A 72,089-nucleotide genomic window follows, 5' to 3' on the forward strand; every position below is an offset into this window, starting at 1 on the left:
GGGGAATTGCAAGAGCAGGGAGGTCAGAATGAGAGGATGGTGGGAGTACACCCTCAAAGTAATTGGAGAGGGGAATAGGGTAAGGGGTTAGGCATCAGTGGAAGTGGAGGGCCTAGGTGCCCAAAAGTTTGGATTTCCTGATGTTGGGAAATTTGAGATCAGGAAGGCAAAAATGAGAGGATGATGGGAGGACACCCTCATAGAAACTCCCAGAATTATATGGATTAGACATGACAGAGGCAGGCCGCCAGAAGACTAGATTCCAGAATTCAAACAAACAATTATCTTGATACTAAAATTTCTTTTGAGAATTGTATATTGCAGAATACATAGCCTTGGTGTATCTACTCATCAGGCAAGCTGAGCAGACCTACTCCAACCTCTGAAGTCCTGGAATTCCAGCTGGATGCAGTGAAGACACAGTGTCAGGGGCTTATCAATTTACTCTCCCCCCAACCCCTCTTCTAATATCTCAACACCCATAATCAGCTTGAAGAAGTTAATGAAGAGTCAGTTCCCCTATTCCCTGGGCTTGGGGACTGAGGTGGTTTATATTGGGCTGTCTTTCTAGGGAAAAGTAGTGGTTTGTGGAACAGGAAGGATTAGCTAGGATTTATTGCATAGCCATAACCTACTGGTAGAAATATGTATAATTGTTGTCAAGATGAATTTATAATTTCTTAAATGGTACAAAATTTACTTTGATTTCAAATTTAAGGTTTTCATTGGTATGAGCTTCTTATTAATATAAAAGTGAGATGAATATTGTTACTATCATAGGCAATGCACCTGTATAACTCATTTAGGAATACAAGGCTTAGACCCAGTCCTTCTTTGACTTTTTTAACTTATTTGAGATGGTTAGCCTGTGAGTTAAGGGCCTATAGCAAATTCATGGCTTTGAGTTTATTGTTAGGGTGTTTTCTATATTTTATTTAGAAATAGCTGAGAGGAGTTAACAGAGAACAGTCCAGATTGCCTTACATAAATAGTTTGTTTTCAAAACATCAGAAATTCACAGAATTGACGTTACAAACATTTCTGTATTAATGTTCATTTTGATTAGAGACCTGTCTGCTCCTGACAGCTTCCTGTCTTGGATTCTAAGAAGAAATTGAGCATCTTTGGAGTTATTCCAGTTGTGGTGAGACAGAGTAATCAGCCCTTAATAATCTTGCATCACTAAGGTCTGTCAGATGACTCTGGGCCAGAAGGCTGAAGATTTGATGCTCCAGTGTTCGGTAGTATACGGGCTTTTCAGGTGTTCAGCGGTCTCTATAAATTGGCTAAGTTTTAGAAGCTATGTTTAGTGCTTCCCATAACTTCAGTTAACTCAGTCACTCTGGATTTCTGACTGGGTTGAAGACCTATAGTCTCATAGCCAATCCTGGCTATTTACTTTGAGAGAAAAGATCTGAGTGGATGTTTTTCAGCTGACATCCATTCTAAAGCCAAAAAAAGCCAGGATCAAAAGTAAGTGTTTTAGTTAGAAGAGATGACAGAGGTTCTGGTTAGTCAACAAAATGGACTGGGTATTAGGACTATCTTGTACCTCACTGGTACAATTAGGAATAAGTATGCTCTAATTGTATTTTGAGACAAAAGTTTTACTTTAACAGGAAGAGTGATATGTAGGAGGAGCTAAGTGGGAAGGAGTACTGAGAGGAAGAGATGGAGTAAGGAGAGAAGATGAAGAGGAGAAGCTAGGTGATGAGAGAGAGAAAGAGGAGGCATGGAGGCAGATGTTCACATGTCTCCACCAGTCAAAGATAGTTTTTATATCTATGTTGGGTATTGGGTTATGCTTCTGATTGAGTATTACCAAACTTATAAATCCTTTGATTAACATTTTTTAAAAATGTATAAAAGCAAAAAGGAAAGGGGGCATGGGACAGGGGTTTTCTAGGGAGGGGAAATGGGGAAAGGGGATGGCATCTTAAATGTAAACAAAATATAAAATAAACTTTAAAAAAAGAAAAGAAAAGAAATTCCCCACAGGACATAATCAAAACATTAAGTGTGCAAAACAAATGAAGAATATCAAAAGTTGTAAGGGGGAAAACCAAGTAACATATGAATACAGCCTATTAGAATAACACCTGACTTCTCAATGGACACTCTAAAACCAGAAGAGTTTAAATGATGTTCTACAAACTGTAAGAGAACATTTCAGGTAAGACTACTTTAACCAGAAAACTGTCAATTATAATGAACAGAGAAAGAAAAACAACACTCAATATAACCAAATTTAAACAATTTTTCTTACCAATCAAGCTTCAACCAGAAAATGTTAGTCACAGCCAAAAAGACACAAGAAATAAATAATTCCAGTTCAGAATATCAAGGAGGATCACACACCATACCAGTTCACCACATTAAAGGAGGGGAGTATACCATAACACCGAAAAACAGGAATCAATAAACACTGCTCATTGATAACTGTCAATGTTAACAATCTCAATTCCCCAATAAAAGAATCAGATTAACAAATTTCATTAGAAAACAAAATTCATCCTTCATCCACTTTCAAGACACCTCACTGTCAAGAATAGACATCACCTCAGAATAAAAAGATAGAAAAGGATATTGCAAGCTAATGGACCCTAGAAGCAAGCAGGTGTAGCCATTTTAGTATCTGACAAAATAGACTTCAAACCAAAATTAACCAGAAAAGATATAGAAAAATACTGCATTCTCATCAATAGAAAAGTCCACCAAAAGGACAATTCTAAACATTAATGCATCAAACACAAAGGCATCCAAGTTCATAAAAAATAATAATAACTGCTAGAGCTTAAATCACGTTTTCACTCTCGCACAGTGACGGGGGTAACTTCAATACCCTACTCTTACTACTACACAGGCCACCCAGACAAATTAGTTAAGTAATGTCATAAATCATTTGCTGTTTTGATTATTATGTGATGGGAGGAATTTCTTTTCTGATCTAGTCTATTTGAAGTTCTGTAGGTTTTTGGATGTTCATAGGCATCTCTTTCTTCAGGTTAGGGAAGTTTTCTTCTATAATTTTTTGAAGGTATTTACTGGCCTTTACATTGGGAATCTTCTCTTTCTTTTATACCTATTATCCTTAGGTTTGGTCTACTCATTGTGTCCTGGATTTTCTGGATGTTTTGGGTTAGAAAGTTTTTGCATTTTATATTTTCTTTGACAGTTGTGTCAATATTTTCTATGGTATCTTCTGCAACTGAGATTTTACTATCTCTTGTATTCTGTTGGTGATGCTTGCATCCTGATCTCTTTCCTAGGCTTACTATATCCCTTTGAAATTTCTTTATTGTTTCTACTTCCATTTTTATTTCCTGAATCATTTTTGTTAAATTCCTTCACCTGTTTGGTTGTGTTTTCTTGTAATTCTTTAAGGGATTTTTGTATTTCCTCTTTAAGGGCTTCTATTTGTTTACATGTGTTCTCCTGTATTTCTTTGAGGGAGTTATTTATGTCCTTCTTAAAGTCTTCTATCATCATCAGAAGTGACTTTAAATCTGAATATTGCTTTTCTGGTGTCATCAGGTATTCAGGACTTGCTATGGTGGGAGAACTAGGTTCTGATGATGCCAAGTAACCTTGGTTTCTGTTGCTTATGTTCTTGCACTTGCCTTTTGCCATCTGGTTATTTCTAGTTCTACCTTCACTCACTATCTCTGACTAGAGCCTCTATGTCCTGTTATCTTGGCTGTGTCAGAACTCCTTAGAGTCCAGATGTCTCTGTGATCCTGTGATTCTGAGACCCTGGTTGTGATAGCTCCTGGGAGTCAGGCTGCTTCTGGGCTCATGAAATCCTGGTGTGACCAAGACCCTGAGCTCCTGTGATCCTATTATCCTATGTTCCTTTGTTAGAGATCCTTGGAGTCCAGCCTCCTCTGGGTTTTGAGGGGGTTGGGTGCAGAGCTGAAGCCTTAGGGCTGCTCAAGATGCAGGTGCAAACAGGGAGGGCAATCAAATAGACCTAACAGAAACCTATAAAATGTTTTACCCAAACACAAAAGAATACATTTTTTTATCAGTTGCACATGGACCATTCTCCAAAATTGATTGCATACTTGGACAAAAAGAAAGTCTAAACAACAAATATAAAAAATTAAAATGATACCCTGCACCCTATCTGACTACCATACTGTCTGAACAATAAACAATAAAAAGTATAAAAAATTTGTGGAAACCACGGCCAAGCCATGGTGGTGCACACATTTAATTCCAGAACATGTTAGGCAGAAACAGGATGATCTCTGTGAGTTCAAGGTCACAGTGGTCTACAGAGTGAGTATCAGGACAGCTTGGATTGTATAAAGAGACTTGTCTCAAAATAAAAATAATGATGGTGGTGGTGGTGGTAGTGGTGATAGAAACTGAACAGCTACCTGAAACCTGAGTTAATACATAAATCAAGACATTTGAAATGTTTCAGAATTGAATAAAAATGAATACTCAGCATACTGAAAATTATAAAATACAATGGAGGCAGTTCTAAGAAACAAGGTCATAGCACTAAGTGCCTACATAAAAAACCGGAGAGAGCTCATACAAGTAACTTAGCAGCACTCCTCAAAATTCTAGAACAAAAAGAAGAAATAACACCCAGAAAGAGTATTATACTGCAAGAAATAATCAAACTCAGGGCTGAAATGATGTACTAGAAACAACAGAAAGAATACAGAGAATCAATTAAATGAAGAGTTGGGTTTTTGAGAACAATCAACAAGATTTACAATTTTGTTTTGGTTTTTGAATTTTTATTTGTCTGTTTGTTTTGTTGCTGTTGTTGTTCTTGTTCTTGTTTCAAAATAGGATTTCCCTGGCTGGCACTTGCTGTCCTAGAACTAGCTCAGGAGACCAGGCTAGTCTCAAACTCAGAGATCCACCTGCCTCTGACTCCTGAGTGCTGGGGCCAAAGGCATGTTTCATCACTGTTCAGCTAAGGTGGACAAACTTTTACCCAAAGTAATTAAAAGATGTAAAGAGAAGATCCAAATTAATAAAATTAGAGATGAGGGGGTTGGAGACATAGCACAATGGTTAACAACACTGGCTGCTCTTCCAGAAGACAATGGTTTGATTAATTCCCACAATCTACATGGTGGCCTACAACCATCTGTAATCAGTTCCAGGGAATCCAGTACTCTCTTCTGAACTCCATGAGCACTGCATGCACGTGGTACATAGATAACATGCTGGCAACATTTAATCACACATATACAATATTAGCAATAGTAATAGTATTAGTATTAATAATAATAATATAAAGACAAAAGAATCAATGTAATTACTTGTACCTTATCAGATAATACTATAATAAAACTAGAAATAAGTAACAAGAGAAATTGCACAAAGATTTGAAGACTAAACAATACAATTCTGAATGAACAGTGGATCATTGCAGAAATCAACAGAGAAATTTAGAAATGTCTAGAATAAGATGATAGTGGCTGTGAAAATGTCCGAATCTGCTTGGAAACTTTGAATGATTTCCTAGATTGTAAAGTTTCATTTCTGATGTAGTTCACCTGGGAAAATGCACATCTTCAGACAGGGATTGAGCTCTCATTTACTTGGCTTAATCAATTACCATGGGGATCACATTGTATCTGGAGTAATGTTCTCCTTGGAGTGCATTAAAATGATGCACAGTAAACAAGGTTGTTGACAGCATGGGAGGGAGAGTCCTCCTATTCCATCCCTTATTTAGTCGTGGCTCCTGTGAGGCAGCCTTCCCAATACACTTTGTGCCTGTGATGCTTCATGTCTGTGGGATGCACGGTGCCATGAACAAGGGTTTGTAGCATGCAGAGCAAGAGGAGAGGAGGTATGGCAACCTTCCCACTGTTTCTCTCTTCTCTCCTAGTTTCTCATCCCATTTACAATACATTACAGTGTTTGTTTTGTTCTTGAAATGTGTTTTTCTCCTATTTTTCTGTCAAGCTATGATATCTCTTTCTTATTTTGTGTACAATACTTCTCTTTGTCTTCATAAATGTATTTTCTTGTTTATATTTTTATTCATGTATTTTATGTGTATGTTGGTTTGCCTACATGTATGTCTGTGAAACACATGAATGCAGTGCTCCAGAAAACCGGTAGATGGTGTCAGATCCTATGGAATTGGTCTTACAGACAGGTAAGAGCCTCCCTAGGCTGATGGGAATTGAACCCAGGCTCTCTGGAAGACTGGCCAGTACTCTTAACCACTGAGCCATCTCAAGTTCCCATTTTTCCCTTTGTTGATACTTTCGCATCTGATCCAATGATTCAATCTCATGAGAAGTATGCCCATCTGAATTTTTATAATTCTAAAATCTTTTCAAGGATGTTTTAATGTCTAGAATTTTGCACATTTCTCTTAAAGCTCCATAGTGGCTTAAGTAGTCATAATGTAATCTTTTAACAGGCATTTGGAGTTTCCCAGCTGTTCTATACAACATTAAATTCTGGTGCTTTGTTTTTTCTTCCAGACAACAGTTCAGTCTCTACTGTTAGCAGGTTCTCTACAAGACAGTGGCTTTGGCTTTTTTACTGTAAATGTCTGTTGCTTTCTATTGTTCTGCTTTTATTTATTTAACTCCTTTATCTTAGATTATATTTTAAATATCCTCTTAAATATGCTGTTGTTTTCTCACGTCTCTTATCTATTTTACGCACATAATTCTATAGAAGCCACGCTGCAGTTCTTGTTTTATTTTATTTTTATTGGACATTTTATTCATTTACATTTCAGATGTCATCTCCTTTCCCCATTTTTCCTCCATAGAAACCCCCTATCACATGCCACCTCCTCCTCCTTTTTGCTTTTATGCTATTTTAATTACATGCAAGTATTAAGGTCAGTTCGAGGTTGAGTAACTAGCAATACAATAGATGGATATGGTCAAAGACAAGCAAGAAAATAAACACAGATAGTCAAAGAACAAGTAAGACAATAAGCAAAGATTTGTGAATACTCCCGTGATCACTGTTTCTAAGTGCTTATCAGGATGACCAAAATATCTGAGTCAACTTCTCTGTTCTATCCCAAAGTAATTTTCATGTCTGAAGCCTACTTCCTTCTTCTAGACTAAGATTTAGATTCCTGCCTGAAATTACTTCTTTGTTCTAGCCTAATGTCAGATTCCTGCCTGAAACCCATTTCCTTGTTTTTGGCCCATGACATTTCTTGCCAAGCAGCCCCAAAAGCTCTCTGTTTCTATCCCTTTTTTGTTTCATAACAAGATTGAGTCTGTCTTAGGTTGCTCTGATAAGAATGCCTTGCTTATCTGTGGTGGACTATGCATTATTAAAAGCAATGCACTTCTCTCTTAGGTTGGTAGGTCTCTATGCAGAATCTTTGCAGAAAATGGGGTCCATTTTCAGTTTCAAGCCACATGCTTTGTCTGCTGACATGTTGATGTTGTTAAAGACAAGCTTTATTGAGTATTTTTGCATTGATATTCATAACAGAGATTGGTCTGAAGTTCACTTTCATTGTTGGTTCTTTGTGGGGTTTAGGTATGAGCATAATTGTGACTTCATAGAATGAATTGGGTAGTGTTCAATCTGTTTTGTGGAATAGTTTATAGAGAATTGGTATTAGGTTTTCTTAGAATATCTGATAGAATTCTGCACTAAAACCATCTGGTCCCTGAGCTATTTTTGTAGGGAGACTTTTAATGACTGCTACTATTTGTTTTGGGATTATAGGACTATTTAGATGGGTTCTACAGAGGGGAAATGGGAAAAGGGGATGACATTTGTATAAATTTGTATAAATAAAATATCCAATAAAAAATAAAAATTAAAAAAGACAAGCTTTAACACCATGATGGACAGGATTAAAAGTATTCCCAGGACTATCAAAATGCTATCAAGATCAAGCTATATATGGCATTCTTGGAGCTTTTGTTTTATTGCCCAGCAGTTCATTTTAATAATAAATTTTTTAATTATGTGATTTCCAAAATTTGCATTCATTTTTAACTTGCTGGGAATTGGTTGAATTTTCACTTTTTTGACTGAGGCATGTGCATATATCTGTATGCTCACTTGTTCATGCATGTGTAAGGATAGACATTGGCATTACCTGTCTTTTTCTGTGTCTTCCAAATTGTTTGAGACAGGATCTCTCACTCATCCTATAGTACCTTAGTTGGCTAGTCTAGCTGGCCACTAGGCTTCAGGGCTCCACCTGTCACTATACTACCCAGTCCACCACGATCAACCTTTACATTGGGGCTTGATATCTGAACTCACTTTCTGAAGCTTGCATGACAAGCACTTTATTCTCAGAGTTGTCTTTCCAGCCCTGTTATGTTTCTTTTTTTTAAACATGAAGTAAAGCATTTTTTTGTTTTTTTCAAATATATTAGACTCAATAATTTTGTTAGTATCAACAAAACTTTACTATATATCATTCAAACCAGGACATAATGGGATTCAATAAGAGGGCTACTAATAATTACACAAATACAGCAAGTATAATCTTCAATTTTCCTGGGCAGACTGTATCCTATGATTATCCTGGAAATAAGGATTAAACTGCAAGTACATCCAGAAATCATACTGTTCTCATATATATGTGGAAAAGGTAAAAGTGTACTGTTCACTAGAATTTATTTTTGGCAACACTGGCTGTTTCTCATCATTGAGTTTTCAGTGTTAATGTTAATCAACTTCCTAAGTATCACCTTCTGAATAGACATTCCCATTGCTACCTTGTTTTCATTCTCCTATTTGAAAATTTGACTACTGGATATTCTCATTCTCTTTCTCTCTCTCTCTCTCTCTCTCTCTCTCTCTCTCTCTCTCTCTCTCTCTCTCTAATTCATTCTCTCTATACTATCTTGCTGATACAATGTACATGTCTAAATCCCCAGGAACAAAACTAAAAAGACAATGCCTAGGTCAAAGAAGGCATGCAAAAATTTTGTTAAATGAATAAATTCAGAGAGTTTGTTTTTGTTTCTTCACAATACCAAAAACATATTAAAATGACTCTCCAAAGAACATTATGGCTCTGTATAGTTTTAAGGTGTTGGTCTAAATGATCTATGCAGCTTTCTCCACTGCTATATACACTGTACCCACTGGTCCCCTTTTTCTGTCTGCTATTGTTTCATCACCTTCATCTAGCAAATAAGAACATCTGGTGATTAAGGGGTAGGGCAACTGCTCTATTCACAGTGGATGGATGACAATGTTGTCATTTTTCCACCTTAATTCCCTGTTATGTGTTTGCGCCTACAGAATGTGGTTGATACAGAGGTAACGAGAGGATATAGTGAATGATATACTGTAGATGTAAAATTTTGTCTATAATAAAATCATCACAGGATTGCTAAACAATAAGGAATGCTGTGTGAACAAACCAAACGTTAAGTGATTTATATATTAATGAGAAGTAAGTTAATTCTGGGCCAAGTTAGATTACTACAAATCCCTCAGAAAATTGTATAAGAAAATCTATGTTAGTATGCAAAGAAAAACTTCTGAAGTTAAAAAAAAAGAAAAACAAAACAAACAAAAAACAAAAGAAAAAAACCTTTTTATCCTAAAATTTTGTGTTAAAGGTATACTACTAATCAAGTTTGATACTAGCGAGATGTTGAATGTTGACAGCTAGTACTACTAAAATAATTCTGAGGGACAGAAAATCAAGGTAAATATAGAAGCACTGTTCAACACCAAGACAAAACCAAAAAATTCCAAGTTTACAAACACTGTCAGTTCATTTGATTTTTTGAGAAATTTTTTATTGGATATTTTATTTACATTTCAGATAGGATCCCCTTTCCCTGTTTTCTACCCACCCAGGAAACCCCTATCCCATACCCCCTACTCCTGTTTCTATGAGGATATGCCCCCACCCACCAGTCCACTCCAACCTCCCCACCCTCAATTTCCCCACACCTAGAGCAAGGAATTTCTCTCCCACTTATGCCCATTGAGGCCATCCTCCACTACATATACAGCTGGAGCCAGGGGTCCTTCCCTACGTGCTCCCAGGTTGATGATTTAAACCATGAGAGCTCTGGTTGGTTGGTATTATTGCTCTCCCATGGGACCACAAACCATTTCAGCTCCTTCAGTCTTCTCCTAACTCCTCCACTGAGAACTCCATGGTGAGTTTAGTGGTTAGCTGTGAGCACTCACCTCTGTATATGTCAGGCTCTTGCAGAGCCTCTAACAACACAGTTATATCAGGCTGTCAGCATGCACTTCCTGACATCCATATCAGCATCTACCTTTGGTGACTGCACATGGGATGGATACCCATGTAGAACAGTCTCCAGACGGCCCCTCGTTCAGTTTCCGTCACAATTTGTCTCCATATTTGCTCCCATGAGTATTTTGTAACTCCTTCTAAGAAGGATCAAAGCACTTACAATTTGGTCATCCTTGTTCATGAGCTTCATTTGGTCTGTGAGTTGAATCTTGGGTATTTCAAACTTTTGAACTAATATCCAATTATCAGTAAATGCATCTTATGTGTGTTCTTTTGTGATTGGGTGACCTCACTCAGGATGATATTTACTAGTTTGATCCATTTGCCAAAGAATTTCTCGAATTCATTGTTTTTAATAGCTGAGTAATACTTTATGTGTAAATGTACCACATTTTCTGTATCCATTCCTCTGTTGAAGGGCATCTGGGTTCTTTCCAGCTTCTGGCTATTATAAATAAGGCTGCTATGAACATAGTGGAGCATATGTCCTTGTTATATGTTGGAGCATCTTCTGAGTATATACCAAGGAGTGGTATAGCTGGGTCAACAGGTAATGCTATGTCCAATTTTTTGAGGAACTGCCAAACTGATTTCCAGAGTGGTTGTACAAGCTTGCCATTCCACCAAAAATGCAGGAATGTTCCTCTTTCTCCACATAATTGCCATAATCTGCTGTCAACTGAGTTTTTGATCTTAGCCATTCTGACTAGTGTGAGGTGAAATCTGAGGGTTGTTTTTATTTGCATTTCCTTGATGAGTAAGGTTGTTGAACATTTCTTTAAGTGCTTCTCAGCTATTTCCTCAGTTTCCTCAGTTGGGAATTCTTTGTTTAGCTCTGTACCCCATTTTAATAGGGTTATTTGGTTGTTTGGAGTCTAATTTCTTGAATTCTTTGTATATGTTGGCTAATAGCCCTCTATCAGATATAGGATTGGTGAAGATATTTTTCAATCTGTTGGTTGCCGTTTTGTCCAATTGACAGTGTCCTTTGCCTTACAGAAACTTTGCAATTTTATGAGGTCCCATTTGTGATTATTGATCTTAGAGCATAAGCCTGTTTCTGTTCAGAAACTTTTTCCCTGTGCCAAGGTATTCAAGGGTCTTCCCCATTAGTTTCACTGTATCTGGTTTTATGTGAAGACCCTTTATCTACTTGGACTTGATCTTTGTACAAGGAGATAAGAATGGATCGATTTGCATTCTTCTACATGCTGACCTCCAGTTGAACCAGCACCGTTTATTGCAAATGTTGTCCTTTTTCCACTGGATGGTTTTGGCTTCTTTGTCAAAGAATGGGAGACAATAGGTGTGTGGGTTCATTCCTGGGTCTTCAATTCTATTCCATTGGTCTTTCTGCCTGTTTCTGTACCAATACCATGCAGTTTTTATCACTATTGCTCTGTAGTACAGCTTGAGGTCAGGGATGGTGATTCCCCCAGTTCTGTTATTGTTGAGAATAGTTCTCACTATCCTGGGTTTTTTGTTATTCCAAATGAATTTGAGAATCTCTCTTTCTATCTCTGTGAAGAATTGTGTTGGGATTTTAATGGGGATTCCATTGAATCTGTAGATTGCTTTCAGCAAGACGGCCATTTTTGCTATATTAATCCTGCCAATCCATGAGTATGAAAAATCTTTTCATCTTCTGCGATCTTCTTTGATTTCTTTCTTCAGAGACTTGAAGTTCTTGTCATACAGATATTTCACTTGCTTGGTTAGATTCACACCAAGGTATTTTGTATTATTTGTGACTATTGTGGAGGGTGTCATAAAATGGGCTTTTGGCATCAATCACGTGGCAAATTGTCAGAGGGGAAACAAGAAAAAGTTGATTTGCCCCTCTACTAAAACCTACATCCAGTTCAAGTTGGTCAAGGGGAAGAAACTCATCCTCAGGTGTCTGCGGAGATTTGAGCAGCTTGCAGTGGATCTGCGTGGAGACCATGCAGCTGTTGAGCAGTTGCCCACCCAGAACATGAGAGTGAGTTTTCTATCCCTCATGGAGAAAACTGCGTGCTAGCTAAACATGAGGGTCTCAGCACACCTTTTGGGCTGGGACATGTTGATGAACATGTAGCTGATGAAGAAAGCGTTCACGATGGAGCCAAGGATGGAGCCAAAGAGGATGATGCCCTTGGGGCACTTGTCGGTGATGTAGTGGTAGCCATAGCTGATGATGCCTCAGCCTCGATGAAGAAAAGGAAGGCAGAAGGGAAGTTATAGACATTGGCCACACAGGGAGTGTAGTTGCCAACATGGGCTGTGTTCAGGTCGCCCCAGGTATAAGCAATCATGCACCACATGGACGCCATGAAGAGCCAGGCCACGGTGTAGGTGAGAATGAAGATAAAGAGGTTCCAGTGCCTCTTGAGATCCATCAGGGTAGTAAGGAGGTCCGAGAGGTAGCTACTGATCTCGCTGCCCAGGTTGTCGTGCTGCACATTGCACCGGCCATTTCTTCTTGGGTACAAGCTGCTGCTGCGGGCCCTGTCCTGGGGCTGCAAGCCCAAACTGATCGACGAAGTAGACACTATCTGGTAATGGTCCCCAAATTTCTTCCAGAGTGTAGACATAATACAGAGGGGCAAGCCAGATTCAAACGCGAAGCGGAGACGCAGGTTATGTTTTCTTATAACACAGTATTGTGGACATAGAATTTTATCTAAAAGCAAACTAAACTCACTGGTGATCCTGTCTTTAATGTTGGTTACATGGCCACATTTATTACTTAATGTATGTGTTTGATGGCAAACAATTCCTGTTTTACTGTGACTGTACATGATTTCATATTACTGGGTATACATCTACCTCAATTTTAAATTTTTTCTCTTTTATGGGTTGGTGAAATTCTAGATGACTTTGTTAAGATTTTCCATCAAGGTGGGCATTTCAGCACACACCTTCACTTCCAGCACCTGGAAGGCAGAGGCGAGCAGATCTCTGTGAGGTTTTGGTTTTTTGTTTTGTTTTGTTTTGTTCTTCTTTTTACATTTCAAATGCTATCCCCTTTCCTGCCCCCCTGCCCCGAGAAACCTCCATCCCATCCATCCTCCCCTTGCTTTTATGAGGGAGTTGCCCACCTACCCACCCACTCCTGCCCCCCAACCCCGGTATTCCCCTACACTGGGGCATCGAGCCTTCACAGGATCAAGGAATTCTCCTCCCATTGATGCCCAACAAGGTCATCCTCTGTTACATATTCAACTGGTGCCATGGGTTGCTCCATGTGTACTCTTTGGTTGGTGGTTTAGTCCCTCAGAGCTCTGGGGAGTCTGGTAATTGATATTGTTGTTCTTCCTATAGGGTTGCAAGCCCCTTCAGCTCCTTAAGTCCTTTCTCTAACTCCTCCATTGGGGACACCTACTAAGTACAATGTTTGGCGGTGAGCATCCTCCTCTGTATTTGTCAGGCTCTGGCAGAGCCTCTCAGGAGACACCTACATCAGGTTCCTGTCAGCAAGCACTTCCAGGCATCCAAAAGGGTGTCGGAGTTTGATGAGAGTATATGGGATGGATCCCAAGGTGGGGAGTCACTGGATGGCCTTTCATTCCGTTTCTGCTCCACACTTTGTCTCTGTGTTTCCTCCCGTGAGTATTTTGGTCCCCCTTCTAAGGAGGACCACAGGATTCATACTTTAGACGGACTTCTTTTTTTTGGTTTATCAAGACAGGGTTTCTCTCTGTAAGCCTGGCTGTCCTGGAACTCACTCTGTAGACCAGGCTGGCCTCAAACTCAGAAATCCACCCGCCTCTGCCTCCCAAGTGCTGGGCCTAGATGGACTTCTTCTTAAGCTTCATGTGATCTATGAATTGTATCTTGGGTATTCCAAGCTTTTGGGCTAATATTCAGATATCAATGAGTACATACCAGGTGTGTTCTATTGTGTCTGGGTTACCTCACTCAAGATGATATTTTTAGTTCCATCCATTTGCTTAAGAAATTCAGAAAGTCGTTGTTTATAATAGCTGAGTAGTATTCCGTTGTGTAAATGTACCACATTTTCTGTATCCATTACTATGTTGAAGGACATCTGAGTTCTTTCTAGCTTCTGCCTACTACAAATATGGCTGCTATAAACAGTGGAGCACGTGTCCTTATTACATATTGAAGCATCTTCTGGGTGGAAGTGGTATAGCTGGATCCTCAGGTAGTACTATGTCCAATTTTCTGAGAAACCACCAGACTGATTTCCAGAGCTGTTGTACCAGCTTGCAGTTCCACTAACAATGGAAGACTGTTTCTCTTTCTTCACATTCTTGTCAACATCTGCTGTCACCTGAATTGTTGATCTTAGCCATTCTGACTGGTGTGAGGTGGAACCTCAGGGCTGTTTTGATTTGCATTTCCTGGATGACTAAGGATGTTGAACATTTCTTTGGGTGGATCTCAGCCATTCAAGTTTCCTCAGTTGAGAATTCTGTTTAGCTCTGTTCCCTATTTTTAATAAGGTATTTGATTCTCTGGAGTCTAATTTCTTGAGTTATTTGTATATATTTGATATTAGCCCTCTATCTCATGTAGGATTGGTAAAGATATTTTTTCAATCTGTTGGTTGCCATTTTGTCCTATTGACAATGTCCTTTGTCTTATAGAAGCTTTGCAATTTTATGAGATCCCATTTGGTGATTCTTGATCTTAAAGCATAAGCCATTGTTGTTCTGTTTTACTGTATATTGCCGGTTTACTGTATATCACTTTTACTATGTTTAGGTATGGGCCTTGAATTCCTGATCTTTCTAAGACTTTTCACATGATGAGAAGTTGGGTTTTGACAGTTGATTTTTCAGCATCTAATGAAACGATCATGAGATTTTTTTTTTTACTTTGTTCATGTAATGAATTATGCTGATGAATTTCCATATATTGAACCATCCCTGCATCCCTAGACTGAAGCCTACTTGATTGTGGTGAATGATTGTTTTAATGTGTTATTGGATTCCATTTGCAAGGATTTTATTGAGTATTTCTGCATCAAAATTTGTAAGGAAAATTCATCTGACGTTATCTTTCTTTGTTGGGTCTTTGTTTGGTTTAGGTATAAGCAGAATCATGGCTTCATAGAACACAATTAGATAGTGTTCCTTCTGTTTGTATTTTGTGGAACAGTTTGAAGAGTATTGGTATTAGGTCTTCTTTGAGGTGTGATAGAATTATATACTAAAACCATCTGATCCTAGGCTTTTTTGGTTGTGAGATTTTAGTGACTGCTTCTATTTCTTTAGGATTTATGGCACTGTTTAGATGGTTTATCTGATTCTGATTTAACTTTGGTAGCTGGTATCTGTCTAAAAAATTGTCCATTTAATCCAGAGTTTCCAATTTGATTGAGTATATGCTTTTGTAGTAGATCTGATTTTTTTTTTAATTTCCTCAGTTTTGGTTGTTATGTCTCCCCTTTCATTTCTGATTTTATTTATTTGGATACTGACTCTGTGCTCTCTGGTTAGTCTGGCTAAGGGTTTACCTATCTTGTTGATTTTCTCAAAGAACCAGCTCTTTCCAGGTTTTGTTGATTCTTTGTATAGTTCTTTTTGTTTCTACATGATTAAATTCAGCCCTGAGTTTGATTACTCCTCTTGGGTGTATTTGCTTCTTTTTGTTCTGGAGCTTTCAGGTATGCTGTCAAGTTGTTAGTGTATGCTCTTTCTAGTTTCTTTTTGGAGGCACTCAGAGCTATGAGTTTTCCTCTAAGCACTGCTTTCATTGTGTTCCAAAAGTTTTGGTATGATGTGCCTGCATTTTCATTAAGTTCTAAAAAGTTTTTAATTACTTTCATGACCAATTTATCATTGAGTATAGTGTTGTTCAGCTTCCATGTGTATGTGGGTTTTTGGTTGTTTTTGTAGTTATTGAAGACCAGCCTTATTCCATGATGATCTGATAAGATGCAAGGGATTATATCAATCTTCCTGTATTTCTTGAGGCCTGTTTTGTGACTACCTATATGATCAATTTTAGAGAAAGTACCATGAGGTGCTGAGAAGAAGATATATTGTTTTGTTTTAGGATGAAATTTTCTATAAATATGTGTTAAATCCTTTTGGTTCACAACATCTGTTGGTTTTACCATGTCTCTGTTTAGTTTAGGTTTCTGTAATCTTTCCATTGCAGAGAGTTGGGTGTTGAAATCTCCCACTATTATTGTGTGAAGTGCAATGTGTGCTTTGAGCTTTAATAAAGCATCTTTTATGAATGTGAGTGTCCTTGCATTTGGAGTTTATTCAAACAGAATTGAGAGTTCATCTTAGTAGATTTTTCTTTTGATGTGTATGAAGTATCCTTCCTTATCTCTTTTGAGAATATTTGGTTGAAAGTCAATTTTATTTGATATTAGAATGGCTACTCAGCATTTTTCTTGGAACCATTTGCTTGAATTTTTCTTAGCCTTTAATTTTAAATAGTGTCTGTCTTTGTCACTGAGGTGCATTTCCTGTGTGCAGCGAAATGCTGGGTCCTGTTTATGTATCCAGTCTGTTAGTCCATGACTTTTTAGTGGTGAATGAGTCTATTGATGTTTAGAGATATTAAGAAATAGTGATTGTAGCTTCCTGTTGTTTTTGCTATTGGAGGTGGAATTATGCTTGTGTGGCTATCTTCTTTTGGTTTTGTTGAAAGATTACTTTCTTGCTTTTTCTAGGGTGTAGTTCCCCTTCTTGTGTGGAAATTTTTCCATCTATTATTCTTTGTAGGGCTGGATTAGTGGAAAGATACTGTTTAAATTTGATTTTGTCTTGGACTACTTTGGTTTCTCCATCTATGGTAATTGAGAATTTTGAGGGGTATAGTAGTCTGGGCTGGTATTTATGTTCTCTTATGGTCTGTATGATATCTGCCCAGGATCTTCTGGGTTTCACAGTCTCTGTTGAGAAGTCTGGCATAATTCTAGTAGGTCTGCCTTTGTATGTGACTTGACCTTTTTTCCTTACTGCTTTTAATATTCTTTCTTTGTTTTGTGCATTTGGTGTTTTAATTATTATGTGACAGGAGGAATTTCTTTCTGGTCCAGTCTATTTAGAGTTCTGTAGGCCTCTTGTATGTTAATGGGCATCTCTTTCAACAGCCACTAGACAAGAATTGCCTCTTTCCTTCTACAGACAAATTACTGTCCAGAAAAGGACACACTTGCAAAATAGTCGACTGATTATATCTGCCTAGACAGAGTAATCAGCCCTTAATAATTCTGCAGCACTAAGGTCTGTCAGATGATCCTGGGCCAGAAGGCAGAAGAACAGGTGCTCCAACGTTTTGAAGTAGACGGAGTGTCTAGGTGTTCAGCGGTCTCTATAAATTGGCTTTTATAGAAGTTTTAGAAGCTATGCTTTGTGCTTCCCACAATAGTTAACTCAGTCATTCTGGATTTCTGACGGGGTTGAAAACTTATAGCCTCATAGCCAATCCTAGCTATTTACCTTGAGAGAAAAGATTTGAGTGGATGGTCGTAGCTGACATTCATCCTAAAGCCAGGTTCAGAACTAAATGTTTTAGTTAGGATAGACGACAGAGGTGCTGGTTAGTCAACAAAATGATGGACTGGGTATTAGGACTATCTTGTACCTCACTGGTACAAATTGGCATAATTATGTTCTAATTGTATTTTGAGAGAAAAGTTTCATTTTAACAGGAAGGGTGATATGTGGGAGGAGCTAAGGTGGGAGGAGTACTGAGAGGAAGAGAAGGAGTAAGAAGAGGAGGAGAAGGAGAGGAGAAGCTAGGTGATGAAAGAGAGAAAGAGGGGGGAGACAGGGAGGCAGATGTTCATGTATCTCTACCAGTCAAAGATAGTTGATATATCTAGGTTGGGTAGTGGGTTACACCTCTGATTGAACAATACCAAACCTATAAAGCCTATGACTAACATTTGTTTTAAATGTATAAATGCAAAAAGGAAAAGGGAGCATGGGATAGGGGTTTTCTAAGGGGGGAATGGGGAAAGGGGATGGCATCTGAAGTGTAAATAAAATATCTAATAAAAATGGAAAAAATAAAAAATAAAATACTTCTAATCACTGTTTTGAAATACTATTTAGAGCTTGGGTTATCCATTTTATGGTGTTTTCTGTTCCAAGGAACACTTTTTAAACACTGAACAAATGATTTTCCATTTCTTAACTACTAACTACCACAAATACTTCTGTGGGTGGGACTCTAATGTGGAACAACTGGCAGTTATCCAATGAATGTCTTGTACCATACCTGAATTTGAGTCACCAATAATTATTTTTACTATTTTAGATTGGTTTTAGTTATTTCTTCTATATATGAAATTATGACATAATTAGATCATTTCCCCTTTTTTTCCTCCCTCTAAAACTTGCTATATATGCTTTTTCTTGCTCTCTTTCAAATTCATGGCCTCTTTTTTATTAATTGTTGTTATATATGTGTGGGTAGAAAGGTAATACTAAATTCATAAATGCTATCTACTCTTTAAAATGTGACTTGTATATATGTATGTATTCAGTGCTGACCAGTTAGTATTGAATAATCAATTATAATAGAAACAATTGGTTTGATTTGGTCTGGTCTGGTCTGGTCTGGTCTGGTCTGGTCTGGTCTGGTCTGGTTTGTTTAAAATACTGTTTCTCTGTGTGGCCCTGGGTGTCCTGAAACTCACTTTGTAGACCAGGCTTGCCTTGAACTTACAGAGATCTATCTGCCTCTTCCTCCCACATGCTGGCATAAAGGCATGTGCCCCAATAGAAGTCCAACATATTCCCACCTCCTTTTTCTTCCTCTAGACTCACCCAACAACACTCCCTCAAACCCCTCTCATATTCCCCACATACACTCTCAAGTTAATAGCAACTTTTTCTCTCTTTATGATTGTTACATACACATATCTGTGTGTTTGTAAGGTATATGCACCAATATAGACATACAATCTGCTGAATCTGTTTCTATTGCTTGTGTGTATAATGACCACTCTGCATTTGACAAACAATAAGAGAGTTCATCCCTGGAAGATGCTAATTCTCCTTCTTCAAGCAATCCTACTTACTTTCATGTAAGTTTTTGTCTAGGAGTGGTATCCCAGGAGAATCCCTCTCCCATGTTTCTGTGTTCATTGATATTGTCATTGTGTCCATCTTGATAATATAGGCATTTCTGGATGAGTCTCTTTCACAGGAAACTTACTGGTATTCTGGCTCTTACAATATTTTACCTCCTCTTCTGCAATGTTCCCTAAACCATAGATACAGAAGCTGTGATGTATTTGTAGCCATTGAAGCGGGGCTTTCTCAATCTGTTGGTTTCTACACTATGATCAGTTGTGGCTTTCTGTGATGGTCTCTATTTGATCTGAGGATTTGGAGCTAGGAACCAAAGATGAAAGAGAACATGCATTTGTCTTTCTGTGTTCGCTCACCTGTATTTTTATAATGAATCAAAATAAAACATTTTCAACAATCTGTCCTTGACTGCAATCCTTTGACCTGTTATAGACCTCTCTAGCTACGTTGAATGTTTCCTTACGTAACCTAAATTAAGGTCATCTGCAACCACTGGCAACTAAACACAACTTTAGGTATTCAAACTTGAATAGGGGTGTCTGCTAAGAAAATCCTAGTAATACATTTCCAGAATTTCCACATTACCCTCAAGCCCTCACACTCTCCTATCCCACCTCCTCTTTCTCAAATTCATAACCTCTTCTTTTATAATTATCTCTAATATATACATACAATTACACATACATATTACACATTGATTTATATGTAACCTACTGAATCCAATTGGTGCTGCTTGTCTGTCTATGTTTCTAAGGCTAATTATTTAAGATTGGATAAAATATTAGGAGCCTTATACTGATTCCTCTTCTCTCAGCAGCCATTGATTACTTGTAGCTCTTCATCTAGGGGTGAGGTCTCATCAAACTGCCCCCACCATGTTGGCATTTCAACTGGTGTTGGCAATATGCAGGTCTCATTTGGATAATCATATTGTTGAGATTTCATGGGTGAAGCTTCCCTGTCATACATTGCAGTAACTTTTCTAATCTCTGGCTCTTACAATCTTTCAGACACCTCTTCCAAAGTGGTCTCTGAAACTTAGAATTAAGGACTTCATTGTAGATGTATCAATCAAGAAGGAACACCCTAAGGTCAATTACTCTCTGCATTTTGACAAGTTTTGGATCTCTCCAGTATCATCTGTTTGGTACAAAACAATCTTCTTTGGTGAGGCATGAGAGTTTTACTGTAGATGTAAATATAAGTATTTAGAATACAGTTAAAAACTATACAGTTAGCGAACCGGCTGTGGTGCAGCGGCTAAGGTGGCCACCTGCAGAGGGCGCAGGGCCCTCTGCGTGCTCTCTCTCTAACCCGCGGGTTCGAATCCCACTCGTTCCCGTGAGTCTCCTCCCATGTCTCATGGGAAAAAAAAAACTATACAGTTTGTAGAAACATAGAAGTATTATTAAAAAATTAAGTGTGGCTCTGAAAAGAGATTTATATATTTAAAGTGTTTGTCATCCATGTGCCAGTGAAATGGATCAGTGGTTAGGAGCATCGGCTGCTCTTCCAGGGGACCTGATGCAGGTGTACATGCAGACAAATCACTCATACTTTATTTTAAAAAAAAAAAGGTGTCCACCATCCTTTGTGATGAGAGAAATGCCAATAAAATTACTTTCAGCTGTTAAAAACCAATGACATCATTAAATGTGCAGTCAAATGAATGGAACTAGAAAAGATCATTCTAAGGGAGGTAATACAGGCCTAGAAAAACGAATATGGTATGTACTTACTTATAAGTAGATATTTGATGTAAATAAAAAATAGCCATGCTACAATTCACAGACCCAAAGATGCTAAGTAACAAGGAGGGCTCAAGTAGGAGGAGAATGTATGGATCTTCCCAGGAAAGGGAAATAGAATAGACTTAAATATGGATGTGGAAAGGGACAGGGAGTGGAGTTGGGGATGAGAACAGGAGGGATCAGGCAGGAAAAGAGAAAGGAGAGAGTACTTGGAAAGACAACTGGAATGTTGGACCCTCTCTGAGATGAGCTAGAAACATAGGAAAATGGAAACTCCCAGGTGACCCTTGCTATGACTTCTAGAAATTGGAGATACAGTGCCTGAACTGGCCATCTCATGTAACCTGGCAAGACTTCCAGTGGAGGATTGGGATATCAACCTAGCCAGAAACCCTTTGACTTACAATTTGTGTGGTTTACAAGATGTGCAGGAGTAAAGATGAAGCAGAAAATAAGGGTATAGCCCACCAATGACTGGTCCAGCTTGAGACCCATGTCATGAGAGGAAGCCCACCTTTGACACTGTTACTGATATTCTACTATCTAACAGATAGGATCCGAGCATAACCATCATCAGAGCAGCCTTATCTAGCAACTGATAGAAACCAATGCAGAGACCTACAGCCAAACATTAGGCAGAGCTTTCGGAATCATGAGAAATAGGGCGGGGAAGGATTGTAGAAGCTGGTGGGGTCAATAACACCACAAGAATAACTACTTAATCAACTAACCTGGGCCCATAGGAGCTCACAGACACTGAAACACCAACCAGGGTGTATGCATGGGACTGACCTAGGCCCTCTGCATATATGTAACAGATGTGCAGCTTGGTCTTCATTGGGACTGCTAACAGTAGGAACATAGCTGGTCTTTGACCATTTTGCCTGCCTTTGTAACCCTTTACACTAACTGGGCTGCCTCATTTAGCCTCAGTAAAAGATATTCCTAGTCTTGCTGAAACTTGATATACCAAGGTCAGTATATATCCATGGGAGACCTCCCCTTTTCTGAAGAGAAAGAGAAAAGGAGTATATGGTGGGGGAAAGACAAGGAGGGGAAACTGGTCTGAATGTAAAGTAAATAGATAAATTAACTAAAAAAACAAAACAAAAAGCTAAAAATAAATCTACCAAATAAGCTACCTAACCACTTTATGGCATATACCCAAAGGACTCAATATCCTACTACAGAGATACTTAGCCATGTTCACTGTTGCTGGATTCAAAACATGTAGACAATGGAAGCAACCTATATGTCCTTTAACTGATGAGTGGATACTGAAAATGTGGTTCATATATAATAGAATTATAATCAGCTGATTTAAAAAGAAACTTGACAATGAGGGGTAAGTGGGTAGAAATAGAAAATATAATATTGAGTGAACTATTCTGGACTCAGAAACACAAATGGTGTGTGTTCTCTCTTATTTATGGGTCTTTACTTGGATCTTTAGATGTGAGTACCAAACCTGAAGAAAGTGAAAAATCCAGAAGAATAAAATGCTGTCATGGTTGTGAAGGAAGAAGCTCATGAGGGAGAGATGGTGGGACACAGCTACTGAGGAGGGAAATGGAGGAAGTGGGGGGCACTTTAACTTAGAAGAGAAGGAGAATAACATAAGGGGAGGAGGGCAGATAAGTAAGCAATGCTAAGGACGCTTGAAAAAACAGGGGAAACAATAGACTATTCAACAAAGACCCTAGTTCCAGACTTGGGAAATCTCTCTTACAGTTGTTGACCAAGGGGCACGCAAAATCTTCCCAAACAATAAAGGCTGGTTTTGCCCTTTGTTGCTTTTCAGAAGGAGGGGTCTTCTGGAGACTGTTCTGCCTGGGTATCCATCCCATGTGCAGTCACCAAAAGTAGATGCTGATGTGGATGTCAAGAAGTGCATGCTGACAAGAGCCTGATATAGCTGTCTCCTTAGAGGCTTGCCAGAGCCTGACATATGCAGAGGAGATGCTCACAGCTAACCATTGAATTGATCAAGGGGTTCCCAATGGAGGTGTTAGAGAGAAGACTGAAGGAGCTGAAAGGGTTTGCGGCCCCATAAGGAGAGCAACAATACCAACCAACCAGAGCTCCCAGGGTCTAAACCTGGGAGTCTAAGCCTGGGAGCACATAGGGAGACACCCATGGCTCCAGCTGTATATGTAGGAGAGAATGACCTTGTTGGACATAGGTGGGAGAGGAGGTCCTTGGTCCTGTGAAGGCTGAATGCCCCAGTATGGGAGAATTCGAGGGTGGGGAGGTGGGAGTAGGTGGGTGCATGCTGGCACATCCTCATAGAAGCAAGAGGATGGGGGGATGAAATAGGGGGTTCCTGGATGGGGGATGGAGAAAGGGAATAACATCTAAAATGTAAATAAAATATCCAATAAAAAGAAAAAACAAAACAAAAAAGCAAAATAGAGGAGGGGGGATGGTGTAGGGGGTCTCTGGGGGAGGGGAAGAAAAAAGGGGATGACATCTGAAATGTAAAAAATAAAATATCCATATATTTAAAAAAACATATCCAATATGTTTTTTTAAAGGCAAAAAAAAAACCTTATTGTTGTAAGCACAATACAATTCAGACCCAAGGACCTGGGCTGGGACTGGCCTGGAAGCTTCTTCCTGGAGGAATGGTTTTCATAGTATCAGAAGGCACTATGCAAACTGCCAAGAGAGAAAAAAATCAAAGCCCTACCCAGTTGTAACACCTACAGGCCACAATAGCCAGGATCAAAAAATATAACCAAGATTTATACCCATGAGGTCAGCCAGGCCAAAGCAGATCCAGAAGAAACAGACAGAGGGATCTTCCAGTTCAGTGTTCCACAGGAATTGTGGGTGATGACTAATGACAGTCCTAACCAAGGAGGTGTTTTTTTCCTGACCATCTACTGCACAGATTATCCTTTCAAGCCCCCAAAGGTTGCTTTCACTACCAAAATTTATCACCCTAATATCAACAGCAATGGCAGCAGTGGAATGCCTGGAATCCTGAGGTCATAGTGGTCCCCAGCAGTAACTATGTCTAAACATAGAGACACTCAGCTTGCTTGTCTCACATACCTCCTTGCTGACTAGTGGACATGGGAGCTCAGGAAGAACAGACAGCTTCCCAAGGTCATGTAGCCCTGCCCAGTCCTGTGACTACCTCATTCTCCATACTGTAAGGAGAAGACATGGTAAAGCAAAGTACCTATGCCCTAGTAATATCCTCAGTAGTTAGTTGCTGTGTGATACTCCAAACTGTCAAATGGGTACAGAAGGCAGTACCAACTCTATTTGCATTTTTCCTAAAATTCAGAAGGCAAATATTAAACTTTTATCATCCCTCATTCATTCATCCAAAGAGGACCAGCACAGGCTGTGAATCATCTCTTAAAGGTCAGATACATGGCCTGATATCCGAGTATGTAAAAAAAGAAACTTTTCTTTTCCAAAACAAGTAAGAATGAGCATCAGTGGATGAGACTAAGAACTCAGTTCAACTGGCCATGGTGACACACACCTATAATCACAGCACTCGGGAGACTGACCTAGGAGAGACCTCTGCCTCAAAAAAATCCAAGCTAAACATGCTATAGGACTATAGGTACTCTAGAACTAAGATTGAGTATGGGGAAGGGTGGGTAGGACAACAAGCCACCCACTCCCAAAAGTGGAGCATAAGACTTTGGGCACTGGGACAATCACAGGACAGGCTTTGGAATGTTAGAAAAGGTCTACAGAGGAGGATATGGTAAATCCAGAAGGACAGAACCACTGTACTGTACAGTGTCACAGTGTACTCCATCAGAATGACACATCTAGGAAATAGGTCAATACTGTGCCAAACTGGCGCTTTTCTGGATTATACCTTAGGAAGGCAGCCATATCCCACTGCCCATAAAAGGCAGGGATAGCCATCAGAGTTTGCCAGCCTCCAGGACCAGTGGCATTTTAGGCAAAGAGTCAGAAAAGACTGGAGAAAGAGGAATAGCAGCAAGGGCACTTGAGAAAGGACAGGCAGCCCTGAGGTGTGGAGCAATGTCTACAGCCCTGGAGTGTCAGGCTTCAGAACATCAGAAGAGTTGAGTGCCCTCGTTATTGGAACCTGTCCTTACCATAGGTAGTTTTACCTATAGGAAACTGTGGTCAGGACTTTGGACTCATTGAAGCCAGTTTGTTTTGAGTCATGGTGGATTTAGGTAAAAGCACAAATGTTTTATCCGTTGCTCAGCAAGCCCTGGTAAATCACTTCTTTTGTCCAAGTCCTCTGACATTGCCCCCAACACAGGAGAGCACAGAAGTAAGAGGTGGGAAGATGGATTGGCCATGCAGTCTTGGTTTTGAGTCTCTAACTTCAACATTCTGAATTCCTGTTTTCTTGCCAGTAAACAAAGTCTTCTGGGCCACTAAAGATGTGTGGTGTGGGCATAGACTGGAGGTTTGGAAGAGTGTGAGAGCTAAGACCACAGGGGTTTCAGTGAAGGAGAGAAGTAAAGGTCAGAACCACATAGAGGAAGGAGATATCCTAGAACAGTATGCTAAGAAAACACTGTAATGTGTGTCCTGCTGGTATTTTAAAATCAAATATTACCATGATTTGAACAGAATCCTTAAATTGGAGTGTTGATAGAAGCAGAAATTGTACTTCAGGAGCTTCACTGGGCCCACAAGGAACCCACAGCCTCAGGGCCTCAGCTGACTGGCCCTTTTCTCTTTCTCCAAGGTCTCTTGTCCATCTGCTCTCTGCTATTCAAACCTTAACCATGGTGACCCACTCATGCTAGAAATAGCCCATACCAACAAGGTCAACAGAGAGAAATACAATAAACTAGCAAGGGAGGGGACACAGAAACATGCTGTATAAGTGCCTTGAAGGCTTCATAAGAGACACAGTCCAGTCCCAAGAGAAGCTTGCCAGACAGAGTGGCCTTCCTGTGAAGCTCTGAGATATTGGCTAAGGCACTCAGAGATCATCCTCTCTTCACAAACGTGTTGGCACTCACTTCTCTGGCTACAGCATGTTGGTGCCACTTTCAGCCATTGTGGCCTTGACAGTACCACAGCTTTGATGTCAAATCAGCAACCACTGTTATGATGATCCATACTATTTCTGGTTACACTAGAATCAGTCTAGACCTTGGTCTGTCTCTTGTCTTGGGGTAACCAAGCCATGCATTCCTCCCATACTTGTCTTCAAACAGTGCCTCTACTCACTGTGGCACTATACAGGAGCCCAGTCTGCTCCAAGACCACATGCTTTTTTATTGGATATTATATTTACATTTTAGATTTTATCCTCTTACCCCATTACCCCCACCACCCAGGAACCTCCTATCCCATCCCCCTCCTCATGCTTCTATGAGGATGTGCCCCCCACCTACCCTTCCACTCCTACCTCCCCACCCTCAAATTTCCCCCACTTGGTGGTCAGTCTTCATGGGACCAAAGATCTTCTATCCCACCTATGCCCAACAAGGCCATCCTCCCATACATATACAGATGGAGTCATGGGTCCCTGCCTATGTGCTCCCAGCCTGGTGGTTTAAACCCCGGGGAGCTCTGGCTGGTTGTTATTGTTGCTCTCCTTATGGGGCCACAAATCCTTTCATATCCTTCAGTCTTCTCTCTAACTCCTCCATTGGGAACCCCTTGATCAAATCGATGGTTAGCTGTGAGCATCTGCCTCTGAATATATCACACTCTGGCAGACCTCTAAGGAGACAGCAATATCAGGCTCTTGTCAGCATGCACTTCCTGCCATCTATATCAGGGTCTATCTTTGGTGACTACACAGGGGATGAATATCCAGGTGGAATGGTCTCCAGACGGCCCCTCCTTCAGTTTCTGTCCCACACTTTGTCTCTACATTTGCTCTCTTGAGTATTATTTTCTTGCTTCTTCTAAGAAGGACCGAAGCATCCACACTTGGTCTTCTTTCTTCATGAGCTTCGTGTGGTTTGTGAGTTGAATCTTGGCTATTTCAAACTTTTGGGCTAATATCCACTTATCAGTAAGTGAATACCATGTGTGTTCTTTTGTAGTTGAGCTACCTCAATCAGGATAATATTTTCTAGTTCCATCCATTTACCTAAAACTTTCTTGAATTCATTGTTTTTAATAGCTGAGTAATACCTTATTGTGTAAATGTACCACTTGGAATTGACCTTTGTACAAAGGGATAATAATGCATCAACTTGCATTCTTCTACATGCTGACCTCCAGATGAACCAGCACCATTTGTTGAAAATGCTGTCTTTTTTCCACTGGAAAGTTTTAGCTCCTTTATCAAAAATCAAGGGACCATAGATGTGTGGGATCATTTCTGGATCTTCAATTCTATTCCATTGATCTTCCTGCCTGTCTCTGTACCAATACCATGCAGTTTTTATTACTATTACTCTATAGTACAGTTTGAAGTCAGGGATGGTGATTCCCCCAGAAGTTCTTTCATTGTTGAGAATGGTTCTCATTATCCTGGGGTTTTTGTTATTCTAAATGAATTTGCAAACTGCTCTTTCTATCTCTATGAAGAATTGATTTGGAATTTTGATTGGGATTGTATTAAATCTGTAGATTGCTTTTGGCAAGATGGCCATTTTTACTAAATTAATCCTGCCAATCCCCAAGCATGGGAGATCTTTCCATCTTCTGAGATCTTCTTTGATTTTTTTTTCCAGAGACTTGAAGCTTTTGTCATACAGGTTTTTTAATTGCTTAGTTAGATTCATTCCAAGATATTTTATATTATTTGTGACCATTCTGTCATCCCCTTAATCAGCCTGTTTATTCTTATAATTAATAATTAAGTTACCCCAAAACTTCCACCAGAGAACTCCTAAAACTGATAAATAACTTCAGCAAAGTGGCTGGATATAAATTCAATTCAAACAAATCAGTAGCCTTCCTCTACTCAAAGGATAAACAGACTGAGAAATGACATACTTCACAATAGTCACAAATAATATAAAATATTTTGGTTTGAATCTAACAAAGCAAGTGAAAGATCTGTATGACAAGAACTTCAAGTCTCTGAAGAAAGAAATCAAAGAAGATCTCAGAAGATGAAAATATCTCCCATCTCATAGATTGACAGGATTAATTTAGTAAAAAATGACCATCTTGCCAAAAGCAATCTACAGATTCAATGCAATCCCCATCAAAATTCCAAATTAACACTTCATAGAGATAGAAAGAGCAATTTGAAAATTCATTTGGAATAACAAAAAAAAAAAAAACCAGGATAACAACAACTATTCTAAACACTAAAAGAACTTCTGGGGAAATCACCACCCCTGACATCAAGTTGTACTACAGAGCAGTAGTGATTAAAAACTGCATGGTATTGGTACAGAGACTGGCAGAAAGATCAATGGAATAGAATTGAAGACCCAGAAAAGAACCCACACACCTATGGACACTTGATCTTTGACAAAGGAGCTAAAATCATGCAGTGGGAAAAAAGGACATCATTTTCAACAAATAGTGCTGGTTCAACTGGAGGTCAGCATGTAGAAGAATGCAAATCTATCCATTATTATCTCCTTGTACAAAGCTCAAATCCAAGTGGATAAAGAACCTTCACATAAAACCAAATACACAGAAACTAATAGAATAGAAGTTGGGGAAGACCCTCAAATACCTAGGGACAGGGGGGAAAGTTCCTGAACAGAACACCAATGGCTTATGTTCTAAGATCAAGAATTGTCAAGTGGAACCTCATAAATTGCAAAGTTTCTGTGAGGCAAAGGACACTGTCAACAGGACAAAATGGCAACAAACAGATTGGGAAAAGATATTTATCAATCCCACATCTGATAGAGGGCTAATGTCAAATATATACAAAGCACACAAGAAATTAGAGCCCAGACAATCAAATAACCAAATTTAAAAATGGGGTACAGAGCTAAACAAAGAATTCTCACTGAGAATCCTTGAATGGCCAAAAAGCACCTAAAGACTTATTCAACATCCTTAGTCATCAGGGAAATGCAAATCAAAACAACACTGAGATTCCACCTCACACCAGTCAGAATGGCTAATATCAAAAACTCAGGTGATAGCAGATGCTGGCTAGTATGTGAAGATAGAGGAACACTCCTCCATTGTTGGTGAGATTGCAAGCTGATACAACCACTCTGAAAATCAGTCTGGCAGTTCCTCAGAAAATTGGACATAGTTTTACCAGAGGTCCCAGCTATACCACTCCTGGGCATATACCCAAAAGATGCTCCAACATATAAGAAGGACACAGGCTCCACTATGTTCAAAGCAGCCCTATTTATAATAGCCAGAAGCTGGAAAGAATCCTTCAACAGAGGAATGAATACAAAAAAATGTGGTACATTTATACAATGGAGTATTACTCAGATATTAAAAACAATGTATTCATGAAATTCTTAGGCAAATGTATGGAAATATCATCCTGAGTGAGGTAACCAGTCACAAAAGAGCACACAATGGTATGCATTCACTGATAATTGGATATTAGCCCAAAAGCTCAAAATAGCCAAGATGCAACTCACAGACCACATGAAGCTCATGAAGAAGGAAGACCAAAGTGTGGGTGCTTCATTCCTTCTTAGAGGGAGTAAAAATAATCATGGGAGCAAATGTGGAGACAAAGTGTGGGACAGAAACTGAAGGAGGGGCCATCTGGAGACCATTCCACCTGGGTATCCATCTCATGTGCAGTCACCAAAGGCAGATGCTGATGTGCATGCCAGAAAATGCATGCTGACAGGAGCCTGATATAGGTGTCTTCTTAGAGGTCCACCAGAGCCTGACATATACACAGGTGGATGCTCACAGCTAACCATTGAACTGATCATGGGGTTCCCAATGGAGGTGTGAGTGAGAACACTGAAGGAGCTGAACAGGTTTGTGGCACCATGGAGAGAGCAACAATACCAACCAATCAGAGCTCCCAGGGTCTAAACCACTAGCCTGGGAACACATAGGAAGGGCCCAATAGCTCCAGCTGTATATGTAGGAGAGGATGGCCTTGTCAGACATAGGTGGGAGAGGAAGTCCTTGGTCCTGTGAAGGCTGAATGCCCCAGTGTGGGGGAAGTCAAGGATGTGGAGGAGGGTGTGTGTGGGTGCCTGAGAACATACCCTCATAGAAGCAGGAGGTGGAGCAGTGGGATAGGGGTTTGGGGGGTTGGGTTAAATAGGGAAAGGGGATAACATCTGAAATTTAAATAAAATAATCCAAAAAAGAAGAAGGAGAAAGTTACAGAAGGATGTGCTACATGGATCCAAGAGAAAGAGGCATCAGAATGGGTGGTGGTGGAACAATGAACATGAGAGATCCTTATGGTTCAGGAGGTCAGAAATTTCCACCACTAGGTGGTAGTGGTGGCATAGATTATGAAGCTAATCCTGGCGTTTCCCCAGCAACCATGAGTGGTTCCATGATGGAAGCTACATGCAAACTGAGAGCTTTGGGCAGGTAGGTGTGGTTCCTATGTGTGGACAGAGTCCTAGAGTAATGGAGCCCAGAACTCCAGCACAACATGGTAGAGGGAGAGAAGAGTATAAAGGGCCAAATGAAAAAAAAAATTGTAGATATTTAGGTTTACATTCCAGTTTAGCTTTGTCTTTTCTTGTTTACATACCACTTATATTCTTGGCTTTTTAGTTAAAAAGCTACCTTTTTATGGATGTTGGCAGTTTATTGACCTGATATTTGTAAATGGCCTGTTTGGGCAGATAAAATTATGTAACACAATGTTCAAAACAGGAGAAAAAAATTTATTTATATTTTTTAACTGTATAATATTTATCAAGTGAATGGCAGTGTACCATGTGCCACTGAATTTCTAAAGTGTACCATTTTTTAATGTGCTTCAAGTAAATAGAAAAAATACTTATAATACTGGCCTTCAATTTTTCTATTTATACTTCAATGCACATTAGGCTTGGTATTTCATTTGGAAAGCATGAGCATGTGTAGGCCTTTGAGTGGCATATGCCATTTCTGAGAAATGTAACTGGAAGCTAAGTATTACTTTCTACAAATGGTGTCCCCTCCCCTTGTTTAAAAAGAAATGCATATTGAAGTAATTAGGATTTGTTTGACATTGTAAGAGGCAAACTGGGGCTAAGTATTTTTAAATGGTTATGTTAGAAAAGTTGAGCTGTAAGTCTTAATTCAGGAGCATGAATTACAATTATGGAATGGGTAAAACTACTGGCAGTGAGAGAAAAGAAGGTTTAGTTAAACATGTTCCTTATGGCCCTATGTATGAGTCTTTCCTTGAAAGTGTTTGCAAATGAAAAGGTCATCCTGTTGCATTTCTCCTATTGTTTTGGTTTTAAAAAAAATCCCAAGCCCTACAAATATCTTGTTCTGAACTTTTGCATTTGAATTAAGTATTGATAAACATTAAAAAAAATACAAGTAAACAAAGAGAAGCTCTCAAAGATAAAAATCATAAATCTTTTAAAGAAATACAGGAGAACACATTCAAACATGTGAAGGAATTGAACAAAACTGTCCAGGATTCAAAAATGAAAATAGAAACATTAAAGAAAACACAAAGAGAGACAACCCTGGAGATGGAAACCTAGAATAGAGAGCAGAAGTCACAGATGCAAGCATCACTATCAGAATACAAGAGATAGAAGAGAGAATCTCAGGTGTACACAATACCATAGAAGACCTTGAAGCAATAGTCAAGGAAAATACAAAAAGCAAAAACCTCCTAACTCAAAACATTCAAGAAATCTATGAAACGAGGAAAAGACCAAATCTAAAAATAATAAATATAGAAGAGAGTGAAGATTCCCAACTCAACGGCCAGCAAACATCTTCAACAAATAATAAAATAAACCTGACCATACCTAAAAAAAAAAAGATGCCCATAAACATACAAGAAGCCCATAAACATACAGAGCACCAAACAAATAAAACAAAAAAAAATTCTCCCATCACATAAGAATTAAAACATCAAATGCAAAGAACAAAAAGAAAATAATATTAAAAGTGATAAGGGGAAAAGGTCTAGTACCATGTAAAGGCAGACCTATTAGAATTATTCTGGACTTCTCAACAGAGAAATTAAAAGCCAGAAGATCTTGAGCAGATGTCATACAGACCCTAAGAGAACTTAAATGCCAGTCCAGTCTACTATACCCACCAAAACTCTCAATTACCATAGATGGAGAAACCAAGGTAGTCCAAGACAAAACCAAATTTAAACAATGTCTTTCCACTAATCCAGCCCTATTATCCTACAGAGGATAATAGAAGGAAAAGTCCAATATATGGAGGGGAAAAAAGCAAGAAATTAATTTTTTTCACAATAAACCCAAAAGAATGAAAATACACAAATATAATTCTACCTCTAACAACTAAATAACAGAAAGCAACAATCATTAGTCCCTAATATCTTTACATTACTGGACTCAATTCCCCAATAAAAAAGACATAGGCTAACAGACTGGATATGTAAACAGGGCCAAACATTTTGTTGCATATAGGAAACACACCTCAGTGAAAAAGACAGATACTACCTCACAGTATAATGCTGGAAAAAAATTCAAGCAAATTGTCACAAGAAACAAGCTGGAGTAGCTATTCTAATATCCAAAAAATAGACTTTCAATCAAAAGTTAGTTTAAAAGATGAGAAGATCACTACATACACATCAAAGGAAAAAATCCATCAGGATGAATTCCCAATTCTGAACATCATATACTCTAAACACAAGGGCACCCACACTTGAAAAAAAGAAAGGAAGAAAGAAAGAAAGAAAGGAAGGAAGGAAGGAAGGAAGGAAGGAAGGAAGGAAGGAAGGAAAGAAAGAAAGAAAGAAAGAAAGAAAGAAAGAAAGAAAAGAGAGAGAGAGAAGAAAAGAAAAAGTTATTAAAGCTCAAAGCACACATTGAACCTAACACAAAATAGGAGATTTCAACACTCCACTGTCATCAATGGACAGATCATGGAAACAGAAACTAGACAGAGACACAGTGACACTAACAGAAGTTATGAACCAAATGGATTTAACAGGTATCTATAGAACATTTCATCCTAAAATAAAAGAATATACCTTCTTCTCAGCACCTCATGGTACCTTCTCAAAAATTGACCATATAATTGGACACAAAACAATCCTCAACAGATACAAGAACATTGAATTAATCCCATGAATTCTATTGGACTACCACAGACTAAGGCTGGTTTTCAATAACAAGAAAAACAACAGAATACTCACATAGACATGGAAACTGAACAATGCTCTACTCAATGAGAACTTGGTCAAGAAAGAAATAAAGAAAGAAATTAAAGACATTTTAGAATTAATCAAAATAAAGACACAACATATCCAAACTTATGGGACACAATGAAAGCAGTGCTAAGAGAAACATTCATAGCTCTGAGTGCCTCCATAAAGAAATTGGAGAGATCATACACTAGCAGCTTAACAGCTCATCTGAAAGCTACACCCAAGAAGAGTAGATGGCAGGAAATCAACTGAAATCAACCAAGTAAAAAACAAAAAGAACTATACTAAGAATCTACAAAACTAGTAGCTGTTTCTTTGAGAAAATCAACAAGATACATAAACCCTTAGTCAAACTAACCAGAGGGCACAGAGATAGTTTCCAAATTAACAAAATCAGAAATAAAAAGGGAGACATAACAACAGTAACTGAAGAAATTCAAAGTGTAATCAGACCCTACTACAAAAGTTATATTCAAGAAAACTGGAAAATTTAGAAGGATACCAGGTACCAAAGTTAAATCAGGATCAGATAAACCATCTAAACAGTCCCATAATCCCCAAGGAAATAAAAGAAGTCATTGGAAGTCTCCCAATCAAAAACAATTCCAGGGCCAGGATTCTAGTGTAGAATTTTATTAGGTCCTCAAAGAAGACCTAATATCAATAGTTCTCAAATTATTCTAAAAAATAGAAACAGAGGAACACTACCCAAGTATTTCTATGAAGCCACAGTTACACTGATACCTAAACCACAAAAAAAAAAAAACAGCAAAGTATACTTCAGACCAATTTCCCTTATTAATACAAAGTACTCAATAAAATTCTCACAAAGCAAATTCAAGAACACATCAAAATGGTCATTCATCATGATCAAGTACGCTTCATCCCAGGAATGCAGGGATGGTTCAATATACAAAAATTCATCAATGTAATCCACTATATAAACAAACTCAAAGAAAAAAAACACATGATCATCTCATTAGATGCTGAGAAATCATTTGACAAAATACAACACCCCTTCATGGTAAAAGTCTTGGAAAGATCAGGAATTCAAGGTTCACACCTAAATATAATGAAAGCAATATACATCACACCAATAGACAACATCAAACTAAATGGAAAGAAACTCAAAGCAATCCCATTAAAATCAGGGACAAGACCAGTCTGCCTACTCTCTCCCTTCCTATTCAATATAGTACTCAAAATTCTAGCCAGACCAATCAGACAACAAAAGGATCCAAATTGGGAGAAAATCAAGACATCACTATTTGCAGATGATATAATACCATACATAAGCAACCCTAAAAATTCTACCAGAGAGCTCCGACAGCAGATAAACAACTTCAGCAAAGTGGCTGGATACAAAATTAACACAAACAAATCAGTAGCTTTCTTCTACTCAAAGGATAAATGGACTGAGCAAGAAAATTAAAGAAACAATGCCATTCACAATAATCACAAATAATATAAAATGCATTGGTTTGACTATAACCAAACAAGTGAAAGATTTCTGTGACAAGAACTTCAAATCCCTGAAGAACCAGATGAAAGAATATCTCAGAAGATGAAAGATATCTCATGCTCGTGAATTGGCAGGATTAATGTAGTAAAAATGGCCATCTTACCAAAAGCAAGCTACAGATTCAATGCAATCCCCATCAAAATTCCAAATCAATTCTTCAAAAAATTATAAACAGCAATTTGCAAATTCCTATGAAATAAAAAGCAGGATATCAAAAATTATCTCAACAATAAAAGAACTTCTGGGGAAATCACCATCCCTGACCTCAAGCTATATATTACAAAGCAATAGTGACAAAAACTGCATGGTATTGGTACAGAGACAGGCAGGAAGATCAATGGAATAGAAGTCCAAAAAATGAACACACACACCTATGGTCACTTGACCTTTGACAAAGAAGCTAAGACCATCCAGTTGAAAAAGGACAGCATTTTCAACAAATTGTGCTGGTTCAACTGAGGGACAGCATGTAGAAGAAAGAAAATTGATCCATTCTTATCTCCTTGTACAAAGTTCAAGTCCAAGTGGATCAAGTACCTCTACATAAAACCAGATACACTGAAACTAATAGAAGAGAAAGTGAGGAAGAGCCTTGAACACTTGGACATAGGGAAAATTTCCTGAACAGAACACCAATGGCTTATGCTTTAAGATCAACAATCAACAAATAGGACCTCATAAAATTGAAAAGCTTCTGTAAGACAAAGGACACTGTCAATAGGACAAAACGGCAACCCACAGATTGAGAAAAGATCTTTACCCACCCTACATTTGATGGAGGACTAACATCCAAAATATAGAAGGAACTCAAGAAGTTAGCCTCCAGTAAAACAAATAACCCTATCAAAAAGTGGAGTACTGTCTAAACAAAGAATTCTCAACTGAAAAATCTCAAATGTGTGAGAGGCGCTTTTAAAAATGTTCAATATCCTTAGTCATCAAGGAAATGCAAATCAAAACAACACTGAGATTCCACCTCACACCAATCAGAATAAGATAAAAAACGAAGGTGACTGCAGATGTTGGCAAGGATGTAAAGAAAGAGGAACACTCCTCCATTGTTGATGGAATTGCAAGCTGTCATTTGTAAATCATTCTGGTGGTTTCTGAGATAATTGGACATAGTATTACCTGAGAATCCAGCTATATCATTCCTGGGAATATACCCAAAAGATGCTCCAACATATAACAAGAACACATGCTCCACTATGTTCATAGCAGCCTTATTTATAAGAGCCAGAAGCTAGAAACAACCCAGTTGTTTCTCAATGAAAAAATAGATACGGAAAATGTGGTACATTTGCACAATGGAATACTACTCAACAACTAAAAACAATGACTTTATGAAATTCATAGGCAAATGGATGGAACTAGACAATATCACCCTGAGTGAGGTAACCCAGTCAAAAAATAACACTCATGGTATGTACTCACTGATCAGTGGATATTAGCCCCAAAGCTCACAATGCCCATGATACAACCCATAGACCATATGGAGTTTAGGAGGAAGAACAGGATGTGCGTGCCTAAGTCCTGCATTGAGGGGAGAACAGGATGACTGAGGAAGTTGGAGGGAGGAGCCCTGGGAGAAAAATAAGAGGGGAAGAAATAAGGGGTATCAGGTACTGGAGGGGACAGGAGAGAGGTACAGAGGGTCAGGAAACTGAATAAAAATATGTAACAGGGGAATGAAGAACTAGAGATAGGCACTGGAGGGTCCCAGACACTAGGGAAATGAAAGGCTCCTAGGACCAAAAGGGGATGACTTTAGTCAAAATGCACAGAGAAGGGGGGATAGAACCTTATAGAGACCAGCTCCAGTAGACAGGCACTGCCCCCCCTGTGGTGAGATGGGGCCACCCAACCATCTCAAAGTTTTTAGCCCAAAAATGTTCCTGTCCAAGGGGAGAAGAGTAACAAAAAATGGAGCAGAGACTGAAGAAGTCCAAGAACTGCACTACATGGATATCCATCCCTTCTGGAGGCACAACTGTTCCCTTTGCCAAGAGGCACCTTCTGACAGGAACCTGGCATGGCTATTCCTTGGGAGTTCATTCCAGCAACTGACCAATGCAGATGTGGATTCCTGGAGCTGAGGGACTCCAGTGAGGGTGCTGGTGGAAGAACTGAAGGAGTGGAGAGGGATTGCAACAACAAAGGGAGAACAACATCTGCTGGCCTGACCACCCAGTGCTCCCATAGACTAGATCACCAATCAAGAAGGAGTGAGGGGTCCATGGCTCTAGATACATATGCAGCAGAAAACGGCCTTGCCTGACAGCAAAGGGAGGGGAGGCCCTTGATCCTGTGGAGGTTTGATGCCCTAGCATAAGGGAATGCTGGAACAGTGGGGCTGGGGAGGGTAGGTGTCTGGGGAAGCACCCTCAGAGAGGCAAAGGGGAGGGAGGAGAGGAAAGATGTTGGATGGGGGTTTGTGGAGGGGTATCTTGGAATTGGGACATCATTTGAGATGTATATGAATAGAATGATTAATAAATAAAAATAGAAATAAAATAATAATAATAGAAGAAATAAGTCAAGGGTGAGCATTCGGTACTTACTGGATGTAGTGCTTGAAGTCTTAGACAAAGTAATAAGAAATGAGGAAGAAATAAGAGACACAAATAGGAAAAAAGGCAAATTAGCCCTGTTCACAGATGACATAAATTTATACTTAAAATACCTTAATGAGGCTGTGAGAAAACTCCTTACTTTTGACAACTTTAATTAAGGTAGTAAGGTACAACAGTAACTTTTATACACAGTAATAATGAGCACACTCAGAAACAAGCCAGGGGAAAACTCCCAGTCATAACCTAAAAGTAAAATGCCTGGCAGACCCACCTTAGCTCTTTCCTGCTGAGCCTCTCAGCCTTGCCTTCCTGCCAACTTCATTTCTTCCTGTCAGCCACAGATGTGCAGAAACACTTTCAGAAATACCCAGGGCCACACAGGGCTGGGATTTAGGAAGGAGATTCTCACTATTCTCTCCATTCTCCATTACACTGTCTCCCAACTTACTATAAATCCTGTAGCAGACTACTTGCAGGATCCCCTCTTCCCACCACATGTCCACTCCCTGAGTACTCCACTTCTTGATGCAGACTTGATACCCCTGTCTCATGTGCTTGATACCACAGCCCTTCTTAGCATTTCCTCCTAACCCAGCTCCCTTTCTTTCTGCCACCCACTGACATACAGAAGCATTCTCTACCAAGGACTCCACAGCTGCTACAGCTGCCTAGTGTCCAGAGAGGGCAACAGAAATCAAAGGACAGAACACCCACCCAATAAAGATAAGACCAGATATCAACATCAAGAAGAACCTCAAACATCATAGCTCCACATGCACAAAATTACAAACAGAAATATGCAAAACAATGTTTCCTCTATAACCTGGTAAACCTATTATAGTAGGCCCTGGGATTTGCAATTTAGTGAAAGCAGTAGACAAGAACTTCAAAGTATCTATTGTGAATATGCTCAAGGAATTTGAAGAGGATATAAATAAATCCCTTAATGAAGTCTGTGAAAACATAGAGAAAGGGTTGAGTAAAATAATGAAAGCGACTCCCTGCCCAGAACACTGGTTCCTTCCGGTCTGGGCCAGAGCACTGAGCAGATTTTGGGTGGCAGCTCTGCCCCCAATCTCAAAGAACCCAGAGGAAACAGGGATCCCAGGCACTCTAACTCAGGCAGTATCTTAGGTAAGCAGACAGCAAGGCCCACCCCAAACAAGGAGTAACTGGGACCCACAAGGACCCAGGAAGTCACTCCCTGCCCAGAACATTGGTTCCTTCCAGTCTGGTCCAGAGCACTGAGCAGATCTTGGGTGGCAGCACTGCCCCAAATCTCTGAGAACCCAGAGGAAGTGGGGATCCCAGGTGCTCTAACTCGGGCAGTATTCTGTTTGAGCTTGAGCACTGAGCAGATTTTGGGCCCCAGCACTTACCCCAGTAGTTACACCCACCCCACAAAGTTCTGATACAACCAAGATAATAGGAAAGACAGGCTCCAGTCAGGGACAGGGCAGGTAGCACTAAAGAGATACAGATGGCAAAAGGCAAGCACAAGAACATAAGCATCAGTAACCCAGGGTACTTGGCATCATTAGAACCTAGTTTTCCCACACAAGGAAGTCCCGAATTTCCCATATCACCAGGAAAGCAAGATTCAGATTTAAAATCACTTCTAATGATGATGATAGAGGACTTTAAGAAGGACATAAATAACACTCTCAAAGAATTTGAGGAGAACACACATAAACAGGTAGAAGCCCTTAAAGTGGAAACACAAAAATTCCTTAAAGACTTACAAAAGAACACAACCAAACAGGTGAAGGAATTGAACAAAACCATCCAGGACATAAGAATGGAATTAGAAACAATCAAGAAATCACAAAATGAGACTACCCAGGAGATAGAAAACTTAGGAAAGAAATCAGGAGTCATAGACATGAGCATCACCAACAGACTACAAGAGATAGAAGAGAAAATCTCAGGTGCAGAAGATACCATAGAAAATATTGACACAACTGTCAAAGAAAATGCAAAATGCAAAAAGCTCTTAACACAAAACATCCAGGAAATTCAGGACCCAATGAGAAGAACAAACCTAAGGATAATAGGTATAGATGAGAGTGAAGATTCCCAACTTAAAGGGCCAATAAATATCTTCAACAAAATTATAGAAGAAAACTTCCCTAATCTAAAGAACAATATGCCTATAAACATACAAGAAGCCTATAGAACGCCAAATAGACTAGACCAGAAAAGAAATACCTCCCGTCACATAATAATCAAAACACCAAGTGCACAAAACAAAGAAAGAATATTAAATGCAGTAAGGGAAAAAGGCCAAGTAACATATAAAGGCAAACCTATAAGAATTACACCAGACTTCTTACCAGATACTATAAAAGCCAGAAGATGCTGGACAGATGTCATACAGACCCTAAGAGAACACAAATGCCAGCCCAGGCTACTATACCCAGCAAAACTCTAATTACCATAGATGGAGAAACCAAGATATTCCATGACAAAACCAAATTTACACAATATCTTTCAACAAACCCAGCATTACAAAGGATAATAGCAGGAAAGCTCCAATACAAGGAGGGAAATTATACCCTAGAAAGAGCAAGAAAGTAACCCTCTTCCAACAAATCCAAAAGAAAATAGCCACACAAAGATAACTTTACCTCCAATAACAAAAATAACAGGAGACAACAATCACTGTTCCTTAATATCTCTTAACATCAATGGACTCAGTTCCCCAATTAAAAGACATAGGCTAATGGACTGGATACATAAATGGGACCCAGCATTTTACTGCATACAGGAAACCCACCTCAGTGCAAAGACAGACTCTACCTTAGAGTAAAAGGCTGGAAAACAATTTTTCAAGCAAATGGTCCTAAGAAACAAGCTGGAGTAGCCATTCTAAAATCTCCAGCCTGAGAACACAAAAGGAGGGACTCATGGCTCCACCTGTATAATAGTTGAGGGTGGCCTTGCCAGGCATCAGTGGAAGTGAACAGCCTTGGTACCTGAAAATTTGGATTCCCTAGTGTTGGGGAATTTCAAGAGCAGGGAGGCAGGAATGAGAGGATGGTGGGAGCAAACCCTCATAGTAATTGGAGGGGGAGGGGTTAGGCATCAGTGGAAGTGGAGGGCCTTGGTGCCTGAAAGTTTGGATTCCCTAGTGTTGAGGAATTTGAGAACAGGAAGGCGAAAATGGGAGGATGGTGGAAGCACACCTTCATAGAAATTCCCAGAATTATATGGACTAGAAATGATAGAGGCAGGCAGCCAGAAGACTAGATTCCAGAATTCAAACAATTATCTTGATACTAAAATTTGTTTTGAGAATTGTATATTGCAGAAGACACAGCCTTGGTGTATCTACTCATCAGCCAAGCTGAGCACACCTGCTCAAATCTCTGATGTCCTGGAATTCCAGCTGGATGCAGTGAAGACACAGTGTCAGAGGCTTATCAATTTATTCTTCCCCCAACCCCTCTTCTAAAATCTCAACACCCATAATCAGCTTGAAGAAGTTAAAGAAGAGTTGGCGCCCCTATTCCCTGGGCTTGGGGACTGAGGGGGTTTATATTGGGCTGTCTTTCTAGGGAAAAGTAGTGATTTTGGTGGAACAGGGAGGATTAGCTAAGATTTATTGCATAGCCATAATCTACTGGTAGAAATATGTATAATTGTTATTAAGATGAAGTTATAATTTCTTAAATGGTACAAAATTTACTTTGATTTCAACTTTAAGGTTTTCATTGGTACGAGCTTCTTATTAATATAAAGGTGAGATGAATATTGTTACTATCATAGGCATTGCGCCTGTATAACACATTTAGGAATACAAGGCTTAGACTCAGTTCTTTAACTTTTTTAAATTATCTGAGATGGTTAGACTGTGAGTTAAAGGCCTATAGCAAATTCATGGCTTTGAGTTTATTATTAGGGAGTTTTCTATATTTTCTTTAGAAATAGCTGAGAGGCAACATTCCAGATAGCCTTACATGGATAGTTGGTTTTCAAAACATCTGAAGTCCACAGAATTGACGTTACAAACATTTCTGTAGTAATGTTCATTTTTATTAGAGACCTGTCTTCTCCTGACAGCTTCCTGTCTTGGATTCTAAGAAGAAATTGAACATCTTTGGAGTTACTCCAATTGTGGTGAGACAGCCACTAGGCAAGAATTGCCTCTTTCCATCTACAGACAAAATACTGTCTAGAAAAGGACACACTTGCAGAATAGTCAAGACAGAGTAATCAGCCCTTAATAATTCTGCATCACTAGGTCTGTCAGATGATCCTGGGCCAGAAGGCTGAAGATCAGATGCTCCAATGTTTTGCAGTATAGGGACTGTCCAGGTGCTCAGAGTTCTCTATAAATTAGCTATGTTTTAGAAGCTATGCTTTATACTTCCCATAATCTCAGTTAACCCAGTCATTCTGGATTTCTGATGGGGTTGAAAATTTATAGTCCCATAGCCAATCCTTGCTATTTACTTTGAGAGAAAAGATTTGAGAGGATGGTTTTCAGCTGACATTCATTCTAAAGCCAAGAAAAAAAGCCAGGTTCAGAACTATGTCTTTTATTTAGGAGAGATGGCAGAGGTTCTGCTTAGTCAACAAAATGATGGACTGGGTATTAGGTCTATCTTGCACCTTACTGACACAAATTAGTATAGGTATGCTCCAACTGTATTTTGAGAGAAAAGTTTTATTTTAACAGGAATGGTGATATGTAGGAGGAGCTAAGGTGGGAGGAGTAGAGAGAGGAGGAGTAAGGAGAGGAGGAGCCAGGTGATGAGAGAGAAAGAGAGAGGGGGGCCAGACATGGAGGCGAATATTCACATGTCTCCGCCAGTCAAAGATAGTTGATATATCTAGGTTGGGTATTAGGTTACACTTCTGATTGATATTGAGCATTACCAAATTTATAAAGCCATTGGTTAACATTTTAAAAATGTATAAAAGCAAAAAGGAGAGGGGGTATGGGATAGGGGTTTTCTAGGGAGGGGAAATGGGGAAAGGGGGCATCTGAAATGTAAATAAAATATCCAATAAAAAAAATAATGAAAGAAATTCAAGATGTAAAGGTAGAAATAAAATCACTAAAGAAAATCCAAACTGAAATAAAAGTAAATTAAAAAATTAAAAGTTTAGGATTTGAAACAAAAATCTCAAAGGTTAACCTCACGAACAGAGTACAAGGGAAATAAGAGAGAATCTTTCTGAAGAAGATATGGATAGCTCAGTCCAAGAAATTGTTAAGTCCTTTAAAAATATGGGCATTAACTGAGCTATCTTGGTGAAGAAGCCTAAGACATAGGCCATGGCCAGCTTCTGTTCCAGGGATACATGCAGGACTTGAGGCAGCTGACTGCCAAGTTCGTCCTTCAGGGGCAGAAACAAGAAGACCACAAAGATGACGCCTGTCAACAAGACAAGCACAAAGGAGCTGGTGGCCAGCTGCTGGGGTGCATTCTCCTGAAGATGTCTGGCTAGGGTTCGTCCGGTCCACGCAGGAGGCCCAGGATTGGGCACTGGCTCAGAATGTCCCGGAAGCTCCAGGAGATACGCTGGGGCCCAAGGAACAGAGGTGATGTCTTTTCTTCCACTCACTCATCCCTCAGCCCCTTCCTCAGATAGCTCAATTCGGAAACGGTTCTGGACGTCATAGAGACCAGGGATGGGAGCCACGTGCCTTATCACAATGTAAATGCAGGACTAAGGCTTCACATATCCTGTGCATCTAATACCGTATATTTGTCAGGTGCTGTACACAGAACTGCTGGAGTCCATTTCTTTGATCCGCCCTGAATACTAGATCCAAAGGAAAGACCAGCACCAGGACAAAGGGGCCTGAGGAAGGAGGGGAGCCCCAGGACCACGCCCAGGGGCCCCTGGAACCACCAGCTCCTGGTCCTGGGGCACCCCACGGCGCATGAAGGCTCTAAGGGGTTGGATATCTGATGGCAGAGCTCAGGTGGATAAGAGGGTCTTAGAGTTTAGGAATTGCAGTCAAAGGTTCCTCCAGTCAACTTTGTGCCCAAACTAAGGGCGCCATCTTCCCGAGAGTTCCTTTATGCCGTAACTGTCAATACTAACAAACTCAGTTATGTCCCTTATAAATATTGATGCGAAAATATTCAATAAAATTCTAGCAAACAAAGTCAAAGAACACACGAAAACAATCATCAATCATGATCAAGTAGGCTTTATCCCAGGAATGCAGGAATGGTTCAATATTTGGAAATCCATTAACGTAATCCACTACATAAACAAACTCAAAGGAAAAAAACCACATGATTATTTCACTAGATGCTGAGAAGCATTTGACAAAATTCGACATCCCTTCATGTTAAAAGTCTTGGAAAGCTCAGGAATTCAAGTTCCATATCTAAACATAGTAAAAGCAATATACAGTAGCCAACATCAAACTAAATGAAGAGAAATTTGAAGTTTTCTGGTGGAAGTTTTAGGGTCACTTAAGTATATTATCATATCATCTGCAAATAGTGAAATTTTGACTTCTTCCTTTTCTATTTGTATCCCTCTGACTTCCTTTTGTTGTCTAATTGCTCTGGCTAGGACTTCCAGTACTATATTGAATAGGTAGGGTGAGAGTGGGCAGCCTTGTCTAGTCCCTGATCTTAGTGGGATTGCTTCAAGTTTCTCTCCATTTAGTGTGATGTTGGTTTGCTGTATATTGCTTTTACTATGTTTAGATATGGGCCTTGAATTCCTGATCTTTCCAAGACTTTTAACATGAAGGGATGTCGAATTCTGTCAAATGGTTTCTCGGCATCTAGTGAGATGATCATGTGATTTTTTTCGTTGAGTTTATTTATGTAGTGGATTACATTGATGGATTTCTGAATATTGAACCATCCCTGCATTCCTGGGATAAAGCCTACTTGATCATGATGGATGATTGTTTTGATGTGTTCTTGGATTCGGAGTCAATAAAATTGCGAGAATTTTATTGAGTATTTTTGCATCAATATTCATAAGAGAGATTGGTCTGTAGTTCTCTTTCTTTGTTGGGTCTTTGTGAGGTGTAGGTATGAGTGTAATGGTAGCTTAATAGAATGAATTTAGTATTGTTCCTCTGTTTCTATTCTGTGGAATAGTTTGAAGAGAATGGGTATTAGGTCTTCCTGGAAGGTCTGATAGAATTCTGCATTAAAAACATCTGGTCCTGGACTTTTTTTGGTGGGGAGACTTTTAATGACTGCCTCTATTTCTTTAGGGGTTATAAGACTGTTTAGATGGTTTATCTGCTCCTGATTTAATTTTGATTTAATTTTGATCTGTCTAGGAAATTGTCCATTTAACCCAGATTTTCCAATTTTGTTGAGTAGGATCTGACAATTTTTTGTAGTAGGATCTGACAATTTTTTGAATTGCCTCAGTTTCTGTTGTTATGTCTCCCTTTTCAGTTCTGATTTTATTAATTTGAGTACTGTCTCTGCGCCCTTTGGTTAGTCTGGCTAAGGGTTTATCTATCTTGTTGATTTTCTCAAAGAACCAGCTCCTGGTTTTGTTGATAATTTGTATAGTTCTTTCTGTTTCTTCTTGGTTGATTTCAGCCCTGAGTTTGATTATATCCTGCTGTCTACTCCGTCTTGGGTATATTAGCTTCTTTTTCTTCTAGATCTTTTAGGTGTGCTGTCAAGTTATTAATGTACGTTCTTTCCATTTTCTTTTTGTAGGCACTTAGAGCTATGAGTTTTCTGCTTACTACTGCTTTCATGGAGTCCCACAAGTTTTGATATGATGTGTTCCCATTTTCATTGAATTCCAAAAAGTAGAGCATTGTTCAGTTTCCACGTGTATATAGGCTTTCCATTTTTTGTCATTATTAAAGACCAGCCTTAGTCCATGGTGGTCTGATAGGGTACAAAGGATTATTTCAATCTTTTGTATCTGTTGAGGCCTGTTTTGTGACCAATTATATGGTCTATTTTGGAGAAGGTACCATGAGGTGCTGAGAAAAAGGTATATTCTTTTTTTTCAGATGAAATATTCTATAGTTATCAGTTAAGTTCAATTGCTTCATAACTTCTGTTAGTTTCTTTTCTTTTTTATTTATTTTTATATTTTATTTAAATTTCAGATGACATCCCCTTTCCCCATTTCCCCTACCTAGAAAACCCCTATCCCATGCCCCCTTTTCCTTTTTGCTTTTATATTTTTTTAAATGTTAATAAAAAGCTTTATAAGTTTGGTAATACTCAATCAGAAGTGTAACCCAACACCCAACCTAGATATATACACTATCTTTGGCTGGTGGAGACACGTGAACATCTGCCTCCATGCCCCCCCCTCTTTCTCTCTCTCATCATTATAGCTTCACCCTTCCTGTTAAAATAAAATTTTTTTCTCTCAAAATGCAATTAGAGCATAATTATTCCTAATTGTACCAGTGAGGTACAAGATAGTCCTAATGTCCAGTCCATCATTTTGTTGACTAACCAGAACCTCTGTCATCTCTCCTAACTAAAACACTTAGTTTTGAACCTGGCTTTTTTCTTGGTTTTAGAATGAATGTCAGCTGAAAACCATCCACTCAGATCTTTTCTCTCAAAGTAAATAGCCAGGATTGGCTATGAAACTATAAGTCTTGAACCCCATCAGAAATCCAGAATGACTGAATTAACTGAAATTATGGGAAGCACTAAGCATAGCTTCTAAAACTTAGCCAATTTATAGAGACTGCTGAACACCTGGAAAGCCCCTATACTACAGAACGTTGGAGCATCTGATCTTCAGCCTTCTGGCCCAAAGTCATCTGACAGACCTTAGTGATGCAGGATTATTAAGGGCTGATTACTCTGTCTAGGCAGATATAATCAATCGACTATTCTGCATGTGTGTCCTCTTCTGGACAGTAATTTGTCTGTAGATGGAAAGAGGCAATTCTTGCCTAGTGGCTGTCACCACACAACTGGAGTAACTCCAAGGATGCTCAATTTCTTCTTAGAATCCAAGACAAGAAGCTGTCAGGAGCAGACAGGTCTCTAATCAAAATGAACATTAATATAGAAATATTTGTAATGTCAATTCTATGGCCTTCTGACGTTTTGAAAACCAACTATCCATGTAAGGTAACCTGGACTGTTGTCTCTTAACTCCTCTCAGCTATTTCTAAATAAAATATGGAAAACACCCTAACAATAAGCTCAAAGCCCCGAATTTGATATAGTCCCTTAACTCATAGGCTAACCGTCCCAAATCAGTTAAAAAAGTTAAAGAAGGCCTTGTATTCCTAAATGTGTTATAAAGGCACAATGTCCATGAGAGTATCAATATTCATCTCACTTCTATATTAATAAGAAACTCATACAACTGAAAACCTTAAATTTGAAATCAAAGTAAATTTTGTACCATTTAAGAAATTATAACTTCATCTTGATAATAATTATACAGATTTCTACCAATAGGTTATGGCTATGCAATAAGTCCTAGCTAATCCTCCCTGTTCCAACAAAACCACTACTTTTCCCTAGAAAGACAGACCAAGATTAAGCACATCAGTCCCCAAGCCTAGGGAATAGGGGCGCTGACTCTTCATTAACTTCTTCAAGCTGATTACAGGCATTGAGATATTAGAAGAGAGGTGGGGGGAAAGTAAATTGATAAGCCTCTGATGCTGTGTCTTCACTGCATCCAGATGGAATTCCAGGACATTGGAGGTTTGGGCAGGTCTGCTCAGTATGCTTGATGAGTAGATACACCAAGGCTGTGTATTCTGCAATATACAATTCTCAGATCAAGTTTTAGTATCAAGAAATTTTTTTTTCCTAGAGGGCTGACATTTTTTAAAGACGTTGGTTCTAACAACTTTTCTTTTTTTCCCCCTTTTTAAAATTGGTTGTAATATTTACATTTCAAATTTTATCCCCTTATCCCATCCCCCCTCCTTGTGCTTCTATGAGGGTGTGATTTTCCAGTTTCTATAATGCTGTTTCCATTAACATAAATTGCCTCCTAAATTTCTAAATTCTTGCCTTTGTGTTATTAAATCTCCTATTTTTCTTTTTTTCTTTCTTTTTTCTTTCTTTTTTTTTCTCTTTTTTTCTCTTTTTTCCCCTTTTTTCATCTTTTTTTTTTGTTTTAAAATTGGGTATTATATTTACCTTTCAGATTTTATCCCCTTACTCCACTCCCTCCCACAACCCAGAAACCTCCTATCCCATCCCCACTCCTTATGCTTCTATGAGGCTGTGCCTGCACCTACCCCCCACTACCCCCTCCCCACCTCACATTCCCCCTTCACTCTGTGTTCGTTTTTTATGGGACCAAGAAACTCCTCTCCCACCTATGCCCAATGAGGCCATCCTCCCCTACATATACTGTTGGAGTCATGGGTTGCTCCCTATGTGCTCCCAGGCTGGTGGTTTAGACCCAGGGGGGCTCTGGCTGTTTGGTATCATTGCTTTCCTCCTGGGGTCACAAACCCTTTCTGCTCTTTCAGTCTTCTCTCTAAGTTCTCCATTGGGAAACCCCTGATCATATCAGTGGTTAACTGTGAGCATGGTCCTCTGAGTGTGTTAGTCTTTGGCAGACCTCTAAGGAGACAGCTGTATCATATTCTTGACAGCATGCACTTCCAGTCATCCACATCAGTGTCTAGCTTAGGTGACTGTACATGAGATGAATACCCATGTGGAATGGTCTCCTGATGGCCCCTCCTTCAGTTTCTGTCCCATGTTTTGTTTCCATATTTGCTCCCTTGAGTATTTTTGTTACTCATTCTAAGTAGTACTGAGGCATCCCCTCTTGGTCTTCCTTCTTCATGAGCTTCATGTGGTCTGCTGGTTGGGTCTTCGCTAATCCAAGCTTTTGGGCTAACATCCGCTTAACAGTGAGTAAATACCATGTGTGTTCTTTTGTGTTTGGGTTAACTCACTCATGATGATAATTTCTAGATCCATCCATTTACCTAAAAATTTCTCGAATTCGTTATTTTTAATAGCTGAGTAATACTCCATTGTGTAGATGTGCCAGATTTTTTGTATCCATTCCTCTGTTGAGGGACATCTTCATTTTTCCAGCTTCTAGCTATTATAAATAAGGCTGCTATGAACATAGTGGAGCATAAATCCATATTATATGTTGGAGCATCTTCTGGGTATATGCCCAGGAGTGGTATAGCTGGATGATTAAGTAATACTATGTCCAGTTTTCTGAGGAACTGCCAGACTGATTTCCAGAGTGGTTGTACTAGCTTGCAATCCCACCAACAATGGAGGAGTGTTCCTCTTTCTCTGCATCCTCACCAGCATCTACTATCACTTGAGTTTTTGATCTTAGCCATTGTGACTAAGTGTGAGGTAGTATCTCAGGGTTGTTTTGATTTGCATTTCCCTGATGACTAAGGATGTTGAGCATTTCTTAAGGTGCTTCTCAGCCATTCGAGTTTCCTCTGTTGAGAATTCTTTGTTTATCTCTGTACCGCATTTTTCAATAGGGTTATATGGCTGTCTGGAGTATAATTTCTTGAGTTCTTTGTATATATTGGCTATTAGTCCTTTATCCAATGTGGGATTGGTAATTTTCCAATCTCTTGGTTGCCATTTTGTCTTATTGACAATATCCTTTGCCTTACAGAAGCTTTGCAATTTTATGAGGTCCCATTTGTCAATTCTTGATCTTAGAGCATAAGCCATTGGTGTTCTGTTCAGGAACTTTTCCCTGTGCCTAGGTATTTGAGTGTCTTTCCCACCTTCTCTTCTATTAGTTTCAGTGTATCTGCTTTTAAGTGGAGACCTTTTATCCACTTGGACTTGAGCTTTGTAAAAGGAGATATGAATGGATTGATTTGCATCCTTTTCCACGTTGACCTCCAGTTGAACCAGAACCATTTGCTGAAAATGCTGACCTTTTTTTCACTGGATGGTTTTAGCTCCTTTGTCAAAGATCAAGTGACCATAGGTATGTGGGCTCATTTCTGGATCTTCAATTCTATTCCATTGATCTTCCTGCCTGTCTCTGTACCAATACCATGCAGTTTTTATTACTATTGCCCTGGTTTGAGGTCAGGGATGATGATTCCCCCAGAAGTTCTTTTATTGTTGAGAAGAGTTCTCGCTATCCTGGGTTTTTTGTTGTTCCAAATAAACTTGCAAATTGCTCTTTCTATCTCTATGAAGAATTGATTTGGAATTTTGATGGGGATTGCATTGAATCTATAGATTGCTTTTGGCAAGATGGCCATTTTTACTAAATTAATCCTGCCAATCCACAAGCATGGGAGATCTTTCCATCTTCTGAGATCTTCTTTGATTTCTTTGTTCAGAGACTTGAAGTTCTTGTCATACAGATCTTTCACTTGCTTGGTTAGATTCACTCCAAGATATTTTATATTATTCGTGGCTATAGTGAAGGGTGTCATTTCCCTAATTTCTTTCTCAACCTGTTTATCTTTTGAGTATAGGAAGACTACTGATTTGTTTGAGTTGATTTTATACCCAGCCACTTTGGTGAAGTTGTTTATCAGGTTTAGGAGTTCTCTGGTGGAAGTTTTAGGGTCACTTAAGTATACTATCATATCATCTGCAAATAGTGAAATTTTGACTTCTTCTTTTCCTATTTGTATCCCTTTGACTTCCTTTTGTTGTCTAATTGCTCTAGCTAGGACTTCCAGTACTATATTGAATAGGTAGGGTGAGAGTGGGCAGCCTTGTCTAGTCCCTGATCTTAGTGGGATTGCTTCAAGTTTCTCTCCATTTAGTGTGATGTTGGTTTGATGTATATTGCTTTTACTATGTTTAGGTATGGGCCTTGAATTCCTGATCTTTCCAAGACTTTTATCATGAAGGGATGTTGAATTTTGTCAAATGGTTTCTCAGCGTCTAGTGAGATGACCATGTGGTTTTTTTCTTTAAGTTTATTTATGTAGTGGATTACATTGATGGGTTTCTGAATATTGAACCATCCCTGGGATAAAGCCTACTTGACCATGGTGGATGATTGCTTTGATGTGTTCTTGGATTCGGTTTGCGAGAATTTTATTTTTACATCAATATTCATAAGAGAGATTGGTCTGTAGTTCTCTTTCTTTGTTGGGTCTTTGTGAGGCGTAGGTATGAGCATAATTGTAGCTTCTTCATAGAACGAATTGGGTATTGTTCCTTCTGTTTCTATTCTGTGAAGTAGTTTGAAGAGAATTGGTATTAGGTCTTCCTGGAAGGTCTGATAGAATTCTGCACTAAAACCATCTGGCCCCAGACTTTTTTTGGTGGGGAGATTTTTAATGAGTGTTTCTATTTCTTTAGGAGTTATGTGACTGTTTAGATAGCTTATCTGTTTCTCATTTAACTTTAGTACCTGGTATCTATCTAGAAAACTATCCATTTCATCCAGATTTTCCAATTTTGTTGAGTATAGGCTTTTGTAGTAGGATCTGACAATTTTTTGAATTGCCTCAGTTTCTGTTGTTATGTCTCCCTTTTCGGTTCTGATTTTATTAATTTGAGTACTGTCTCTGCACCCTTTGGTTAGTCTAGCTAAGGGTTTGTCTATCTTGTTGATTTTCTCAAAGAACCAGCTCCTGGTTTTGTTGATATTTTGTACAGTTCTTTTTGTTTCAACTTGGTTGATTTCAGCCCTGAGTTTGATTACTTCCTGCCATCTACTACTCTTGGGTATATTAGCTTCTTTTAGTTCTAATGCTTTCAGGTGTGCTGTCAAGTTATTAATGTATGCTCTTTCCATTTTCTTTTTGTGGGCACTTAGAGCTATGATTTTTCCTCTTAGTGCTGCTTTCATGGAGTCCCACAAATTTTGATATGATGTGTCCTCATTTTCATTTAAATCTAGAAAGTCTTTAATTTCTTTCTTTATTTCTTCCTTGACCAAGTTATCATTGAGTAGAGCATTGTTCAGTTTCCACATGTATGTGGGCTTTCTGTTGTTTTTGTCCATGTCAAAGACAAGTCTTAGTCCATGGTGGTCTGAAAGGGTACAAAAGATTATTTCAATCTTTTTGTATCTGTTGAGGCCTGTTTTGTGACCAATTATATGGTTTATTTTGGAGAAGGTACCATGAGGTGCTGAGAAAAAGGTATATTCTTTTGTTTTAGGATGAAATGTTCTATAGATGTCAGTTAAGTCCAATTGGTTCAGAACTTCTGTTAGTTTCATTGTATCTCGGTTTAGTTTCTGTTTCCATGATCTGTCCATAGCTGAGAATGGGGTGTTGAAATCTCCCACTATTATTGTGTGAGGTTCAATGTATGCTTTAAGCTTTAGTAAAGTTTCTTTTATGTATGTGGGTGCCCTTGCATTTGGAGCATAGACATTCAGAATTGCAAGTTCCTCTTGGTACATTTTTCCTTTGATGAATATGAAGTGTCCTTCTTTATCTTTTTTGATTACTTTTGGTTGAAAAACGATTTTATTTGATATTAGAATCACTACTCCAGCTTGTTTCTTGGGGCCATTTGCTTGGAAGATTGTTTTCCAACCTTTTACTCTGAGGTAGTGTCTGTCTTTGTCACAAAGGTGCATTTCCTGTATGCAGCAAAATGTTGGGTCCTGTTTATGTATCCAATCTCATAGTGTATGTCTTTTTATTGGAGAATTGAGTCCATTGATATTAAGAGGTATTAAGGAAAAATGAATGTTGTTTCCTGTTATTTTTGTTATTGGCAGTGGGGTTATGTTTGTATAGCTACCTTCTTTTAGGGTTGTTGGAAGATTACTTTCTTGCTTTTTCTAGGTTGTAGTTTCCCTCCTTGTGTTAGAGTTTTCCACCAATTATCCTTTGAAGTACTGGATTTGTGGTAAGATATTGTGTAAATTTGGATTTGTCATGGAATATTTTGGTTTCTCCAACAATATTGATTGAGAGTTTTGCTGGGTAAAGTAGTCTGGGCTGGCATTTTTGTTCTCTTAGGGCCTGTATGATATCAGTCCAGGGTCTTCTGGCTTTTATGGTCTCTGGTGAGAAGTCTGGTGTAATTCTTATAGGTCTGCCTTTATATGTTACTTTGCCTTTTTCCCTTACTTCTTTTAGTATCTTCTCTTTGTTTTGTATATTTGATGTTTTGATTATTATGTGATGGGAGGTATTTCTTTTTTGGTCTAGTCTATTTTGGGTTCTGTAGGCTTCTTGTATATTTAAGGACATCTCTTTCTTTAGGTTAGGGAAGTTTTCCTCTATAATTTTGTTGAAGATATTTACTGGCCCTTTAAGTTGGGAGTCTTCACCTTCATCTATACCTATTATCCTTAGGTTTGGTCTTCTCATTGTGTCCTGGATTTTCTGGATGTTTTGTGTTAGTAGCTTTTTACATTTCGCATTTTCTTTGACCGTTGTGTCTATGTTTTCCATGGTATCTTCTGCGCATGAAATTCTCTCTTCTATCTCTTGTATTCTGTTGGTGATGCTTGCGTCTATGATTCCTGATCTTTTTCCTAGGTTTTCTATCTCCAGGGTAGTCTCCCTTTGAGATTTCTTTATTGTTTCTACTTCAATTTTTAGGTCCTGGACGGTTTTGTGTGATTCCTTCACCTGTTTGGTTGTGTTTTCTTGTGTTTCTTTAACGGCTTCTACCTGTTTACCTGCGTTCTCCTCAAATTCTTTGAGAGTGCTTGCCTTTGCCATTTGGTTAGCTGTAGTGCTACTCACACTTACTGGTTCTGACTAGGGTCTGCCTTTCCAGTTACCTTGGTTGTGTCAGAACTCCTCAGGGTCCAGATGACTCTATGATCCTGAGCTCCAGCTGCTCTGGGTACAGTGGCTCCTCTAGGATATTTCAGGATATGGTGTCTCCGCGGTAGTAGACCAGCTAGGTATTTGCTGCTATGAATGTAGTTGCTCCTCTATGATGCTTCAGGATATGGTGTCCCCTGCTCTGCAGCTCTGTGGGCCGTGTCCTCTCTAGGATGCCTGCAGCTCTGCGGTCCGTGACCTCCCTAGGGTGCCTCTGGACTCAGTTTCCAGAGGGGAGCAGATCGGCTGGGAGACTGCTCCAGCCACTGGTATCCGGGCCAGGGCTGTTAGTTTCATTGTGTCTCAGTTTAGTTTTTGTTTCCATGATCTGTCCATTGCTGGGAGTAGGGTGTTGAAATCTCCCACTATTATTGTGTGAGGTGCAATGTATGCTTTAAACTTTAGTAAAGTTTCTTTTATGTACATGGGTGCTCTTGCATTTGGGGTATAGATGTTCAGAATTGAGAGTTCATCTTGGTACATTTTTCCTTTGATGAAAATGAAGTGTCCAGGTGACAGCAGATGTTGGTGAGGATGTGGAGAAAGAATAACACTCCTCCATTGCTGGAAATCAGTCTGGCCATTCCTCAGAAAATTTGACATAGTATTTATTACCTGAGGACCCAGTTATACCACTCCTGTGCATATAGCCAGAATATATTTCAATATGTAATAAGAACACATGCTTTGCTATGCTCATAACAACCATATTTATAATAGCCAGAAGCTGGAAACAACTCAGATGTCCTTCAACAGAGGAATGGATACAGAAAATGTGCTACATTTACACAGTGGAATTCCTCCCATTTATTAAATACAATGACTTCATGGAATTCTTATGTAAATAGATGTATCTAGAAAGTATCATCCCAAGTCAGGCAATCCAGCCACAAAAGAACACACATGGTATATACTCACTGCTAGGTGGATATTAGGCAAAGAGTGTGGAATATCCACAACACAACCCCTGAACCACATTAAACTTAAGAGGAAGACCAAAGAGTGGATGCCTCAGTCCTACTTAGAAGTGGAGACAAAATAATCATGGGAGTTAAAGGGTGGGACGGACTTGGTAGCAAGAGAATGGGAGAGGTGAATGAGGGGAAGAAATATGTATGGGAGGAGATGGAGGAAACATACAGAGGGTCAGGAAATTGAACAGAGGTGGGTAGCAATGCATAATCAGGAACTGGGGGTAGCAACCAGAAAATTCCAGATACCAGGAAAGCAAGAGTTTGCCAGAACCCCATGGGGATGACATTAGCTGAAATACCCCTAAAAGGGTATTTCATTGACCATAGCCAGAGGTTATCCGATTGAGTGATGGGCCCACCCACCCACCTCCAAAAATTTAACCCAGAATTGCTCCTGTCTAAAGGAAATACAGGGACAAAGAGTGGAGCAGAGTCTGAAGAAAGGCCATTCAGAGACTGCCCCACCTGAGGAATTCATCCCACATGCAGTCACCAAAACCAGACACTATTGCAGCTGCCATGAAATGCTTGCTGACAGGAGCCTGATACAGTCTGCAAGATCCTGACCAATACAGATGCAGATGCTCACAGCCAACCATCAGATTGAGCACAGGGACCCCAAGGGAGGAATTAAGGGGAGGACTGAAGGAGTTGAAGGGGGCCTCATCAATGGGAGGGGAGGCCCTTGGTCCTGTGAAGGTTGATGCCCCAGTGTAAAGGAATGAATGCTAGGTGAGGTGGGAGTGGGTGGGGTAACACTGTTGTAGAAGTAGGGTAAGGGGGAATAGGATAGGGGGCTTGCAGAGGGAAAACCAGGAAAGAGGATATCACTTGAAATGTAAATAAATAAAATATCCAATTAAAAATTGTATGGAATATTCAAAGAATAAATAAAACAGTATTTTTAAATGTGTTCCTATAATCTCAAAATCATATTTTTCAATATAAATGTTATATCTCTTAAGAATTTGTAATATACTGACTTGGAGAGATGACTCAGTGGTTGCAAGCAGTGGCTCTCCCAGAAGAGTAGATTTCCAGCAGATATATAGTTACTCATAGGCACCTTAAACATAGGCACTGGGGACCTATTTCTCTCTCCTGGTCCCTGCAGGCCTTGCATGTACATGTTGCACAGACCTATGTGCATGCAGAACAGGAGCCATAGACATATACTAAAAGTGATGGAAAAAATTTAAAGAATTTTTACAATATGATTCTTTCCACTTAAAATAAAAATTCCTGAATTCTGAACTGTGTGCTTCAAAAGCATTAAACCTAAAAGTACAGCCAGTATGAAACGTTCAAAATAGTTCCCCCAAGAGGAAAGAAAGTGTTATTTGACATTCTAAGTACCTGTTAAAGTATTAAGAGTTATCTGCCAGAGAGATATACATACACACACACATACATACATAATTTCATATTTTTACAGCATGTGTTTATCAGGAATATTTAACACAAAATTGGAGCAATGCCTTATTATCATAGGAAGTATTTTTCAATAAGGGTCTAGAAGAAATAAAATATGTTACAGTCATATCTAATCCCTGTATGGTGGGCAAAAGTAAAATTGACCCTTTGGTATCATGTCCTCTGTGGAGCATAGAGAAATTCAAAGCACAGTGTATGGGCAGGAGACACTATGGTGTTATGGAAGGGTTTCCTATTGCAAGTGTTACAGCTTAGAGGTTGAAGGTATCCTGGCAGTAAGAAATCAAGGAGTACCACAAAACCACATTGCACAATAAACCTCACACAAGAGAAATTTTGGGAAAGACTCAAGAGAGTAGCAGCCTGCTTTTGGCTGAGAAGCAGCAGAGACCTGACTGGGAGGAAGGTGTCTATATAGTTTCTTGGAGGGCAGATCTCCAGGGTGAGATTTCAAGTCAAGCCCAGGGATTGAGGGTATTTTGAGCTCAGAGATTGATGAGTTTTCAAGATCAGGGATTGAAGGGTTTAGTAGGTTTTCAACCCTGAAGTGGGCACCACACTCTGATAAGTAATTCTTTGCCTGTACTGTGTAAGTAAGTTCAAATTGGACTTGGGTGAAATTGTATTTTGGGATGTCATTGGTGCCTATCCAGGAAGAGGGTTAAGAAACAGTTGTTTTCATTTTCCAAGGAAACTTAAATCTATAGGGATGTTGAATGTAAGTTTGGGGAATGGATGTGGAGAACTTCTTCACAAGGTCCTCTGCTTCTCTGAGTAGACACTCCCAGATTAGCTGCTTCAAATTCAGAGTATCAATCTTCAGTGCAAATAAGCAACTGGGAAGGAGTGTCAGTGGAGAGTGAGGGTGGATGGAGGTGGTCTAGACTGTGCCTTAATCCTGGTGAAAGAACCTACAGTGTTTCAAAGCCCAGCCATGTTCTGTGGAGAGGCCCTGCAGGGAGGTGTATGGGTGCAAAGGCAGACTGCATCTCTTTCTGTGGTGACTCATGATACTTCCCCTCTGAGACAGCTTATGGCTGACCATGAACTTACTGAGAGACAATTCCATTGTAGTAGAGTGAGAGCCTCCTTTGGGGACACTATTACAGAATACCCGTAACCCACCTAGCACATTATCACCTCTCACTCTGGTGTGTGGCTCCAGAGAGCCCAGAAGTATATTTGCTGTTTGTGAGGTCCCTTAATTAATCACTACTAGCTACTGTTTGGCCCTGCACCTGGTACCTGAGTGTTTTCTCTTTTGGAAATGCCCTAGACTCTTTTTACAGAAAATGTCACTGGCTCTGCAGGTGACACAGTGGCAGCCACCTGGGGGTTTTATTCTGGGTTCCAGTTCCCACTTCAGTGGCTTCAGACAACTGCTGTGCACTCTGGATCTAGCTCCGCTGATTGTGTGCACAGTTGTGGAGGTGAACCTGAGGCTTCTTGGGTTCAAGACAGCAGGCAAGGGTACAGGTGAAGATTCAGAAACTCCAGCTTGTGAATATTGCTCAGATCCAGGCTTTTCTCCTTAGCCTTAGACTGTAGCCAGCTCTGCCTGGAGCTGGTACCAATCAGTTGCTGAGAGGTGGCTAGGCTGAGGGATCATGTGGAGACATATGAGGACAGGAAGGGGATGGTGGGGTTGAAGCTTGAGGAATGGATTATCTTAAAGTAATGTGCATGTATCTGCCTGATCCTCACAGATGTATGTGAAGGGCTGTCATTCTGAATGCAAACCCTTTCATAAGTTTTAGGATCTGTCATGTTAGTGCAGGAAGAGAAGCCTCCTGCCCCAGCTTGGTCTCAACAGGGATATTTCTGTTTTTCAGAATTCAGGACAGATACTATAGCTCCTAACTTATGACAGAGTCTCTCTTTTTTCCCTCTCTCTCCCTCCACACCTTCCCCACTCCTGTATTTTTTTTTTTTGCTTCCCCTTCTAGAGACCAGGCTGGCCTAGAACTTAGAGATCTATCTTCCTCTGCCTCCCAAGTACTGGGATTAAAGTCATGCTGCGCCAATGCCCACCTTCAACATCATATCCATATCATGAAATCATCTTCTCTTTCTAAGTATTCTTTTCTATGTCTTTTCTTTGGTGTTTGAGGTCTTAAGTTCTATTTGAACAAATCACAAAAATTAAATGTATACAGAGACAATTCGTGTATGTTCTATGTCTTTTTGTTCATTTGTTTTGAGACAGAGTTTCACTATGTAGTCCTGACTGGCTTGGAACTCACTATGTAGACCATCCTGGCCTTGAACTTTTGATCCTCCAACTGCACTCTACTGAGGCCTGGAATTATAGGTATGTGACATTACATCCAGCTTCAGGTTTTTAACAAAATTCCTGTCATGTTGGGCAGTGGTGGCACACGCTTTAATCTCAGCTCTCAGGAGGCAGAGGCACACTGATCTCTCAATTTGAGGCCATCTTGGTCTATAGAGTGAATTCTAAGACAGCCAGTGCTACACAGAAAAACTCTGTCATTAAAAATAAAAAATAAGTAAATAATATAGTACTAGTGAAGTGTGGTCCACACTTCTATTTCTTTAATTCTAGCCCTTGAGAGGCAGAGGCAGCCATCCAGATCTCTGTGATTTAGAAGACAGCTTGGTCCATATAATGAGTTGCAGACCAGCCAAAGTTACATGGTTTGACCCTGCCTCAAAAAACTGGAAAAATTAGTTTCCAGTTATTTAGTCTCTATGTTTGTGTGTGGATATGTGGGTGTGGGTTTGACATGGTGTGCGGGGGGAGATCAGAGGACAACTTGTGGAATTTGGTTCTTTCCCTGCCACCCTGTGTGTTCTGGGGATCAAACTGAACCTTGGTAGACTTGGGAGTAGATATTGCACCAGGCTCTTTGTTGACTCCTTGAACCAGTGATGTATCAGAAAGTAGAGTCTGTGGTGAGTATCCTCTCTGACCTTAGGATGTTTATACATGTTTCTTTTCCTTTTTTCTAAGATCAAACTTATGCATATGAGTATACTGTCACTATCTTCAGACACACCAGAAGAGGGCATTGGGTCCTATGGTTGTGAGCCAACATGTGGTTTCTGGGAGTAAACTCAGAATCTCTGGAAGAGCAGACAGTGCTCTGAACTGCTGAGCCATCTCTCCAACCCTTACACATTTTCTTTTTCCTTTTTTTTTCTTTGTTTTTTTTTTTTTTTGTTTTGTTTTTGTTTTTTTGAGACAGGTTTTCTCTGTTAGCCTTGGCTGTTCTGGAACTCACTCTGTAGACCAGGCTGGCCTCGAACTCAGAAATCCACCTGCCTCTGCCTCCCAAGTGCTGGGATTAAAGGCGTGCGCCACCACTGCCCGGCCCCTTACACATTTTCTAAAACACTGTTTCAACTTGCTTGTGTGCTGCCCCTTGGAACTGAAGGCACTTGACGCTGCTTTTCCACAAGGTTCCACGGAAGCCTGTGTCCTCAGTGTGTAGAGGATGCTCCCTTCATCCTGAGAATTGAGCAAGATCTGAGGTTCCCAGTCTGTTTGTAGAAACGGCTAGCACACCCTGATCTGTCAGGGCATGTGGTCTGGTGGGAACGCCTGTATTTTCAGGCAGTCTGGAAGAAATAACTCCCTCTTTAGGATCCCATAACAATGGGGATTTTCTTGTTCTTATTAAAGTCCTCATTATCTGCTTGTGCAACTCTTCAAACAGAACATAGGTGGTGTCACTGCACAGCCATCATATGCATTTGAAGGTAAGACTATGGGGGAGCCTTGGGGTTAGCTCTGTAGTACAGTGTCAATAGTGCATGGGACAATACATTGTATATAAATATACAATATATAATATACAATATAATAACAATCAGGTTATTGTCTGATTCAAATTGAATTATTTTTTAAGGATAGTAAATTCTCATATAGTCTAGACTAAGTTGGAACTCACCTTCCCTCAGACCTGGGACAATCCTCTCACTGTTGCTTCCTGCATGTTGAGATTACAGACCCAGACAGAGGTAACTTCTGTTGTACCAGGCTGAAAACAAGGATAATACATTTCAATAGTCATGTAATAATTTTGATGGTAATAAAAAATCTAATATAAAATTAGAATTTAGCTTGTGTAACTGGGGTTTAGAACTGAATTGCCTCACGGATATCAGGCAAGCTTTCTACCATTGAGCTGTATCTTCAGTCCTACAAAATTGGAGTTCAAGTGCCAGAAAACTTCTCAGTGACTTCCAAGTTTAATTAAAACAAAAACTATAAAGTAGTTATGTGTATGTGTGTAGACATGTGCACAAGATTTCAGGTACCTGGAGGCCAAGGCACAGGATCTTCTGGAGCTGGAGTTAGAGGCATCTGTGAGCCTCCATGTGGGTGCTGGCAGTCAAGTCAGGTCTTCTGGAAGAGCTTCTGGTGGTCAGCAGCCGGTGGTCTCAACTACTGAGCCAGCTGCTCACCCCCACCCACTCAGCTTTTATTTAATCACTTTAATTCTATTTATTAATTGAGAGAAGGTCTCATGCTGCCCAGGCTGCCCTACAATTTGCCATGTCCTCCAGATGACTTGACTCTGAATCCTTTCATGTCCATCTCCTGAGTGCTGGGATTGCTGGTGTGTACTACTGTGTCTGGTTCATAAGAGGCTGACAATAAAATTCAGAGGTCCATAAGCCAGACAAGCACTCTACCAACTGAGATACACTTTTAGCTCTTCAGTTTAATCTTATTTATTTATTTATTCATTCATTCATTCACTTTATATCCTGGTCACAGCCCTTCCCTCTCTCAGTGCCATCCTCCAACCCTACCATCCTCCTTCCTTCTTCTCCCATTGTTCCTCCCCTTCTCCTCAGAGAGGTGGAGTGCCTCAGTCCCTATACCCTCCCATTGCACCATCTTCCTTGTCGCCTTTTTGGTACCAACCCACCATTGCACATCAAGTCTCTTCAGGACTAAGTACATCCTCTCCCACTGAGGCCAGAATTAATTAGCCCATTTAGGGAAAATGGATCCAAAGTTAAGCATTAAAATTTGAGTCAGAGACAGTACTCATTCCAGCAGTTGGGGAATCCCACTTGAAGACCAAGCTGCACATATGCTACATATGTGTAGAGGGTCTACCTGGGCCCATGTTTGCTCACAGTAACTGATCCATCAACTTAAAAATGTAAACATGCCTAGACTTGACCTAGGACCCCTCAATATATGTAGCACTTTAATTTTTTTTTAAGAAAGGAAGACTTTGAGCTGCTAATCTGGCAAAACAGCTTGTACTGCAATCAGGAGGACACAAATTAGTTCTTCCAGACCCACAGAAAAAGCCAGATGAGATAGCAAGTACCAGGGACATAAAGACAGAAGGGTGCTTGGAGATTGCTGGCCAGTTTGTCAGTCGGTGAGCCTCCAGGTTCAATGAGAGACCTTGTCATAAAGAAAATAAGGTGGAACACAATAGAGGTAGCCACCTAATGTTGACCTCTGATTTCCCCAGACTGATACCACTCATCTTCTTATACACATAAAAACAAGGTAATAAAACTCTTGGATTCACTGGGTATTTGTAACCTATGCACAATAATATTACTGTTTTTCTCTTCCAGGACACAACCTTAACTATAAGCCTCCACAAACATGATGCAAATAACTGTTGATGATATGGTCTTGAAGGCTGTATTCCTGTTACAGATAGGCACAGGCCTGCTGGCAAATACTTACTTGCTCTTCATGCATAGCTTCGTCCTTCTCACAGGTCACAGACTGAAGCCTACAGAGCTCTTTCTGTCCAACTTGGCTCTGGCCAATCTCTTGGTTCTTCTTTCCAAGGGGGCACAGCAGGTCATAGAAGACTTGGGACTGGTGCATGTCCTGGAAGGTTCTGGGTGTCAAATCTTCTTTTACTTTCATAGGGTGTCTCGAGAACTTTTGGTCTGCAGCACCAGCTTGCTGAGCTGTTTTCAGGCAGTCACAGTCAGCCCCAGGCACAGAATGTGGATAGGACTCAGACACTGGGTTTATAGGCATGTTGGCTGCTCCTGCTTCTTCTGCTGGACTTTCAATCTTGTCATCGGCACCATCTCTCCTCTTGAGGTAAAAGTCTTTGGGAATAACACTAGTGATTCCTCAATGGGGAATGGCATTGCTTGCCAGTATGTGGTTGCTGTGTCTGGATTGTGTGCAATCCCATTAGCCATTCTGGGTGCCCTGCTGATGACACTTATGGTGGCAGCCAGCATGCATATGATATGCCTCCTGCACAGACACCACCAGAGGGTCCAACATGTTCTAAGTTGCAGCCTCACCCACAGGACCTCCCCAGAGATGAAGGCCACTCACAGCATCTTACTCTTGGTGGCTGGTTTTATCCCCTTTTACTTTCTCAATTCAATCTACATATTTTACAGCAAAAGTTCATTTAGCTCCTACCTATGGCTGCAACACTCCCTGAAGTTTTTTGCAACATGTTTTCCCTCCCTGAGTCCCTTGTTACTGATTTTCCAGAATTCCAGGACTCTGAGCTCCTGCTTTTAGGTTCTGGGAGTGTCCAGCCTGCTTGTTGATTCATCATCTGTCACCTCTCACAAGTCTTCCTCCCTCTACAGTCTTGTTGTAAGAACCCACTAGTTCATCTTGTTTGCTCTGGAGTACTTTGTAGGCCTGTTAAGGAGAGACACTCTTAAACCAACACACGAGAGAAAACACCAGGAGTTCTAAACTTATGATACTTAGAGAAACAATAGTTTAGTATCACTTCAATTATTATTGTATATGAATGTTTTACAAATTCTTAATGTTTGAAGCTAGAAAGTGGTAGTGCACACCTTTAGTCCCAGCACTCAGGAGATAGAGACATGGGGATCTCTGAGTTCAAGGCCAGCCTGGTCTACATACCGAGTTTCAGGAAAGCCAGGCCTATACAGAGAAATCCTGGTTCAGATAACCAAAAACCCTTTTTTAATTGTTTTAGAGATGTGTTCACCTAAGAGATTTCAGGCCTTGTGTGGTGATACATGCCCTTAATCCCATTACTAAGGAGCCAGAGGTAGGTGTATCTTTGTAAGTTTGATGCCAGCATAGTCTATAGCATACTGATTTTCAGGATATCCAGGGCTATAAAATAGTGGGACTCTGTTTCAAAAACCAAATTAATAAATAACAAATTTCAGTTATGTTTCACCTTGATTTTTTTTCTCATTCTTTTTCTTCTCCTCTGGACTATTCTCATCAAGCCTGCCCCCTTTCATATCTTATTGTGTGTGGTCCACTGAGTTTAATAAGAGTTTTAAAAAATTATCTGTGCATGTGTGCATGTGTGTGTGTGTGTGTGTGTGTGTGTGTGTGTGTGTGTGTGTGTGTGTGTGTGCTGGTGGACACCACAATGATGGGAGCCTTGAAGATGGTGTTGGAAACAGTGGTGAGCTGTCCAACACTGTGAGTGCAAGCAACCCAACTCAGGTTCTGTGCAACATCACTCTTAACCTGCTGAGTCATCTCTCAAGGCAAGATTTTCTTGCCAGAGCATGGGTGAGAGGTAATTTTCTGGAGTAAGGACAATTTACCAATGCTGCTATCACAGTGAAGAAAATGATTCCTTTCTCCAACAACTGCTAATTGCTAAGCGTTTTTGTTTTGTTGAGATAGGTCTCATACTGCCTAGGCTTTCCTTTGACTTACTATGATAATGGAGGACATCTTAAAGACTCTCCACTAGCCTATACCTATAAAATGTTTCACTCTTTGCTAACAGTGCCAAGTGAGGACCAAGATTTCAACTCTTAGACCACTGAGAGTTCATTTCACATTTGTCTGTTTGTTTTTTGTTTTTTTCCAGACAAGGTTTCCCTGAGTAGCCCTGGCTGTTCTGGAACTTTCCCTGGTACCAGGCTGGCCTCTAACTCAGAAATTCACATACTTCTTCTGCCTTCAGAGTGCAAGTGTGCAACACTACCAACTGGTTTATATTTACCATTCTAGTAATAATAGATTTCAATTGTATTTTCATTGGAGCAGGAAACTGAATAAAATAAATAAAAGCGTAGAATTTGTGTTTTCCAAGTCAGTTAAAAAAATCTGCATTATGCAATTTCAAGCTGTGTGGTTTTAGAAAGTCTAACTACCTTGCATCAGTATTTTTTCTTATCCCAGGATGATAGAAATTAATTATAACAATATATTAAATACTGTGCAGGGGGCCATCAAGATCTCTCAGTGAGTAATGTGCTTGTTTCTGGAATCTGACAACCCGTGTTAACAGGCTGCCTACAGAAAGCAGCAGGATATTTACCAGCTGTACTTCAGCAGGGGTTTAGTATCTGGGATACAAAAAGAACTCCAAAAATCAAACATAAAATCTCAAGTCAGTCTATAGCAGAATTAGATGCCTATCCACATTTCTGACCACAGTATCCACAATTCCCAAACCACGGAATGGGTGTCATAATGAGGAGTTGGCTTCAGATAGATTGTGTGGCTGCACATGTATCCTATTATTTAGCAAAAAAGAACAGTGCTATGGCATTGGCAAGAGCGTGACTGGAATTTAGTATCATCATATTAGGAGAAGTTAAGCCAGAGTCAGCAAGACAAGGATGACATTTCCTCTCCTACATAGCATACAGAAAAGAAGAGATACAATTAGATGAGGGATTAAAAAAAGATTTGTTTATTTCTGTATATTTGGATAGTTTGTCTGCAAATATCCAAATGCACCATGTGCATGCAATGTCTGTGGGGGCCAAAAGAAGACATAGCATCCTTTCGAACTACTGACATAAACTGATTGACAGGTACTATCAGTTTAAAAAGTCATAGAGTCAGGATGGCATGTGAAGGCTTGAAGTACTTGGAACCTTACTGGTCAGGGATTAGTAAACTTGGTAAGAGAATATTTCCAATCACAGACCTTTGCTTGTCATTTCCCGTAATGAGGTATGGTGCTGCTGAAAGATGCTTTGTAAAGCTATCAATAAGAAGAATCTAAATTTTAATGATCTGTGCTGCAGGAAAGTCTGAACAACTTTTTTATTCTCCCTGAAGAAAACATTACCAGGGTGTTGTCTTGTGAAGACAGTGAAGTGTCATGTGAAGCATGTGAATGTGAAGAAGAAACACCATGGAGGTGTATCAGATAATTTATAGAGATGGAATCTTGTTTCCTCTGGATTTTGTGATGCTTATAGTGTTAGCAAACTCTCTCCAATGTGTAATTTGTTATGTAATTTTCTCATTAACATTAAACTTCCACTTTTACATAAAACAAATGATTGTGAGCTCTCATGTGTGAGTTCACTGGAAAAATAATGTGTTTACTTAACTGATGAGTTATCTGTCCAGCCATTAGATGAAATAATTTTTAAAAATTAGATTTATTTATTTATTTTATGTACATGAGTGTTTTGCTTCCACATGTCTTTGTATGCCATTTACCTTGGAACTGCAATTATGAATGCTTGTGATCTCTGTGGGTGCTGAGAGTTGAACCCAGTTCCTTCATAAAAACAAGAAGTTCTTGTAACCACTGAGCAACCTCTCTAGGCCCTAGATGAAGTAAACTTATAGAAGATGGAGATGAAGGGTGAGGTGTAGAAAACAATAGACAACTATGGTTCAGAGTGCACTGCTTCTTCCCTCAGGGTATCCAGGATGATGCACACCAGACAGGAAGGAAGAAGCAGCGCCTGCAATGGGTGGGATCTGCATTGAGGGGGAGTGGGAGGCCTTCTCTGAGGATTTTTGTGTTATAGAAGTTCTCTTAGAAGATATCCAATGAAACATCTCTCTTAGACAATCTTTTTGCTAAATTTATTTTATGCATATTAGTACACTATTGTTCTATTCAGACATACCAAAAGACAACAACAGATCCCATTACAGATGGTTGTGAGCCACCATTTGGTTGCTGAGAATTGAACTCAGGACCTCTGGATGATCAGTCAGTGCTCTTAACTTCTGAGCCATCTCTCCAGCCCTTAGACAATCTTTAATGAAATTTTAATGAAACAGCTTGTGTCAGTGCATTTTATTGGGGTATACAAGGGTTACATATGAGAGTTGGAGAGTGGGAAGGTGCCCTGGATGTCCTGCAACTCATGTTGTAGACTAGGCTGGTGTTGAACTCAGAAATCCACCTGTCTCTGCCTCTCAAGTGTTGGGATCAAAGGTGTGCTCCACCACTTCCTAGATTCTGGCTTCAGAATCATAATGGGACCCCGTGTCTAGTTGTCTATGAAGTAGGAAAGCCTCTCCATGATGAGGAAAAATTACCTCTGAATAGGTGTGGCATTAGTCCAAGTGGACTGGACACATGGACTGAATACAAAAAGAGAAAATGAAGTAAATGTTCATGCATCCATGGCTCTGTTTCCAGACTGTAGCATGCTAGCTCCTGGTGCCATGATTTTCCCAGCACAATGATCAATAATACCTTCATACTATGAGCATATACAAACCTTTCCTTAAATTACTTTTTTTAAAAAAAAAAAATTCTATATTGTCGGGGTCCAGCCTCAACACAGGATTGGAGTTTTCAACTGGAAGCAGGGATATCTGGAAGGCACATAATAAATATACACTGACTACTTTTTGGGTACAAGCTGACAGGCAATTTTTCAAGGCTTAAGGTTTCTCTCTCTCTCTCTCTCTCTCTCTCTCTCTCTCTCTCTCTCTCTTTTTCACTCTCTGCTTTCTTTCTCTCTTGCTCATATGCTCACAACTTGAGGCTGCACACACTCTGAAATCTCCTGAACATTCTGCTTTTCTCCTGTGCACCTTATTTTTCTTGCATCCCCATACTCATATACACCTCTGTGTGTTCCCTCTCACTGTCTCATATACTCTTCTCACATATCTCACATACACCTCACACACACCACATGCACTCTCCTTTCACTCACAAATACACTCTCCACATACACCTCACATTCTCTCTTCACTCAGTTTCACAAGTTCTTCTCATGCTCTCTTACTCGCTCGCTACATGCTCTTTCATTCTCCCTCTCATTTGCTCTCTCACTCAATCTCTCTCACCACATTCACCTCACATACTTCTCCGCCTTTTCTTTCTCCATCTTTTATTGATACTCCAAAAGCAGACAGAAAAATAGACATTGTATAATCATTGCCAAATCAAATTCAAAAGAATAATCACATCCCACAAAGAATTAAGAATTACAATTGTTCCCCAAAGTTTCAAGCTTCCCTATTCCCAGGCCTGTAGCCAAAATAATAATAATTGCAAACTTATCATTATTTAAACTTTAACTTTTAACTTATTATACTTCAGAGCTCAGAGCTCCAAGGTCAACTACTTGCATTTTCCTGTGAAGCTCTAATGATAAATGACATGGGCAAAGTTGCCAGGCAGTGGCCAGAAAGAATCAAATTAAACCTTAACTCAATAGTTCCACTAGCTTTCTATGTCTACGCATTGCACACAATGATTCTCCTGAAAGTCCCAGTGTTTTGACTTAGTTTACTAGTATAAGATTTTATGTATTCTATACTTCCTTATCTAGGAACCACTCTTAAACTTAATTAATATCTTCAATAAATTTTTCCTTTCTTACGATCCCTGTGTTGGCTCTCTTTCATTTTCTAATAATCTCTTCTAACTTTCTTTGCAAGTCAAGCACTAATCTGGAACTACCTTTGTACAGTTATTGCATTGTTTCCAAGATGAGAAAACACAGCATGCACCTGGGTCATTAGCACTGTGCTGTGCTGTGCCCTGTGCCTCATTTTTTAATTGTTTAAGAATCATTACATCAAGGAACATCTAGTTTCACAGAATTCACCAGAGCAGAAGGAGAAAGAAGTAAGAAAGTCAAATACAATAGAATAATTGTGCACACCAAGGCCAACTAAAAAATAGTCATACACAAATGAAGTCTATTCAGCTGTTGTCCAGGCTTAGGTTAGAAGAAATGGGAACAGCTGTTTATTACAAAGAGCTGCCATGAGCTACTGAGATGTCTCCATCCTAGTCTACTGCAGGCAGTCCCTTATTTCAGATGGTGGGTACTCTGGAGGGATGCATCTCTTGCTACTCAGGGTCACAGACACCATCCTCTTTACAAGGAGCTGCTGCAGGTTTCTGAAATGTCTTTATCCTGGCCTACTGCAGGCACTCCTTGTATGTATTGTATGCTGTCCCCAGCACAGTATTTTATTTACTTACATTTCAGGTGCCATCTTCCTTCCATATTCCCTGCTTTATTCCCTTATCCCATTCTTCCTTTGTACTGTTTAAATTACATGTAAGCATTAAGGTCAGTTCTAGATTGAGGAAGTAGCAATACAATAGATGCATATAGTCAAGGAACAAGCAAGACAATAAACTAAGATAGTCAAAGAACACACAAGACAATAAACAGAGTCCCGTGATCACTCCCATGATCACTATCTCTAAGGGCTTATCAGGATGAACAAAATATCTGAGCCTACTTCCCTGTCCTAGCCCAAAGTCATTTTCATGCTTGAAGCCTACTTCATTGTTCTAGCTTAAGATTTAGATTTCTGCCTATAATTACTTCTTTGTTCTAGCCTAAGATTTAGATTCCTGCCTGAAATGTCTTCTTTGTTCTAGCCTAGGATTTAGATTTCTGCCTGAAATTACTTCTTTGTTCCAGCCTAATGTCAGATTTCTGCCTGCAATCCTTTTCCTTGTCTTTGGCTTATGTCAGATTTCTTCCAAGCAGCCCCAAAAGCTCTTCACATCTCCTCCTTTTTATTGCATAAACCAGACTAAGTCTGTTTTAGGTTGTTCTGACAAGAAAGCCTTCCTTACCTGTCATGGAATATGCATTATTATAAGCAAGGCACTTATGTCTTAGGTTGGTAAGGCTCTGTGCAGAATCTTACCCATGTCAAGTCATGTGCTTTGTTGCGAACCTGTTGATGTAGTTAGAGACAAGCTTCAACATGATGGGCAGGAATAAAAGTATTTTCAGGACAAGAAGGGCTAGCATGATCAAGCTATATATGCCATTCCTGAGGTTTGACCAAAATGAAAATACTGAGCTCAGGCTAAGAATAATTTTGTTGGTATTATCTGCAGCACCAAAGCTCAACAGAACAGCATTCTTTTTTTCACAGTTTAATATTTATTTTTTTAAAAAAAAATACATTTCAGATTTTATTCCCTCACCCCATTCCCCCCACCACTCAGGAACCCCCTATCCCATCCCCACTTCTGCCTCCACAAGGGTGTGTCCCCACCTACCCCCTCCCCCTCCCCACCCTCAAATTCCTTCCCAATCGGTGTTCAGCCTTCATGGGACCAGGAATCTCCTCTCCCACCCATGCCTGAGAAGGCCATCCTCCCCTAAGTATACAGCTGAAGTCATGGATGCCTCCCTTTGTGCTCCCAGGCTGGTGGTTTAGACCATGGAGAGCTCTGGTTGGCTTCCACTGTTGTTCTCCTCTGGGGGCCACCAACCCTTTCTGCTCCTTCAGTCTTCTCTCTAACTTCTCCATTGGGAACCCTTGATCAGATCAATGGGTAGCTTCGAGCATCTGCCTCTGGATATGTCAGACTCTGGCAGACCTCTGAGGAGACAGCTACATCAGGCTCCTGTCAGCATGCACTTCCTGACATCCATATCGGCGTCTATCTTGGAGACTGCACATGGGACAGATATCAAGGTAGAGTGGTCTCCCGAAGGCCCCTCCTTGACTTTCATTCCCACACTTTGTTGCCTTATTTGCTCCCTTGAGCATTCTGTCACTCCTTCCAAGAAGGACTGAGGCATCCACACTTGGTCTTCCTTCTTCATGAGCTTCATGTGGTCAGTTAGTTGAATCTTGGCTATTTCAAGCTTTTGGGCTAATATCCACACATCAGTGAGTAAATACCATGTGTGTTCTTTTGTGATTGGGTTATCTCACTCAGGATGATATTTTCTAGTTCCATACACTTACCTAAGAATTTCTCGAATTCATTATTTTTAATAGTGGAGTAGTACTCCATTGTGTAAATGTACCACATTTTTTGTATCCATTCCTCTGTTGAGGGACATCTGGGTTCTTTCCAGCTTCTGGCTATTATAAATAAGGCTGCTATGAACACAGTGAAGCATATGTCCTTGTTATATGTTGCAGCATCTTCTGGGTATATGCCCAGGAGAGATATAGCTGGGTCCTCAGGTAGTGCTATGTCCAATTTTCTGAGGAACTGCCAGACTTATTTCCAGAGTGGTTGTACCAGCTTGCATTCTCACCAACAATGGAGGAGTGTTCCTCTTTCTCCACATCCTTGCCTGCATCTAGCATCACCTGAATTTTTTATCTTAGCCATTGTGACTGGTGTGAGGTGGTATTTCAGGGTTGTTTTGATTTGCATTTCCCTGATGACTAAGGATGTTGAGCATTTCTTAAGGTGCTTCTCAGCCATTCGTGTTTCCTCAGTTGAGAATTCTTTCTTTAGCTCTGTACCCCATTTTTAATAGGGTTATTTGGTTGTCTGGAGTCTAATTTCTTGAATTCTTTGTATATATTGGATATTAGCCCTCTATCGGATTTAGGATTGGTAATGATCTTTTCCCAATCTGTTGGTTGTTGTTTTGTCTTATTGACATTGTCTTTTGCCTTACAGAAGCTTTGCAATTTTATGAGGTCCCATTTGTCAATTCTTGATCTTAGAGCATAAGCCATTGGTGTTCTATTCAGGAACTTTCCCTCTGTGCCTAGGTATTCAAGGGTCTTCCCCACCTTCTCTTCTATTAGTTTCAGTGTATCTGGCTTTATGTCAAGGTCCTTTATCCACTTGGACTTGAGCTTTGTACAAGGGGATTAGAATGGATTGATTTGCATTCTTCTACATGCTGACCTCCAGTTGAGCCAGCACCATTTGTTGAAAATGCTGTCATTTTTCCACTAGATGGTTTTAGCTCTTTTGTCAAAGATCAAGTGACCATAGGTGTGTGGGTTCTTTTCTGGATCTTCAATTCTATTCCATTGATCTTCCTGCCTGTCTCTGTACCGATACCATGCAGATTTTATCACTACACAGAGCAGCATTCTTTAAATTCATAATCTGATACCATGCAGATTTTATCACTACACAGAGCAGCATTCTTTAAATTCATAATCTCACTATGCAAAGTCAAAACACCCAGAGATGTTTAGGATTATGCCAAATACCCTACAAGTGTCTTTAAACTTTTTTCTAATTACAATGACAATCATTACAAATTTTAAAAGTAATACCACTCCAATGATAGTTTTCATGACACTTGAGATGGCTCCTAACTCTTGAACCCTGAACCTCCTTTAGATAATGTGAATAGGTTATAAAGCATCAATCTGTTGTTACAAACACTTATATGAATTCTTTTGTAAACTCAATACATTAGTAAAATTTGTTTGCTAGATGGTTAACAAAAATAGCTGTCTTAACTCCTTTTGTCAATGCTATTGCAGAAGCAGTGGTGCTAGCAATTAATGAAACTAAAGCTGTTATACCAGCAGTAATCACGCCTGCTATCCTCTTGCTTCTGCTTATGCCTAACTCACTTCTTCCAGCACTTTCAAGCTTTTTTCAGAGAATCAAGGTTTTCTAATACTCAGGGCAGTAAAACAAAAGCTGGTTGATAAACCCCCATAACAGACATGCAAGTTTTCAACACACTAACACAATTATGTTATTTATGCAGTCAATGCAACTTACAATAAATACTGTAGAAGAGACAAAAACAATTTTAACTTGACAATTAAAGGGGCCTTAAAACATGTGCTAACCCTTGTTTGAAATCTAGATCCTGTCCCAACTTTATCTCTTGCTATCATAGAGAACTGCAGCTAACTTCCAAATATGTCTCTGAAAATGCCCAAATCCAGCCTTCCTAATGAAGACTGTTATTTACAATATTGGATTGATTTCTAGACCAGTACATGATTGAGTCCTAATAGCTGGTCACCTTTAAGAAAAATACAAGAAACATAATTTCTCTTTTTATTTCTTTGACCCACAAGGTCTAAAAACTTGAGGCAAGGCAGCTTGTCCCATCTGGGATATAGGCAAGCAAAGGTGTGTCCAGAACATATGTCCAATACAGCTTCCCAGTCACTCTTGTCGGGGCACTCAGCAAGCTTACAGGTCAATCTCATTCTTTGTCTCAGCAACAGTATGTCTCACCAATAATTCTGGCAGCCACCATGTTCCTATAGCATCCTGCAGAAAAAACACAAACCTGCCCTCTTCCCGATTTCACAAACTCATTATTTTTAATAGCTGAGTAGTGTGCCATTGTGTAAATGTTCCACATTTTCTGTATCCATTCCTCTGTTGAAGGACATCTTGGTTCTTCCCAATTTCTGACTATTATAAATAAGGCTGCTATGAACATAGTGGGGCATGTGGCCCTCTTGTATGTTAAAGCATCTTTGGGGTATATGCCCAGGAGTGGTATATCTGGGTCCTCAGGTAATACTATGTTCAATTATCTGAGGAACAGCCAGACTGCTTTTCATAGTGGTTCTACCAGCTGACAATCCCACCAACAATGGAGGAGTGTTCCTCTTTCTCCACATCCTCACCAGCATCTGCTATCACCTGAGTTTTTGATCTTAGCCATTCTGACTGGTGTGACATGGAATCTCAGGGTTGTTTTGATGTGCATTTCCATGATAACTATGGATGTTGAACACTTCTATAGATGCCTCTTGGCCATTCAAGTTTCCTCAGTTGAGAATTCTTTGTTTAGCTCTGTACCCCATTTTTTAATCAGGGTATTTGATTGTCTAGAGTCTAATTTCTTCA

The 72,089-nt window shown here is 39.6% G+C and overlaps 1 protein-coding gene and 3 pseudogenes across 1 annotated transcript; 2 read left to right on the plus strand and 2 right to left on the minus strand.

Annotated features, from left to right (window-relative positions):
- Nucleotides 1–11,954: 11,954 nt before the first annotated feature.
- On the minus strand, nt 11,955–12,786 carry LOC143440545 (G protein-activated inward rectifier potassium channel 1 pseudogene; annotated as a pseudogene).
- Nucleotides 12,787–23,810: 11,024 nt separating this feature from the next.
- On the plus strand, nt 23,811–25,818 carry LOC143440626 (ubiquitin-conjugating enzyme E2 D4-like; annotated as a pseudogene).
- Nucleotides 25,819–42,423: 16,605 nt separating this feature from the next.
- On the minus strand, nt 42,424–43,176 carry LOC143440546 (motile sperm domain-containing protein 3 pseudogene; annotated as a pseudogene).
- A 17,791-nt stretch (nt 43,177–60,967) lies between these two features.
- LOC143440627 (vomeronasal type-1 receptor 1-like) lies at nt 60,968–61,864 on the plus strand. Its single transcript, XM_076927419.1, has one exon. The coding sequence runs from the start codon at nt 60,968–60,970 to the stop codon at nt 61,862–61,864; it is 897 nt and encodes a 298-aa protein (XP_076783534.1).
- Nucleotides 61,865–72,089: the final 10,225 nt, after the last annotated feature.

The sequence above is a fragment of the Arvicanthis niloticus genome, chromosome 30 (assembly GCF_011762505.2).
Source record: "Arvicanthis niloticus isolate mArvNil1 chromosome 30, mArvNil1.pat.X, whole genome shotgun sequence".
NCBI classification, from domain to species: domain Eukaryota; kingdom Metazoa; phylum Chordata; class Mammalia; order Rodentia; family Muridae; genus Arvicanthis; species Arvicanthis niloticus.

Bases quoted from the DNA above. Each gene is read 5' to 3' on its own strand.
- LOC143440627 (XM_076927419.1), top strand. From the start codon at position 60,968: ATGATGCAAATAACTGTTGATGATATGGTCTTGAAGGCTGTATTCCTG.